The 72,089-nt window shown below is 39.2% G+C and overlaps 1 protein-coding gene across 1 annotated transcript; it reads right to left on the bottom strand.

Annotated features, from left to right (window-relative positions):
* Nucleotides 1-46,588: 46,588 nt before the first annotated feature.
* On the bottom strand, nt 46,589-63,722 carry LOC135462976 (uncharacterized). Its single transcript, XM_064740298.1, has 12 exons — nt 63,591-63,722; nt 61,325-61,593; nt 60,582-60,784; nt 59,862-59,961; nt 58,112-58,268; nt 55,031-55,229; nt 54,037-54,295; nt 52,639-52,789; nt 52,239-52,351; nt 51,716-51,739; nt 49,258-49,345; nt 46,589-47,288 (listed from the first exon to the last, which is right to left on the bottom strand). Exons 2-12 carry the CDS (start codon nt 61,565-61,567, stop codon nt 47,134-47,136), a joined length of 1,692 nt encoding a protein of 563 aa, XP_064596368.1. The 5' UTR covers nt 61,568-61,593; nt 63,591-63,722; the 3' UTR covers nt 46,589-47,133.
* Nucleotides 63,723-72,089: the final 8,367 nt, after the last annotated feature.

The following is a 72,089-nucleotide window of genomic DNA, read 5'->3' as shown; positions in this document are numbered from 1 at the left end:
TTAGGGACCCATTTTACCGCATGCTGAGATGACCAATTTTCCCAGATTCTGAGACTTCCACTGATTTTTTCCATAGTCATTTAGGGACCCATTTTACCGCATTCTGAGACTTTTACTGATTTTTTCTATGGTCATTTAGGGACCCATTTTACCGCATGCTGAGATGACCAATTTTCCCAGATTCTGAGATGATCCATTATACTGAATTCTGAGACTTCCACTGATTTTTTCCATAGTCATTTAGGGACCCATTTTACCGCATTCTGAGACTTTTACTGATTTTTTCTATGGTCATTTAGGGACCCATTTTACCGCATGCTGAGATGACCAATTTTCCCAGATTCTGAGATGATCCATTATACCGAATTCTGAGACTTCCACTGATTTTTTCCATAGTCATTTAGGGACCCATTTTACCGCATTCTGAGACTTTTACTGATTTTTTCTATGGTGATTTAGGGACCCATTTTACCGCATGCTGAGATGACCAATTTTCCCAGATTCTGAGATGATCCATTATACCGAATTCTGAGACTTCCACTGATTTTTTTTTCTATGGTCATTTAGGGTATTTTACCCTAATTTTCTATTTTATTTTAAAATTTCTATTTTACCCGATTCTGAGGTTTCTGATGATTTTCAACAGATGTTTTGTGGTTTGCACTGAAGGTGGGACAATATATTACTTGGGCGATGTCTTCAGTCACTTGCCATATATCCAGAATTATTTGTGTTATTTTTTTTTCTTTGGACAAGAAAAAATTAAGCAACAGCTAATTAAATATTAAAAAACCGGAAAAAATCCAATTTTTTGTCATTTGCAATTGTTCTTATTGAATTGAAAAGAAGTCAATTTCAAGATAAAATGAAATCAAAGCTCAGTGCCAAAAGGCAAAAACATTTGCGTGTCTCTTTTTAAATTTTGCTTATTTTCATTACTTTGGAGATTCCCAGAGTCTTTCTGAAGGAGGCAACACTAAAAAACATGGTACCTTTCCAAGCACCTGGCAACCCTACCGATGTAACTGGAAGGGTTGTTGACTATACCCTGTCACACACAGGATTCTCCGAACACCAACCCGTTTTTCCATGAAATCACCAATATCTTGGAAGCTTCGCAATATAACACTCGTATATTTTACCAGCCACCAATACCACTGCATTCCATTAAAAAACAATAAAAAAAAAAATCCTTCCATTATATCTCTTTATTTTTTTAATAAATAATCCTGTTAGCCTCCTTTTTTATTTATTAATTTTTTCACAACATTTCAATTTTCTGTCAGAATCCTGGAGCCTGAAGGGTGATGTTTCCATGGCAACCAACAAAAAAACAAGTCTAAAAAGGTTTGTGTTGTGTTCAATGTAGCCTTCAATCACGGCAGCGAAGATGTATCTGTGGCTCCACCTCCTGAAGTACTGACAACCAATAAGGAGTTCAGTCCACAGCAATATCTACGTGCAGCTATTGTGGCTGGTTTTGAGTGTACACTATCGAACTAGGGCTCACCACACCAATGAAGGGGTCATCTTATATCTGTATGAAACCCTGCCATCTCAGGAATGTCAGGAACGGAGATTTTAAGACTTTAATTACTACCTCAAAAGATCTTTTAATATGCAGTGATGGTAAGTTATATGGATGGAAGAAGTCACACTTCTAAAGCACAAATACTCCAAAAAAGCTAGGAAGTCCCCTATATTTTTTTTTGGGAGTATCTACCCATTTGCACTTTATAACTAAGCTTATTGATGGATCAACAAGATTTTGTAAAATGGCGTTTGCAACATCTGAGGTATTTACCTATATATTTGATTAGTGTTTTATGCCGTACTCAAAAATATTCCACCCAAATGGCAAATGTCACAGGCTGTTTAATTCAAGGACAGGGTACATTTATCTCAAGTAATCTTTCCATAACTTTTCTACCTTCAGGTTTGAAGAGTGCAGGAACCTTGCCTGGAAGCATCCATATTAACATGCTCTAAGATTTACTGATTTCTTGGTCTATTTATTTATTTACGCCATACTCAAGAATATTTCACTTATACGACTGTGGGTGGAAACTGGACAGAGCCTTGGGGAAACCCATGACCATACGAAGGTTGCTGAAAGACCTTCTCACGTACGGCCAGAGAGGAAATCAGCATGAGCTGGACTTGAACTCACAGCTAACGCATTAGTGAGAATATTTTTTCTGCGCTAACCACTCCACCACAGAGGCCTCCCATTAGAGGATCAAAAAATGTTTATTTAAGCGCTGAACTTACCGGCAACTTCAAGCTTGACTCTGCGTACAAAGATAGTCCCGACCTTATTCCTTGCATAACACTCGTACCATCCACTATCCGAACGTCCAGATCGCCTCTCAGGCGAGCGAGTGCGCTTTCCTTTTTTGTGTACAATCCGCTTGAAAGTCAAAGATCCATTGTTTTCAATCCTTACTCTACCGTTTTCCTCAACGACCTTGCCATCTTTGTACCATGTGTAATTTAAGGGAGAGAACCCTGGGTCACTGTTGACTGAACAGTTCAATAGAAACGGCGCTTTTCGATCCGCCACTACGAACATACTGTCACGAACGATCTCCACGCCGATTTCAGGGCCTTCGTTACCTGCAAGAAGAAGAAAAATGTTACAGGATTTGATTGACTGGTGTTTTACATCATGCTCAAGAATATCTATCTCACTTTAATGTATGATGCTGGCCAGCATTACGGTGGGAGAAAATGTGGCATATCCCTCTCAGGAAACCCACGACCATCCGCAGGTGGCTAGCAGGCTTTCCCACGTAGAGCCAGAGACTATCGAAGCCAGCATGAGCTGAATTAGAGCTCACAGCAATCGCATTGCTGTGAGGTTCCTGGTCATTGTGCTGCGTAAGCGCGCTATAACCACTAGGCCACACATTACCTAAAACTTCATCTCAGACTAAATTTCACATTTTGTCAGATCCCAGAGTTCTGTTAATCTTAAAAATTTGATAAGATGATTATTTAGAAGGTACGATGTCCTTTCAATAGAAAAATGTAGGTTTCAGCACCAAAAAAAACTATTAAAAAATAGTTTGAGACAAATTTACCTGTAAAAATACAATTTTTCAAGTTATTATCATATTGTTGCTACTTCTTTATGTTTTCTTGTTTTTTGGAGGTGATGTTTTTTCAAGGATTCATGTAGAGAAGGGGATTGGGGGATTTGGGGGGTGGGGGGTGGGGGATTTGGGTGGGGGGGTGGGGGGGTGAGGGATTTGGGGGGATTTGATGGTTGAGGGATTTGGGGGGTTGGGGGGGTTGACAGCTCCTTCCATTCTGACACCTCCAAATAATACAGAAGTATTCATGTATCATCAGGTGAGTCAACTAGACTGACTGACTGACTGACTGACTGACTGACTGACTGACTGACAGTTCTTTCAAAAATGCCATACTTCAGAATTTTTACTCACTACCTGTTTCATAAAAAATGGATTCCGATCAAAAGTAAACAAATAAATAATTTATTTAGTTATTTATCAGATTGGTGCTTTATGCCAGAATTGCGAAAATTTCACTGATATGATGATGGCCTGTACTCCGCAGATGGGAATAAAAGCCACACCTCTGAACAAAATGGAGCAGATAGCTACCTACTTTGACCAACTACTTCATTTAACTATCTGACAGGCACTTGTACATATTGTTGGCTACTTTCCCAGGTTAGCCTGAACAATGTACCAAAAGCCTTGTTGTTGTCATCACAGCCCCACCAACGTGAACGGGTGGAATCTGCAAAATTGGCATCCATGGCCACACACTTAACTTGGGACATTTAACAATAAACACATACACACAGATAGGGTAGAACCCAATATAGATCAATTTTTATAGTTTTAATCACAGAATCATCCTCCTCATGTGACTGTTAATCTATCATCGCTTATTTTTTATATTTCTTTTATACACTGAAGAATGTACAGTACAGAAGTTTACACCAAGACACTACAGGATTTATTTATTTGATTGGTGTTTTACGCAATACTCAAGAATATTTCACTTATACAAGAGCGGCAAGCATTATTGTAGGAGGAAACCGAGCGGAGCACGAGGAGAAACCCATGACTATCCGCACTTTGCTGAGAGACCTTCCCAGGTACGAGACACTACAAGAGGGGGAAGGTGTTATATAGTTGTAACAGCCACACAGGATAGAGGTTACGACATGTATGAGAAAGATTAGTGCAGATTGAACAGCCAATATATCAAAATTTCTGAAAGATGGAATCCAGGGGAAGGAAGAAGCCCCAGGTAGACCAGAATGCACAATTTACATTTTGGGGAGCTCCATGGGGTTGAGCAGTGTAAATGGAACAGACTACATATTCAAGTTGTGAGTAGTCCATCAGCGGGAGTGAGTCCAACACACTGAACAGCCAGTACAGCACAGCCGGCTGGTATGTTAATTCTAATTCATGTCAGAGCCTTCCAATACATGTACACTGATATAAAATTAAGCTTCATCGAAACCTGTATTTAAGGATCATTATCTTTGTATACATGTACATGGCTAATTAGACTGCCCTATCAACGGGAGTATCGATGGGTAATGAGCAAAACTGTTACATGTTCATTTATCCCTATCGCCAGAAAACGTATGAAATTTCCACCTCACATCCCTGCGACTAACATCACAGCCTCTCGGCCGGCGGAGTGAGGTTAAACCCAAGACGGAGCAAGTCCCGGCCTTATAATACCCCAGAATACAGCTATGTGTTCGCCTTCTTCAAGGAACTGCATGTACATCCCCAAAAAATCAATGACTCCAAGATTCAAGGCCTCGCTGTACTCATAACAGGGGCACAAATAAATCCTTCTTTCTGCTGATTGGTCGACTGAGCTTCAGGCTCCGCCCACATGGTTCCGCCCACCCGACAAACTCATATAGCAAATTTTGCTCCCCTTTTCTTCTGTTACCCATAAAAGCTGCATGTCTGCATACACTTGAATGTGAATTTTTTTTGACACTATGATCTATGATGTATGTATAACTGAACACGGCTGACATACTTATGAGCTGACCCCTAAAATACATAATATATATATATATAACTTTTTTTTTGAGAGTGATAAATGATGAACATTTATTCTGTCAGTTACAAAAACTGTTCTTCCCAGAGGCCCTCTGACAGGGTGACAAAATAAAAACGACATTTACAAGTAAATATTAACAGTGATCAGATGAACAGTTTGCACACATAACGGTATCAAAAGTAGCGATAGATTCAGTAATTATGATATACAGAGCAATACGAAACGAACACAATCAGCGAAGGACAGATTACAATCAAGATGTTCACTGTTAAGATATTGTGCATTCTGGTCTATACTGAAAATGGGTTTTTAAGCATTTACATTTTCTTTTTCAAGCATGGTCAAATGAAACTTTTTACAGAAGGCTTTTGGAGATTTTGACTCCTAAGTCCCTTACTAATGAGTTCCACAGTTTTGGACCATTGTATGAAAGGCTTTCTTTGATGTACTTTGAGGAGGGGGATGATATACTGTGTATATCTATATATATATATATATATATATATATATATATATATACAGCACGCTGGATTAATACACGCAGCAAAGAAGGTTTGCAATGCATTCTCCCGCTGGTGCTACTCATCGTTACTGTACCACGTATGAATTGTCTGAAATGTGCTTTAATAGAATGCCTACATACCATACCACTGCAGCAACCAGTCATGACTTTATAGCACTCTGTAAAAATCTCACAACAGGAACCCACCCAACCCTATTATAGCACTCTGTAAAAATCTCACAACAGGAACCCACCCAACCCTATTATAGCACTCTGTAAAAATCTCACAACAGGAACCCACCCAACCCTATTATAGCACCCTGTAAAAATCTCACAACAGGAACCCACCCAACCCTATTTCATGTGGAATATGTTCATCATTCACCCTCTTTATTTACTCTATTTTATTTGATTGGTGTTTTACGTCGTCCTCAAGAATATTTCGCTCGCACAACGCGCCCAACATTATAGTGGGAGGATATCGAGAACAGTTTGGCGGAGACCGACAACCACAGGCAGGTTGCTGGCATATCTTCTCACGTACAGCCGGAGATAATTCAAAAAGTGTACTTTTTTATTCTTGCGTTGTTGCATAACTAAAATGTTATCAATTTTAACCAATCAGGGCACTGAGTCTGCTGCTGTCATGTGAACCATGTTGAACTTTTTAGCCATACATGTGTATAGGGGGACAAGCCATACTTGTGTACAAGTCACACTTGTGTATAAGGGGACAAGTCATACATGTGTACAAGTGGACAAGTCATACATGTGTATCAGTGGACAAGCCATACATGTGTATCAGTGGACAAGCCATACTTGTGTACAAGTGGACAAGTCATACTTGTGTATCAGTGGACAAGCCATACTTGTGTACAAGGGGACAAGTCATACTTGTGTATAACTGGACAAGCCATGCATGTGTATAAGGGGACAAGTCATACTTGTGTATAAGTGGACAAGTCATACTTGTGTATCAGTGGACAAGCCATACATGTGTACAAGGGGACAAGCCATACTTGTGTATAACTGGACAAGCCATACATGTGTATAAGTGGACAAGTCATACTTGTGTACAAGTGGACAAGCCATACATGTGTACAAGGGGACAAGTCATACTTGTGTACAAGTGGACAAGTCATACTTGTGTATCAGTGGACAAGCCATACATGTGTATAAGGGGACAAGTCATACATGTGTACAACTGGACAAGTCATACATGTGTATAAGGGGACAAGTCATACTTGTGTACAAGTGGACAAGCCATACATGTATATAAGGGGACAAGCCATACTTGTATATAAGGGGACAAGCCATACTTGTGTATAAGGGGACAAGTCATACTTGTGTATAAGTGGACAAGTCATACTTGTGTATCAGTGGACAAGTCATACTTGTGTACAAGGGGACAAGTCATACTTGTGTATAACTGGACAAGCCATGCATGTGTATAAGGGGACAAGTCATACTTGTGTATCAGTGGACAAGCCATACATGTGTACAAGGGGACAAGCCATACATGTGTATAAGGGGACAAGTCATACATGTGTACAAGGGGACAAGTCATACTTGTGTATAAGGGGACAAGTCATACATGTGTACAAAGGGACAAGTCATACTTGTGTATAACTGGACAAGCCATACATGTGTACAAGGAGACAAGCCATACTTGTGTATAAGGGGACAAGTCATACATGTGTACAAGGGGACAAGCCATACATGTGTATAAGGGGACAAGCCATACATGTGTACAAGGGGACAAGTCATACTTGTGTACAAGGGGACAAGTCATACGACATTGTATCATGCATGCACGCTTGTGGCTCAACGTAGTACTTAACAATTTTTCAGTCACATGAGGATAAGGAGTCATTTAAGGGTGTGTACATATACTGTGTCTTCCTGTGGCAGGGGGAATCGAGTCCCTGCCGCTGCTGACGTATCATGCCGAAGACACCAGACATGACACCTCACCGAGCCACATCATTTTTCCTTGCTCTATTATGTACGTCTCTCAGTGCTGAGCACCTAGTGAGGCATCAGAAAGTACCAATTTTTGGGGTATCACACGACCAGCATTTGATCCCGGGTCTGTTAACTTTAAGGCAGATGCTGTAATCACTAGGTCACCGAAGCAGTCGCACATGATGCTGAATTTCTGGTTTCTCTACCAAGGTTTAACCTATGAACTTGATCTGACGTATTTCAGATTAATAGTTGACATGTAGAGCTACAGCAATCCCAATGGACAAAAGAAAGTCATATTATGTCGTCTTTTCTTTCGAGAAAGTACATGTAATAAGTGATGAAAATTTTACATTTTTGGCAGTTTGAAACCTTTGAAATACATATATTCAACAAAATCCTTTCTTTACATCCATTATCTAAATTTTTTTCCCCCAAAAGATCAAATGAGGACCCCAGAGAAATTCTGGCTACAGTAGGCCATGTAATAAATGTAATAAACAGACACAGTTTTTTGCCCAATTTTACGTAAAATGGGCAACACTTTGGATCCTCTTAATGCCTAGACCTTTTTTCAGGGTATCATTATCTTGGAATTGTGTTTTGGGCTTTGATGACATCCCATTGCAAAAAATGCAAGTTTTTAGCACCAAAAAGTGGTATTTTATGACACTTATTTGCCTATACAAATGCACTTTTGAGGGTTGAATTTTTAAGTCATTCACTATACGTATGTCCACAACTTAAAAGCTCCACAAAATTAAGACTTGACTCATGATCTTGCATGTACATGCAGGAAATAACATCTCATTACGTCCTCACTTGATTCTAAATCAGGCTTAAATGTTGATTTAATCCTTCAGGTGCTCAACACTCAGGTATGACATTCCTGATTACAGGTGGAGAGATCAAAGGGTTGACAGCCGTGACTAAGTAGCTGTAGAGCAGTGGTTGACAGCGCAGGTAGATTATGCCATTATAAATCTGATCATTACGCTGAAGAAGGATTTACCTGGGCACATGCACCATGAGAACAATGAGGATTTTCACCTTAATTACCTGTAGATAAATCGTCTTACCAGGTCGAGACGAACTATACTGAAATTAGGTAAGAGTTTCGAGCAAATGCCAAAAATACAGTTATATGAAGAAAAAACAAAGGCCTTAAAACAACACTTCTGATGCCAAAAGTAGTTTTTCTGATAAGAATTTACTCAGGCTTCACAATATATGCGAATGAAGCAATCAGAATCAAGCAGACTGTGTCACTTTAGAAATGCTTAACATTAGCTGAAGTACAATTAGTCATGTGAACTGTCACAAAAAAACATTTTTAGAACGAAAAAAAAAAAAGGAAATAAAATACTGTAATTGTGATGTTGAACCATACAGGTTTCCAATAGCAACCTACAATTTTAAGACACATCAAAATATCTTAAGATCAACAGAGCTCTTAGAATCATGCAAAAAGATTTATTTATTTGATTGGTGTTTTACACCATACACAAGAATATTTCACCCTTATGACGACGGTGGCCAGCATCATGGTGGGAGGAAAGTGGGCACAGCCCGGGGGAAACCCACGACCATCCGCATATTGCTGGCAGACTGGGGGAAACCCATGACCATCTGCTGGTATGACAAGCAAAACGAATCATATGCCCTAATTTTCAACCACCTCAGCAACTGAAACATGGAAATATACAAAGAGACCGATAGGCTGTGAAGAACTAATTTCCCCAGTCAGTGACGCAAACAATTTTAGTGGACTTTTCAAAACAATTGTGTTGACAAAAGTTTGAAGATGAACTTTTAGGCCAAATACAGGATCATAAGACTTATATACAGACGCAATTAAGAGAGTACGGTCATATCCTTGACATCCATTTCACAAAGTGTAATTTGTTTTCTTTTAAAACAAGAAATTTGAACCCTCAAGGATGACTGTGTCACGTGAGAGATTAATATATAATAAGAGCATCTAGGTAAGACAATGACCAGGTGTGTCCTCATTAATCACCTGCACCTGAGCCTATCAGCTGATCAATTCAATAGCCCAGAGGAATGCACAAGGTTTCCATGCCAACCCACTACCACCACCAATCTTCGTGGTGACCTACATAGAGCCACCTTGTTCCAGTGCCCTAGTTTTACAGTTAGATTGCTAACCTATTTATAACCGGGACTGGAATTCAACCTGGTGTTTAACACACGATCATCGGGACAACACATCAAGACACGCATGTAGTCTACTGCAGCACTTTTGCACCTTATGCTTAATCGTTGCTGTACCTGCACAACAGCGTCACAAGAGAGAACTGGAATGCGCTCTTAACTTCTCGACACAGCGGCTTAAACACTGCTATGTATTTTTACAATATCAACATAGATTTCTACAGTCTTGTCTGCAGGCAGTATTTGCAAATATTTTAAATTTCCCATGAATTGATAATTATGTTAAAAGGGTTATGTTGACAATAGATTCCGTACCGGAGAATTATAAACATTTCACCATGTGTTTACTTTAATTTTGCCACTGTATTTAACCTAAGGTTTGACCTGTAAAAATGGACATTCAGAAAAACATTAATGTTCCTTAAGATGCCAAGACTTGAATGTCACTTGAAAGATGCTAACCTTTAGGTCTAATACAGTATTTGTTTTTATTTCAAATTTTTCACATATCTTCTCAGATCTGTCTTTTCACATATCTTCTCAGATCTGTCTTTTCACATATCTTCTCAGATCTGTCTTTTCACATATCTTCTCAGATCTGTCTTTTCACACATCTTCTCAGATCTGTCTTTTCACACATCTTCTCAGATCTGTCTTTTCACACATCTTCTCAGATCTGTCTTTTCACATATCTTCTCAGATCTGTCTTTTCACATATCTGCTCAGATCTGTCTTTTCACATATCGGTCTATGACAACCACCCAACAATTCACAGCACACAAAAATCTGAATTTCAGGAGCTGGCTATCCGCAGGTTGCTGCCTTACCCAATTCCCACATACGGAGTAAAAGCCAAAATTAGCTGAACTTGAATTCACAGCCATGGGCGAGAGACTCCTGGGCCATTATGCTGCGCTAGCTTGTTAACCACTTGGCCACAGAGGCTACATATGTGCCCTGTAGTATGAAGTACTAGTATATACATGTGAGAAATGCATTTAGAGCTTTGGATTCTACGGTCACCTTTTCTGAAAATATACAGACCAGTAACGTCACATCAGGTTTTTGCCACTTGTAACACATATACCACAATTTCATCATAGTTTTGATTAGTGTTTTACGCCGTACTCAAGAATATTTCATTTATACGACGGCGGACAGCATTATGGTGGGAGGAAACCGTGCACAGCCCGGGGGGAAACCCACGACCATCCGCAGGTTGCTGGCAGACCTTATCACGTACAGCCGGAGAGGAAACCAGCATAAGCTGGACTTGAGCTCACAGCGACTGCATTGGTGAGAGGCTTCTGGCTCATTACACTGCGCTAGTGCGCTTACCGACTGAATCACAGAGGCTCATCATTGTAAATGCATATACATACATAGATCTATCCATCAATGCATTGGCTGAATGGATTGTGAAACTAAACATGTTAAGGGAAAATATGGATGTGACATCACTGATACCCTCTGGGTCACCACCTAATCCGATCGTTTAACACTATGTTAATCATTCAAAAAAATTCTCAAGAAACAAATCTATTTTACTAGACAGTGTTTAATGGTCTTTACTCTGATGTACTGTAATTCTTGAACCATTTCACAAGGTGAAATGTAAGGTGTTAAGGCATATTCTGAAAGCTTTATTATATGTAGACTGATAAAATTATGCACTTTGTGAAACTCTGACATTTCCCAACCCAATAAATGTAGTTTTGTTTCCAAAATCATATTAAAAATGTGCATAAATTACTCTGATAGTTGCTCCTTTTATGTGAAAAGATTGAGGAATTAGGGTACACTTCATGCATTTTTAGTGTTTTCTTTCTTTTTGCCTTTAACGCTACAGCACATGGAAGGGTTAATGGACTGACGCATGTACAGTAATTTGTATATACGTCTTCTATTTCTACTTATACTGTACATTTCAACGAGTTAGGATTGACAAACATCTTCCCAGCAGCCTGTCTTTTCCCATTTGAATCAGCCTGAAACTAGTGTTGAACAGTATATGGTGCACATTTACAGAATTGACAGATTTAACGTCCTGTCATCTCCATGCCAATAACCTAAACAAGTACAGCAGCTCTTTTGTGAGTGCATTTCCGTTCTGTTTTTGTTTTTTTCTCTTATTTAGAGGGATAACTACTTAACTACGTGCGTACATGCATGTACTTGGTGAGTTCTCCATTAACGCTGCATATTTCCAAATTCAGAAGGAAGCCTGCAGTGAACACGGTCAAGCCAGGCACTTAAAATGCATGTACATCATATAGTCTCACAATAATACATATGCATTTGTGTGATGAGCATATCATCTATGAGAGACATTATCCTCTCCACCCCCCTAAAGAAGAACGATACTCCTGCCATGGCTATCCACATCACAAGTTATTAACGACTGTAACCAGTGTTCTAACACCCAACCATAAATTAGACCACCTGTCTGTCAGCCTTCCCACCTCATCCACCCAATCCACCCAAATATTCCTGTCAAATGAAATCCAGGCCACCCTGTATCTACACACCTCCTTCCCCTTATTTATTTATTTTATTTATTTGATTGGTGTTTTACTCCGTACTTAAGTCTATTTGACTTATATGACGGCAGAGGATGAGAGGAAACTGGGCAGAGCCCACAGGAAACCCCCTCCAGGAAACCCCATCCAGCAGGACCCTAATATGACATGTACGATCCTTATACAGACCTCGAATCATGAACGGACACGGACTAGCTACCCTACCCTACACCTACTCTCACTCAAATCAAACCTAACCCGAACCCCACCTCCTTACCCAACACCCATAATCCCACCTCTACACTACACTTCTTCAGACACCTGGCACGGACCAGCCCTCTATCACTAGCAAAAAGTGTAAATCCGTCCTCAAAACCATAGTCAACATGAATGTTACCCCTGAGACATGTGAACACCCATCCCCTACCTGTCCACCTGTCTCCGCACCCACCACCCTACTCGGTCCACATGGACACCTCCATGGTCAGACCTTGTCTCTCCTAAGACACACCACAACAGACTAGTACTGAGCTGGGCCTGTACTACACCTGCAACTCTACACGCACACAACCAAGACCATGGTCTAGCTCCTGCACTGACAAAAACAAGTAACAGTTACATAAGATCCACAGCAGGCTGAACCAAGGGGAGTAACTCCTACACATCAAACAGCAAAGATTACCTAAGCTGGAGGTTTACATCATTAGTCTGTTACGTACATGTAATAGAGTCAACGGGCACATTGTGGCATACATGGAGAATGTATTATGCTGGGGAATCAAATCATTCAGTCCTTGATTTTCGTGAAATGTTACCATTAGCCAGCTAAAGACAACAAAGAAATGTTGGAAGTTCCACTGACAATTTTCATGTCAAAAAAAACAAAAAAACTGATAATCGATGTTCTTCTTAAAAACGAAACCATGTTGTCAGCTAATTTCACGGAAGAAACTGTTATACATGTACTGTACTTCCCCTAAAATTTGCAGTTGGACGCATCATTTTCTTCTGTGATGTTGCCAAGTGTACTGCATATATGTTTTATGAGCTCACATACACAGATAACTATGACAACAAAGGAAAGAACAAATGAGTTTACAGCTTTGGACTGTCTTGATACAGGCAGGAAGGAGTTTTCCAAGTTCCCCATTAGCGATCAATGCCATCTTATCAATGTCAATACAATCATATCGCAGGAATCAAAAGCTAGACGGACTTTCAGATGGTGTACCACATGTCCTGTTTCATGGACTTTCCAAGCTCTCCCAGGGTAATTTCCCGAGTATAGAGAGCGGTAGGCGGTGCATGTCACCTCATCCCAGCAGAACAATAGGTACACAACTAACTAGTTCACCTATAGGCACATATCCACCCATCTCCCACCTCTCTCCTTGGACAGTCATAACTTCAAAACTGTTCACTGCTCTAAAATTATTGCTTACCTTAGATATTTTTATTTTAATACTTAGAGTTGTTCTAGATTAAATTCATATAACAGAATTGAAAATTACCACATAACTTCAAAAATAAGCTCATTAATTATGTCATAAGTTAAGACTAAATCTGACTTAAACCATAATACCACTTCTGACTTAAGTCAAACTTTAAAACTTCTTCACAATGTCTACTTTCTGGTAAAATTGAAATTTTGAAATATCGAAGTAGGCTTCACTAAATACACCATTTAAAACTATGCATAAAAATACCATTTCCCAATTTTGACTGAAGTCAGAAATTCCTGAATCTATTTCTTGACCTTTTTCTCCATGTTTATGGACAACTTTTAAGGCAATTTGTTCACGTTCAGATCTTTATTATGGTAATAATTATTCCTTGGCCCATTTGCCTCCATACACGTGTTGATCCATGTATCTGCATGTTGATCCATGTATCTGCCTGTTGATCCACGTATCTGCGTGTTGATCCATGTATCTGCATGCTGATCCACATATCTGCATGTTGATCCATGTATTTACATATTGATCCATGTATCTGCGTGTTGATCCATGTATCTGCGTGTTGATCCATGTATTTACGTATTGATCCATGTATCTGCATGTTGATCCATGTATCTGCGTGCTGATCCACGTATCTGCCTGTTGATCCATGTATCTGCATGTTGATCCATGTATCTACGTGTTGATCCATGTATTTACGTGCTGATCCATGTATTTACGTGTTGATCCATGTATTTACGTGCTGATCCATCTATCTACGTGCTGATCCATGTATTTACGTGCTGATCCATGTATTTACGTGTTGATCCATCTATCTACGTGTTGATCCATGTATCTACGTGCTGAGCCATGTATTTACGTGTTGATCCATATATTTACGTGCTGATCCATGTATCTACGTGTTGATCCATGTATTTACGTGTTGATCCATGTATCTACGTGCTGATCCACTGTATCTGCATGTTGATCCATGTATCTACGCGTTGATACATGTATTTACATGCTGATCCATGTATCTGCATGTTGATCCATGTATCTGCGTGTTGATCCATGTATCTACGTGTTGATCCATGTATTTACGTGCTGATCCATGTATCTGCATGTTGATCCATGTATCTGCATGTTGATCAATGTAACTGCGTGTTGATCAATGTAACTGCGTGTTGATCCATGTATTTACGTGCTGATCCATGTATTTAAGTATGTCATTCCATATGGGAATAGGACAATATAAATGACATTTCATGGAAACAGAAGCCAGTAAACCAAAGACATGTGCATGCATCAACATGGTAGGTATATGTGCTCAGGCCTACAGACATGACATTATAGGCGATGTAGCTAAAGCATGTTTTAGCAACAGATGGGTTAGAGATGGCACGATAAGTTCAGCTGACTGTGACTTCTAAGAATTCAGGATGCCAGTGACAGTTGGTATCAGTCCATCTGGAGACGACGACAACAGCCTTCACCCCCCCAAGGCAAAACGACAATATTGTGACACGATTCCCCAGAACTGCCTGCTTGCCTGCCTGCTTGCATGCCTGCCTGCCTGCCTGGGCCAGCTGATCATTGATTAAACTCTCGTCAAAGACAAATTTCCGATCTCACCAGATCAAATTCCAGGTAAACCCCCATGTACTTTGCATTCCAGGTAAACTGGCGAGCAATCCCCATTATGAGTTTAACATGAATAACCTGACAGGTAACACACTGACTGGTGTAACCTGTATGCTGGACAGGAACTGGTGTATATATGTATATATATATATGCTAAGGGTTACATGGCGTACTTAACATTTTTCAGTCATATCCTGATGAGGTGAACATAGACTGGATCCTCTTGTGGTGCTGCCATTGCAGTGTCATGTCTAGACACCAGACATGACACCCCAACCAGTCACATTATACTGACATTGGGCCAACCAACTTTCTTTTCCAGGCCTCCCAGCTTTGAAGAGGGCGGTCTAACCATTAGGCCCCAAAGCAGTGTTGCAAGTGTAAAATAAAATTACCTTTAGCAGAGACAGGGATAGTATTGCCACTTGTCCTGGATAGAAAAAAAACCCTACTCTTCCATTTTTTTTTTCCAGCTCTAGATGGAATTTATTTTTGTTTTTCTGTCAGTCACAAATCTTAATTTCTTCCTACATTTTATTTGCCAGAATAAATTCAAAATGCCCCCAAACAAAGAATTTTTACGGCCTAATTGGGTTTTCAGGTTTTTTCAGTGGGTTTTTCTTACCTTGAGGGTTTTCATCAAGAATTATACAAATGTCAATCAAAACTACAGCGAAGTCAAATGAATGTAATGTAAATATAGAACAAATATGGCACTACCAGGTTAACAAACCAAGTGCCTTGGAAAATATGCTGTGTTAATAAAAAAGCAGAAATTGATCAAAATTTCAGAAATTATTTCATCATTCTTAAATCTAACCAATGTTTTCAAGTGACATATAGATCACCTTTATACCTATTACACAATTTGTGAATCAAACTTGCAGTCAGTCAGATTAGAAGTCTCAATCTTTGAAAACAAAATACAGCTTGTAACACGATGCTGCTTTCTTTTTCTTTCACTGCTCAGTATGTTAGTGACAAAAGCTCAACAAGGTACTGTTACAGTCTCCTTAATCCCCACTCTTTCACACAGCCCTATCAGATCCCCTACCAACAATGTCAAGAGACCTGAGGCCAGAGGTGTGTAGTTATCAGTACCTTATCACACCCGAGACAGGTGTGAAGAGCTCATTAGGTCCAGGTGTGAGTGATTGCTGGTAAGTCACTTGCCTAGCTGCTAGTCACCGCTCAGATAAGATCGGTCTCAACCTACCTAATACAAGTTTTTAGGTCATCTCACAACATCACCACCAAGGTTACAGTTATTCATGTCTTTTTTTTTTTTAACTCTTGTTTAACCCAACACAAAATTTTTTTTTTTAATTATATGACGACAGTCAGCTTTACAGGTTTTAAATTTTACTTATGTACCTGTATCTATTTGTTTGTTGTTTAAGGCCACACTAGGACAAATTTCTCATTCACACTATGCCACCCAGTCTGGTGGAGAAATCCCTGGAACGTCACAGGGAAAACCATTCACCTTCGGCAATTTACTGACAAACTTTTACACGTGCAGTACAAATATTCACATCATAATTGTGGAAAACAAAGCAGGTCTTCAATAAATGTTAGACTGCGCAAAGTACATGCAGAGTAGCACAAGTGTCCACTTATTGTCAAGAAGGCCCCACAAGCAGTAAGAGAGTGTGAATCTACAAGTTCACCAAGGACAGTTTTGAACCTGTGCCTCAAGCGCCCCAGCGATGCTCAGGTCATGAATTAACCTGTTGAACCATTACTAGAGCCAGTTTACCTCCGGAAAACGTTTGGGCTCCCAAACTGTTGAGCCCCCAATCTAGTCAAGGTGTATTTTATCTAACAAGTAAATTAAACAAAAATATGACAGTTTACCAACAAAAATATGAGGCTTTACCAACAAATATTTAAGTTTTCATACAATTTATTTCCTTTTACTAAATTAAAAGCTTTCAGAAACCATCATTTGGAGTTGCAGTTCATAAAATGTGTTTATGCAGGGTTAAAATTTCAATAAAATGTCAAGTTTGAGATCAGAAACTTCAATTTTGTTGTAGATGTGGCCCTACATGGACACCTTCACGTCATACACCCTACACGGACACCTTCACGTCACACACCCGACATGGACACCTTCACGTCACACACCCGACATGGACACCTTCAAGTCACACAACCTACATGGACACCCTCACGTCACACACCCTACATGGACACCTTCGAGTCACACAACCTACATGGACACCTTCACGTCACACACCCGACATGGACACCTTCACGTCACACACCCGACATGGACACCTTCACATCACCTGGACACTGACACCAATATAGACATGGATACTAATGTAGACAGACACCAGTATAGACATTGACACTAACACAGACACCAACATTGTGCATCCTCACAATACCTCACCAATTACCCAGCAACAGGGAGTTACAACACCACAATGCCTAATGAAAGGATGGCTTACTAGAGTAATTATTCTTTTAGATTCTCATCACATGTACTGCTACTTTGTCTCCTTTTTGCAAAGCAATCTTGATATAACATAGCATTCAATGCTGCTTCAATGATCAAGCTTCCAGAGGAGACCACCACAAAAGACATTCTACCCAGACATGCATATATATATATATATATATATATATATACAAATTGACAATCCTAGGGATTGAACCCCTTCACTTTGTATCTTTGGCCATTAAGCTTCCATATGGACAATGCAACCCTATGACTTGAATAATGCCTGAGCTTACACCAGTCCACTGATAATAAATTCCAATGTTTCCCTTCTCACATAAATTTTACAACATTCTCAAATGTTTAAGTTAAAAATCAAATTCCCTACCGCCTAATTTCAATATCAAACTAACTTACCATCCATAGCCGACACTACTAGAGCACACTTCAAGAAGTATAATTTGTTTTTTTTTTTTTTAATTTGAATGTTTGTCTTTTGAATGCTAAAAACTGCAAACAAGCATCCACTTTTGGCACAACCACCTTTGGGACATCTTATTCTGATGTCTTTCACCATCACTTCTTTCCTTTTTTTTTTTTTTTGCAGAGTGAGAAATTCACTGAGAAATAACTGTGTTCAATTCCCACAGCATTCACAGCTACTTCTTGGCACTCGTGTTTAACTCCGGAGGTCTACTTGTTCGAAACAATTGAGAAAATAAAGTACAACCAACATCGCCAAAGTTTCGTTGGCGTCTGGAGAACACACTAACCACCGTGCAAGCCTAATTCTAACCATAAACCTGAAAGTGGAGATAATTGATGTGCCTTACGCCACAAGGGAGAACATCGACTATCGAGTGAGGAAAACAATCGAGCAGACACTGTCTCAAACTACATAAACAAGATCATTTCCATGGACTAATGTAATAATAGTGTCATGAATTGGGAAAAATAAGCCAGCTTCAAAAACATAAGGTGGGTTGCTTGATGGTAAAAAAACAAAAAAAAAAAAAAAAACAACACAAATACAGGAATCTGCTGGAAATGAACTCCCACTCATCTTCCACTGGTGTCAGGAAGAGCGAACAGTATAAGCATGTATTGCATTCAGAGAAAGACGTGAGTGAATACACAATTTACAGGTCCCTCATTAAGTGATTGGCAAACGTTAAAATTTATTTATCTGGCTGCTTTTTGATACTGTACACAAGAGTATTCCATTTATACGACGGCTGCCAGCATCTTGGTGGGAGGAAACCAGGAAGGGCTGGGGGAAACCCATGACCATGCTTATGTTGCCGAAGGAACAAATGTTAACAGATAGGAGAATCCTGGGAGCCCTGTTTTTTGGATGGGATTAAAACCTCAACACATGCGTCTTTAGCTTTTGAAAGATTAACATCTTAACCTTTTCACTTCAGTACATTCACAGGTTGATCATTATGTGCAATTATGTCACAGCTAAAGTCATTCAGTTAACAGTTAACTGAAATTAATTTAAAGCAAAGAAAAAATAATAAATATGCATAAATGCAAATACAGATAAATAAGCACCAGGCACTTATAACATGTTGACTATAATATTAAACTGCAACTGTTCAAATTCAACTTATACACATAATAATATAACAATATATATATATATATATATATATATACACACATGCCACATTTTGGCTTGTATGGCTTTACTCCCATATTCCCATGTCAGTTCTTATTAGCATAAATTTGCATTTTTGATTGCAGGTGTCACCTAAGTACAGTCTTCTAAACAGGTAAAGGCTTAAGATCCTTTTTAATCTCATATACAGAAGACTAGACATCACTAATCACAGGTGTCAAGTCTTAGCGTTAACAAAGACTTCAAATTTGTTCTCCACACGCTCCACAGTGCAACTTGCTGTTACAAATGGTGTCTTTATAGATTATGGTAGAATGGCCAAGTCTGCATTAAAGTTGAATGACATATCCAGTGGACTATAATCACACATGACAATTTCCATGCCGAAAAAATTGCATTTAGGTACTATACAGTACTTGAGGTGCACATGAAGGTACATGTATTTATATACTGCTGCTCCAATGAAATATCATGCTGAAGAAACCAGGCAGGACACCCACACCCTGCCTTACGAATTCAAAGTACCAGGATAAGACCAGCACTTGAACCATCCCTTTGCTATCCAAACTATGCAGTAAACGACATCTATTAATAAAAAGGTTTTGCAACATTTCTGCTTGACATTATTAGCCCATATGTAGATTCTCTATTTACTTTCATCAAATCATTACTATTTTTTAAATTTGTTTTTATTTTTTTTGAGTTCACAAAATGTGAACAGATTTAGTACACTGACCAGTCTTAAAGTCAGAGTCAAGCTACATGTAGCTACATGCAGTACATTGTACTGCATTCAAGCCTCTCACCTTATTGGCCCAGGGCTAATCAGGGCTAAACAAAAAAAAAACAAAAATATACTTTGGGGTAAAAATTTCAAATTTACACCTGGATGATAAAATTAGATTAAATAAATGTAAATACTTACATAAACTGCATTAGTTTGCACATAAACTTCATGACGTAAACTGTGTATATGTAAGGCTCTGCTTGGCATCACAAACAGTTACAGTAAACCTAGATTCTATGATATCTGTAATCAAAAATACCCGACTGAAAAGGGTTTTAGAAGATTCAAATGGTGGGTTGTTCACTTCAACAGAGCGGTGATCTCACGTAAGCGAAAGGCCATTCCTGTGTACATTAACCTATTAAAATGGCTTACAGATCGACGAGAAAACGCGACACCGAACTGTTTAGGAGCTATGAGCCGTACAAGTCCATACAGTGCTGTTAGATTAAAAGGTTATCCTAGTCGAGTTGACTTGGTGAACCGTAAATGAAAGGTCGTCAGTGTAATGTGATACCTGAACAGTGATGGAGGTGGGATGAGCACTTGGCACAACAGCCAAGAGAACAGTGACGGAGGTGGGATGAGCACTTGGCACAACAGCCAGAACAGTGACGGAGGTGGGATTAGCACTTGGCAAAACAGCCAGGAGAACAGTGAAGGAGGTGGGATGAGCACTTGGCACAACAGCCAGGAGAACAGTGACTGAGGTGGGATGAGCACTTGGCACAACAGCCCGGAGAACAGTGACGGAGGTGGGATGAGCACTTGGCACAACAGCCAGGAGAACAGTGACTGAGGTGGGATGAGCACTTGGCACAACAGCCCGGAGAACAGTGACGGAGGTGGGATGAGCACTTGGCACAACAGCCAGGAGAACAGTGACGGAGGTGGGATGAGCACTTGGCACAACAGCCAGGAGAAGTGTTGTGTTCTCCACATGTGGAATCGGGTTGGGTGAATGTGGGAATGTGTCCTGTAAATGTGAGGTCACGTAATGTGGATGCAAGGTCTGGTGCTGTAAATGTGAGGCTGTGTCCAGTAAATGTGAGGTCAAGTCCCATAAATGTGAGGTCAAGTATGGTATATATGAGATCATGCGCTGTAATTGTGAGGTTGTGTCCAGTAAATGTGAGGTCAGGTGTTGTACATGTGAGGTCAGTTGTTTAAAATGTGAAGTTGTGCCCTGTAAACACGAGGACATGCCCTGAAAATGCAAGGATATGCCCAGTAAATGCAAAGCCATGCCCTGTAAATGCGAGGCCATGCCCTGTAAATGCGAGGCCATGCCCTGTAAATGTGAAGTAATGTTCTCAAATCTTAGGAAGATTGCAGAAAAATGAGAGTTGTTTAATGATCAAATCACATGGGAGATGATAAAATACAGGTGTTCTTTTGACCCGAGAAATATCTTGCACATTTAATATCCGCTCTCGTCATGTCCTACAAACCTGAGATCACGTCTAGTGCACATGTCCAGAGAGGTCATGTTTCAACTTCTGACACCAAATCTAGAAGTTATGGACAGCACCTGAAGTAGTAGGTTCCTAGGGTCTAATCCAGCTCTTCTCAGCGGCCAATTAACCAATCTATGCTTTGAAACAGACATTCATATACCAGCCATCAACCAATAAGGGTGTTTCAGGTCAATTATCGCATGGCTAATTCCCAAAACTATGTAGAACACAAACCACCACACAACTAACAAAGTATATACAGTATGAAAATAGGAAGGAATCATGCAAAGAGAAGATGCCTTTTTTAATGATGTCGGAAAGACGCAAGGTATGTTCTAGGTGACGGAGTTAAACCCGTATTCAAGTTATGTACCATATAGTACAATATCAGTGGTTGATAACAAAATATGTATCTCAGTTGAGCTTTGATAGCAACTGGTCATATATCCAACCTGCTAATTTTTGGTTTAAAAGCCTTGTAAAAATTGCAAGAGGATCGCGCAACATTTTTAAATTGGGTGTGCTCCGACACTGGTTTAGTGCCGTGCTAGGTATAATAACCGACCTAACCTAACCTAACTTCAGAGCAAAACTCGGACTAAGTAAGGTCATGGTGTACAGGTGGAGTGAAAGTCTCACTTAGGGACCAAAGCCCTTAAATATGTATGAGAATCAAAATATACGAGGTGCCCTTCATCGCTGGTTGGTGGAACCCCCACCCCCCTGCCCTTCGGAGGCTAGATAAGCCCTGGTTGCCACTCCTCTAATAAACTTTTAGGTGCCTTGTTGCTATTATTATGATGCTGCACACAAGTATCTGAACCCTTCATGTAAAGACCACTAATGCCTTCCAGGGGTCAAATGACACAGGCCCTAAAAACTACCACCCCATAAAAAAACTCTTCACTAATGAAAGGTTGTAAAATAATCATACAAAGCGATAAAACGAATCTCCCTGCCATAGGTTTGATCACGAACATTAGCATGCACTTACACAGAAACGGAATTTTCAAAGCATAAAATCTGAAAGTTAAATGTAACATCTGGATTGTAAATGAAATTAATGCTTGGTTTGATGTATGTGTAAGTACAGGTCATTGTGGTGCATTAGTACAGGTCATAGTAATGAAGTTAGTGAATTAGAACACATTTATGTAGAAATATGCATATGTATAGCCTGAGAGAACATCAATCCCCAATGCTGTTGTATCCACAAGAAACAATGTTCACAAAAAAAACAATGTTCACATAAAAAAACAATGTTCACATACAAAAAAAAAACAATGTTCACATACAAAAAAAAACAATGTTCACATAAAAAAACAATGTTCACATACAAAAAAAACAATGTTCACATACAAAAAAAAAACTCTTTCATCCATAGTGATATTGGCATGTTTTTTTTTTGTGCTTCTGTCACTGTTTATATTCATAATTTCTGTTCTACTCAGCGAATTACAACATTTTGAATATTTACTGCATATAACAACCTTTAGAGACAGTGGGGTACAATATGCTGAGAGGGTAGAAGGTCATGGCCTTAGAGCCAATAGGCCAGGCACTACAAAAGTGGGGCCAACAAAGATGTGTATCACATCACACACATTTTCAGGAGAATGAAGTGTTTCAAATCTAAACATATTACTGCAAAATGCTATAAAAATTTTATGCAGAAACTCAAAAACAAAGGCATAAAATCAGAACATAAATTCCTTTACTTGATAATTTAAATTCATTTTAAGGTCCCATTCTGTCTAAGAATTGCACTCAAAATGTTAGTCTGTATTTCCACTTCCATTTTATATTAGCACTTTTGTAACTAAGGAAATCATCTAGGGCCTTGTTACCACAGGACCGAATTGTTATTCCTGTCAAACTCTCTAACGTACACAGGGTTCCTTAGCTATCAAGACGAAAAATGACTCCAAAAAACCTAATCACTTCATTTACATTTTATTTCTTTTTCCAGCACTTTCATGTACCATTCAATATATAAAAAAAAAATTAATGTGAAGATTAATACATTTATTTGATTGGTGTTTTTTTACGCCGTACTCAAGAATATTTCACTTATATCACGGCGGCCAGCTTTAGGGTGGGAGGGAACCTATGACCCTCCGCAGGTTGCTGGCAGACCTTCCCACGTACTGCCGGAGAGGAAGCCAGCATGAGCTGGACAAGATTAGTACATACTCTTTGGTGGCTTATTCAATAATATACTAAATGTAATATAACATTATTATTATTGTTATGTGACAATTTGTGAGACCAGAGAGGCTAGTACCCGCTGTTAGGATTTTCACATGTGTATGTTTGGGTTAATCTCATACTCAGTAATTTTTCAGTTGTATGACGATGAGGAATCATTAGGTGATGGTATATATGTGGTGTCTTCTGATGGCAGGGCAAGTCCATGCAGCCGCAGTGCTGCTGGCACTGAAGTATCATGCCTAAGACACCAGACATGACACCCCACCCAGTCACATTATACTTCCTCCCTCTAACATCTAAGTGTGGGGCGCCAAGCGAGACAGCAACAAATACCACTTTGAATGTCTTCGGTATGACTCGACACGTCCATTGATCCCGAAGTCTCCAGACTTCAAGACGGACGCTATAACCATTATTCCACCAAAGCGGTCCAAAAATTTTACATAAAAAGGGACGAAAATATGTAATATCTCACTCTGCTCCTATTTCAATGGTCTCCTTTTAGTGGGAGTGACACACATGTATTCTGTATGCTGTTTTATTTTGAGAAAGATATAGGTTAATGATGTTTTCACCATCAAACCACCATCATCACGAAATACACCATTGTACACTGTCCCATCAGATAAATGCACACTGTCCCACCAGATAAACACACACTGTTCAACCAGATAAACACACACTGTTCGACTAGATAACCACACACTGTCCCATCAAATTTTCATACACTGTCTCATCATACACTATCCCATCAGACAATCATACACTGTCCCATCAGACAATCATACACTGTCCCATCAGACAATCATACACTGTCCCATCAGACAATACACTATCCCACCAGATAACAATACACTATCCCATCACATAATCATACACTATCCCATCAGACAATCATACACTATCCATCAAATTTTCATACACTGTCCCATCAGACAATACACTATCCCACCAGATAACAATACACTATCCCATCACATAATCATACACTGTCCATCAGATAATCATACACTGTCCCATCAAATTTTCATACACTCTTCCATCAGACAATCCTACACTGTCTCATCAGACAATAATACACTATCCCACCAGATAACAATACACTATCCCATCACATAATCATACACTGTCCATCAGATAATCATACACTATCTCATCAAATTTTCATACACTCTTCCATCAGACAATCCTACACTGTCTCATCAGACAATAATACACTATCCCACCAGATAACAATACACTATCCCATCACATAATCATACACTGTCCATCAGATAATCATACACTATCTCATCAAATTTTCATACACCATCCCACCAGATAATCATACACTGTCCCACAAGATAATTATACACTGTCTCATCAAATTTTCATACACTGTTCCATCTGATAATCATACACTGTCTCATCAAATTTTCATACACTGTCCCACAAGATAATTATACACTGTCTCATCAAATTTTCATACACTGTCCCATCTGATAATCATACACTATCCCATCAAATTTTCATACACTGTTCCATCAGATAATTATACACTGTCTCATCAAATTTTCATACACTGTCCCATCTGATAATCATACACTATCCCATCAAATTTTCATACACTGTCCCACAAGATAATTATACTGTCTCATCAAATTTTCATACACTGTCCCATCAGATAATCATACACTGTCTCATCAAATTTTCATACACTCTCCCATCTGATAATCATACACTGTCTCATCAAATTTTCATACACTGTCCCATCTGATAATCATACACTATCCCATCAAATTTTCATACACTGTCCCATCAGATAATCATACACTGTCTCATCAAATTTTCATACACTGTCCCATCAAATTTTCATACACTGTCTCATCAAATTTTCATACACTGTCTCATCAAATTTTCATACACTGTTCCATCTGATAATCATACACTATCCCATCAAATTTTCATACACTGTTCCATCTGATAATCATACACTGTCTCATCAAATTTTCATACACTGTCCCATCATATAGCCATACATTGTCCCATCAGATAGCCATACACTGTCCATCAGATAAACATACACTGTCCATCAGATAAACATACACTGTCCATCAGATAAACATACACTGTCCATCAGATAAACATACACTGTCCCGTGAGATTGATTGGTAGCACCAACCTAGCTCATGCTACAACCCATACTGACCAGTATTCAGCTGTACAGTTTAAACTTTAAACATGGTTGCCAGGGGAAGATCTCTGACCAAAGGTGAATCCAGGTCAACCCCTGACAACTTAACACTGTACACTGCTTACCTACCAGAAACCAGGTCATGCTGGGTTCAGGGCATGGAGACTTGGGGAGGGAGGGAGACACTGACTTTGTATATACAGGTTTATTTCCCCACAACACACCATATACTTATACACTGTACACATAAAAACACATACACAATACAAATGGGGGCACTAGCCTTACTGTTAAGGTGAAGGATTTCTGGGGCGAGGGTGTCATTAGAAAGCGCTATGAGCTAACCTTTTCACGCAGAGTTGAACCTTACAGAGGAGGGTAAAGAATAGGACATACTGTACAACGCCCCCACCCCACTTCCCTTTCCCACAATCAGATCATGAATCAGAAGGGTGAACTACTCTGCTCTTAACCAACCAGAGGTCAGATGGCATAGAGTTAAAGAAAAGAGGTGAAGTGATGTTTGGGGGAGGAGGGGACTGTTTACGTTATTGGAGGTGGGGGGGGGGACACCATTCAACCACGAAACTGGATCGAGAAAAGTAAAGGCCAAGAAATTGAGGCGACCTAAGTCTCCGCTCTTCACCTAAACTCCCTAAGGTCAAAATTCTTCTGCGGACGTCGGTTTTATTGAGGGGTGCTCCGTAGGGGGGTACCCGTGTGACGGAGCTCCGGACGGGTCGACGAGATTACGGGTTTATCGGCCATGTTTTTATGCGTATGTGCAGAGCGTTGAGGAGCTGAGGGGGACGGGGTCATGTGTATAAGGGTTGTGTGTGCAGAAGTCACTCATTCCACATACACACACACAAACAGGCTGAAGCGAGAGGGAACTAGCGACCAGCCAACCGACGGAGCGAAGACCAGGACGGGCCGAGGGGGCAAAGCAGGGAGAATGGGGAGGAATGACGGAGAGGAGGGCGAAACAACGGAGGCAAATCTGGTACTTACCCTGTACGGGAGCTTGTATAAGAAGTAGAGGTACCAGAAGAGCAAAACTCCCGATAACCACGGCCATTGTTAGGCCGGCATGAGAGCCGTTTCTCTGTACGATAGGCCAGCCGTGCTCGGCCTGCTCGCTTACAGGGTCGGGGCAGGAATACAACTAAACGGATCACTGAACCGTAGCACAACTTTAGCCTTGCGCATTTTCACACTAGTTCGGGTCCGGCCTCCCTCCGTGCATCGCCATGTTTCTCCGTCGCCCCGGCTCCCCGCCCCCGCTTGGAAATCTCAGCGGGCAAACTTGTGCAACAATGTTCTCGCGCTGACGATACGGTTTTGTTACAATGTTAGCGCTGACCTGCAAACATGGCCGCCAGCCAGCCTAGCTGTGTTGTCACGGAGGGAGGGCGTCCGCTGGGCGGAACAGCTATTGATGCTTAAGGTCAACGCTGCCGTTGTTTCCGCGCGAAATGCTGAACTGAGGAGCTAAGGTCGCTCGGACAGGCTTTACTTCGCCACTCCAGCGTCCACTTCACTGCTCTCTCTGGTCACCTGTATAACATGACGCCGCACGGGGGAATCTTCAACTTTCTCATATACGACTTAATACCCGCCATATTCACATGGCCGGGTGATTCATTCGCTGAGGATCAAACAGATTCTAAGATTTACTTCATAACACACTCTGATTTGTTGCAGTTATTTTTCATATTCATGTTTTTTTGTTTTGTTTTTTTTACCTCTCCTCAGTCACTGATTTAATTTGTTTTTGTACCCTAGTTCTCCTTAGCCGTGTAGCCATATTATCTATATGTGTGTATAACGTTTCTATCTTCACCCATATCATGTTTCTTTACTGAACTGTCCGCGCGGACATGCCCAGTGATGACAGCTTCGAATTAAGCACAGAGGGCGGCGGATGAATTTTTACTCCTTTCTCAATAGGCGAACATTTGGACACAGACCCCCATTACAACTTGCGTTTTTTCAGTAGGGACGATTGTAGTTCTGTGTATTTTAGGGTGTAAAGTCTTTTTTTGCTGCCAGCCTGCCGTTTTTGGTGTACAAGTGCATGCTTGGTATGAAAATGATGGAAATTGTCTAAGCTTTGGGCAGGTATGAGTTTTAATGGTGAAAGTTTGAAATTCTGGGCGAGAGGACACAAGGAGACAGGTGGTGACGAGGCTGCGAGTGACGTCCCCTTGACGTTGCTAAGCACCCCTCCCAGCTGCCGGCATGTAAAGGTCCAGATTTTTCCAGTCAACCTATGTCAAGATTTTTACAGCTTCTTTCTCTCAGGCTGGGCCAGGTATGCACCAAAGCTTATTGGCCTCGGAATGTTTGGGACTGAGCTACAGCGCTAAACGTTAACATTGTCGCTTATGGAAAACTAATGGGGGTCTGTGGCCTGATCTGTCCACTTGTGCCAAAACATGTAATATGTCACTGTGTGCTCAGATTTGGCAACAGCCTGATAATATTTGGTGGGTACATCTGCGATGTGGTTTGCATTGACATGGAACTTGATTGAGCAGTTTTAAAGCTTTTTAATTCTATATTTTCCCCACATATCCATTTTGTCTAAAAATCGGCTAAAGCGCTCTGTGGTCAAGGGTAGTACAGGAGTATAAACAGACTGGAACAAACACAGACAATGTTTCATTGTTCCTGGTTTTTAAAATGTCTCTTTTGGGGCTGACATTTGATAAATAATGCAAAATTTGAGTGCTGCGAGTGAAATTGGAGTATGTGGCTGATAGATAGGGTGGTGTGATTAAGGATGGTCAATAAGGCCTTGCATCACATATAAGGGCCCAGCCTCACACAGGTGGATAAAAACACATCAGCAGATTAATTTACTTGGCTAGAGTAGTAGAGAGGGCCAGTGTGCATTTAATTTACAAACCAAGTCAGGTTCCTCCCATGTGTGCCACCACACATTAGGTAAATGTGCTTCAAATCATCCTGCAGGTCACAAAACATTAAAAACAGGCATCTCTGCTGAAACACTGTCTGCTGTTTTGGGCATAGACTTGAAGTGGACAAGGTAAATTTTCCTCTTTAAACTTAAAAATAAACCACTGTAGGCATGTAGTTTTCATTGCATGTGTATATTCATTTCTCTGACAAGTTACATGTGCACTCACACAGTATGTGTGGCGTTGGAACAAAAATGATCAATTTCAAGTTTCTAGCATACATGTGAGTGTGATCTGTTGGAATATTGCCCTTGTGAAAATGAGTCTCTGCCCCACCAGGTGTCTGTTTTTCCACCAGAACATAGTACGCTGTTCCTGCGACATCTCAAAGGAGTTTTTGTTTTAGTATCTGGCCCAGTGTGGCATCCACCTCCCTGGGCAGCTGGGATTTTTTTTATGTTTCCAATGTCCTCACACACAAGTTAGAAATTAGACAGCTACATATGTCTTTCACATCCTAGTTTAATACCTATTGAGCTTTTGTCTTGGTTTCCCTCTTTAGATCTTGTCTCCCAAACATGGCGTCAGTGAACTTTGCCTGGTTTATGCATATATTGAACTGGGATCTACCTAGGTGAGTGGGGTCTGCTAGCCGTTCAGCTTCCTCAAAGGCCTGACCATTCGGATGCAGTCTTCCACTCCCTTGGCCGACCTAGAATCCCCGTCATTGGTCCGGTACTACACCATGACACATACCCCTCCGGCCCCCCCACCCCCCCAACCGGGAAAACGTCACAGGTTTCTCATATATGTACGGACAGTTTGAATGTCCATTCCTCATGCCCACCCAGCAACACCCAGTGTGGAACCTGATTACGGATGTAATTTCTCACTGATTATTTGAGGATTTCTGTGTTGTTACAGGTTAAAAAGTATAGCTTTTCCCCTCTTCTTGGGTCCCTTCAACATGTCTTGGGAGGGTTGCCTTGCTGACTGTCTGAATGACCAATGTGCATGTACTGTGTGGCTTTATTTTTGTAAGTGGCAAATTCATATTTCTCCCCTCTACTTATCTCTTGTAGATGCCAGTGTCACACTTTGGTGTTTGTTATGTGGAAAGTACTAATTTAGTCTGAGGCAACAACACAGGTGGTGGGATTCTTTTGCACTGTGAGTTGAGGTAAGCCAGCCAACCAATGGCAGCCATGGGGGAGACCGGAAAGGGGGGTAGTGTGTGTGTGGGGGGGGGGGGGGAGTGGGTGATCTTTTAAAGGGTTTTATCATGTGAATCACTATGTAAAAGGGATACTAGTCTTTTCTTTAGCCCTATCCATGGAAACTCTGCCTATGAGCATTTCTATATCAATTTGGATGCATATGTTTACTTTGATGGTGATCAAAATGTACTTTTCTGGAATTTTGAAACTCCGCTTTGCTACCCACCTGTATCACTTTAAGTCAAATTTTGCACAAAGTTGCTAAAAGGTATGTCCTATATTTGCTAAGTGAATTGTCAGATAAATTACCTGTCTTTTGATATATATTTTGACACTTTTGGCTTTTAAGTATTTTCTTAACACTGCTGTAAACAAGAAAATCTACTTGAAAATCCATAATTTTCTAAATGTTTGTCAATGGAAAATGTAAAATACTTTGTCATTGGAATTTTTTCATTTTTCTTGCAGATATACATACCAGCTTTCCAAAACATTTGACCTGGTTAAGATATTTTCAACGGTATGTGCACTACAGAGCTTTGAACTTGGTGCTTGAGGACGGACAAACAGACACATTTCCAAGATAGGGGTACCCCAAGTTAAATTCCTCCTACTGAAAAGTTTTTGCATGTATCAAGCTGTAACTTTATGTGTGAGGTTTAGAGGTAGTAAGCATTATGTGGTGCAAAAATGATTGATTTTAAAAAAAGTTGGCTGGTGTGATAGGACACAGACCCCCATTACAACTTGCGTTTTTCAGTAGGGACGATTGTAGTTCTGTGTATTTTAGGGTGTAAAGTCTTTTTTTGCTGCCAGCCTGCCGTTTTTGGTGTACAAGTGCATGCTTGGTATGAAAATGATGGAAATTGTCTAAGCTTTGGGCAGGTATGAGTTTTAATGGTGAAAGTTTGAAATTCTGGGCGAGAGGACACAAGGAGACAGGTGGTGACGAGGCTGCGAGTGACGTCCCCTTGACGTTGCTAAGCACCCCTCCCAGCTGCCGGCATGTAAAGGTCCAGATTTTGACGGTCAACCTATGTCAAGATTTTTACAGCTTCTTTCTCTCAGGCTGGGCCAGGTATGCACCAAAGCTTATTGGCCTCGGAATGTTTGGGACTGAGCTACAGCGCTAAACGTTAACATTGTCGCTTATGGAAAACTAATGGGGGTCTGTGGCCATTTCGGCTGATGGGCTTTATAGGCTTTGTTCCCACGCATGCTCATTACCATCACTGTCGTTGTTCTCTATATAGCAAAAATGGTGGTGGGAAATAGCGACAGCCTCGAACCGAATATGAATTTTATATTGTATACAAACACCAAATATTGGGCCGAGTTAATTCACAGCAAGTAAACATCGACATCTGAAATAAAAAAAAGGTCGAAAATGCGAAAGAATATTATATTGTAGAAGTATTTTCATACAAAGGCCTACATTTTTTACAATAGCTTTGTACTGATATGAATAGTGCTATATTTGTACTATATAAATTGTATGAACTGGCATTAAAGCATGGACTCGCTTGTACCCGTTATATTAGTTAGTGTTATAAATATGAATGTACACGTATATACGGAATATTAACTGGTATTACGTAATCTTTGTCTTCTTTGCACATTCAGCTAGGATTTGCAGGACGGGAGCTTTAATTTGCAGATCAAAATATGACCTCTTTTACAAAATGACCTACGTACTTGTTGCCTAAAATAAAAGTGCTGTACCAGATTAAGAGCCGAACTGTTCAATCACCTACGGATAGAACGAACGACGAGAGCTTTATAATTTTCAAAGTAAAATATGAGCTCTTTTATAAAATGACCTAAATACTTGTTGCCCGAAATGAAAGTGCATTGCGAGATAAAGAACCGAACTGTTCAATCCCCCTTGATGGGGACGAACGACGGGAGCTGTTATTTACAAATCAAAGTATGACCTATGTTACAAAATGACCTAAATACTTGTTGCCTAAAATGAAAGTGCAATGCCAGATTAAGAACCGAACTGATCAATCCCCTCTGATGGTGGACGAACGACGGGAGCTGTTATTTACAAATCAAAATATGACCTATGTTACAAAATGACCTAAATACTTGTTGCCCAGAATGAAAGTGCATTGCGAGATAAAGAACCGAACTGTTCAATTCCCCTTGATGGAGGACGAACGACGGGAGCTGTTGTTTACAAATCAAAATATGACCTATGTTACAAAATGACCTAAATATTTATTGCCCGAAATGAAAGTGCATTGCGAGATAAAGAACTGAACTGTTCCATACCCATTGATGGGGACGATGACGGGAGCTGTTATTTACAAATCAAAATATGACCTATGTTACAAAATGACCTAAATACTTGTTGCCTAAAAACAAAGTGCAATGCCAGATTAAGAACCGAACTGATCAATCCCCTCTGATGGTGGACGAACGACGAGAGTTTTTATTTACAGATCAAAATGAACTCTTTCATGAAATGACCTAAATGCATGACACTTGAAATAAAAGTGCTATACCAGATTAAGAAGCGAACTGTCCAATCACCCAGGGAGTTTGATGCACGATGACAGCTTCAATTTTCAAATCAAAAAACGAGCTCTTTTACAAATGACCTAAATGCATGACACCTGAAATAAAAGTGCAATGGCAGGTTAAGAAGCGAACTGTCCAATCACCCACAGATTGAAACGAGCGACAAGAGCTTTAATTTTCAAAGGAAAACGTCTGCCCTTTTACAAGATGACCTAAATGCATGACACCCGAAATAAAAGTGCAATACTGGAGCATAAAGCCCTATATGTCGGGCAATTTCGTCGATGTGATGATATAGTACGCTATGCCATCGCGCATGATTAACGGCGGGTATAGAGTCTCAGGGTCCATGTCTGCGTGCAGTTGTGAGAACATCTGCCAACATCGTGCAGTAACTAATGTATGAGTGCGGCGTACGTATGTTGTTCATATACCAATACTTATTGATGATATTTTGTGGTACATGTCAATCTGGCTTCATTATTGGCCTATATATGTGGAGAAGTAGCTGTCGCATATAGTTTATATACTGTGCAGCTGTTAGATTCGACTGCTCGTACGTGGGAAGATCGTGGGTTTCCCACGGGTTCTGCATGTTCGGTTTCCTCCCTTCATAATGCGATCCACTGATGTCTGTAAAATAGAGGAATCCTCTCTGGCTCATTCGCCTAACGAGTTGTCCTCGCTGCCATCATCGATCTGCCACTGGCCAATTTTTAGGATATCAAACACAGTGGAATCCAGCTGTGGCAATACTTTTTAGCTCAGCCGTGATTTTTACTTATATCTGACTGGTGTTTCACGCCGTGCACAAGAATACTGTACCTATACGACGGCGGTCAGCATTATGGTGGGAGGAATCAGGACACAGACAATATTTAGATTGTTTGAAGAACTTCTCACGTACGGTCGGAGGGGAAGCCAGGCGGTGGCTTGAAGTCTTTTGCATGGAATGTATACCTGGCGAAATCAGGCGCATGTTTGGTTGACACCAGACCACTCCAATGTTTCCGCTTAAAGTTGTAACCATGCGCCTTTTTAATAGAGATACATTTCTGAGTAATGAAATAAATAAATGAAATCATGCTACGGTATTAGTAAAAAAAAAAAAAAAATAATAATGAAGTCAAGGCATCACTGTGTAAACGCAAAACGTTTCACGAGCTGCTTCATTATTATTGAACCCACGTACAGCCATGAGTCTTAAGCAGTACAACAAAATTGATGTAAGATAATCGCCTGGTATATTGGATTGATGCCAATTATAAGACAGGAAGAGAATTAAAAACCCAACAACGCGGGCAGCGTATATATATATATATATATATATATATATATATATATATATATATATATATATATATATATATGTATCAACGGGCCTAGATTTGAACTCTTTGCCTCACCCCAGTATGTATGCAGAAATTCAGTCTCAAAACCGGGACTCCGCAATGGTGCATTCTTTAAAAATGATGAAGACACTACCAAATGTTCCATCAGCTTCCATTACTGAGAAGGAAAACAAATACCCACCATACAATAACGGCATATAAGCCTTTTTTTATACGCTACATTCTTTGTCCAAAATTGTAAGTACATATAGATCATGACAAATAGCACACCATGCAGAAGATTCCCAGAAAACAGGAAGGCTTATACAAAAGCTGCAGGTTGTGTGTAAATCTTTGACATGTACATCATCAGCTTGATGGACTTTCAGAAACAAAATAACACCCAAAAAATCTGAATCTGGCTTCTCATATTGGAATAAAGTGTTGTTCTAGTTACAGGGGATCTACCACTGACCAATAAGGTCGCAGGTTCGAATTCAACTCTCGTTGATTCGGTTGTATATGGTTGTACGTCAGGAATTTGTTCAGGAAACTAGCGAAGAGGGGTTGTTTACCCTGGGCATACAAGTTTGTCTCAATCAAGCATTACAAACGGCTTGAATGTACGTGAATTACAAATTCAGTGTAGGGGGTTAAGTTACACCAGTCCAATAAATAAAATCAAAAGTTCAATCCGTTTTAAAAACCCTATACCACCCGATAAAACGGCGTATCTAAACAAACGTATACTAGTACCTCAATACTCATTGTGGCCCCCTTAGCCGAGGTTGTTGCCGTGCCAGCGCGGCACAATGACCCAGAAGTCTGGCTAATGCTGGCTTCATCTCCGGCCGAACGTGGGAAGGTCTGCAGAAACTTACGGATGGTCGTGGGTTTCCCCCGGATCAATTTCCGTCTACCATAATGCTGGCCGCCGTCGTATAAGAGTGAAAAATATTCTCGAGTACAGCGTGAAACACCTACATATCAAATAAATAAAAATCAATACGCATAAATGCGTTATAGTTATACGGTTGTCTACATCGATTGTCATTATGTGAGAACAATGGTTTTCAATATAAACCCCTTCTATATATATATATATATATATATATATATATATATATATATATACTTCCCATATACATGAACAAAACCTTAAAAAACATAAATATACATGCATGTATCAAAACTTTCACAGTTTCACAAAAAAAAAAAATTCAAAGGTAAACAAGACAATACATATATATATACTTCCCATATACATGAACAAAACCTTAAAAAACATAAATATACATGCATGTATCAAAACTTTCACAGTTTCACAAAAAAAAAAGAATTCAAAGGTAAACAAGACAATACCATTACAGATATGCGTGTGTTGAATATGTTGGTGCCTATGCCATATGTTCACTGACATAGCTGATCAAAGGAAATTATAACCACACCAGATGGTTCAGTTTAAACAGTAATTTGAAGTAATTCATACGTAGACATTGGAAGGCGGCATGTTTTTTAATCTTGTGAAGTGGCACTCGTGTGAAGTAAGACCTAGAGCCATTGTTACGTCAAAAACGGATTGTAGCGAAACGTCTACACACGCCTAGCCCAATATGAGGATTACTGATACCATATATTTGTGTATCCGGCCACTGAGTAACCACATAACAAGTAATACAGGAACGTATATATAACAATCGAGGTTTACGGAATTGCCATCCTCGAATAATTTGTTCATATACACCCGTTTTAGCTGTGACGTCACGATATGTTGCTGCATTTTGGCTGCGAAAAAACAAAAAAAAAAAACAAAAAAACAAAAACAAAAAAACAAAAAAACAAAACAAAAAAAAAAAAACAACAAAGAAAACCAAAAAACAGGAGACAGTATTGTACATTTACAACACCTGGTTCTATTTATCTTCGCATTTGGCTGTTAATTCACAATCAGAAGAGTGCTGACTGATCACTGATTAAAGGAAAAAATACACTGCAGCCCAAAGTGGCAACAAATGTTACTATAAAAATACAACATTGTAATGGTAGATCCCACACATGTAGTCTTATAGGTACATAAACGTTGTATGAACATTCGAGCGAGATAAAAAAAACAAAACAAAAAAAAAAAAAACAACAAAACAAAACAAAAAAAAAAAAAAAACAACAACTGACAGCTGAACTCAAACCCCCCACCCCGCTATCTGAATGTTCTGTCACAAGATATATATGCTTACTTTACCATGTGACACTTTTCAGTATCATGCATAACATCCTGTTTACACCAGTACGTATACTGTGGCTGGAAGAAGACTCACTGTTCTCCCATGTATATGACGTTTTTAACTGCATTAGATTGACGGACTGTGACCCGGTGCCTTTAAATATTATGTTAGTCAAATCTTCTCCAGACATATGTAATCGGGGCCTCCGTGGCCGAGCGCGGTGTAATGACCCAGGAACCTCCCATCAATGCGGTTGTTGTGGGTTCAAGTCCACCTCATGCTGGCTTCCTCTCCGGCCGTAACTGTGGATGGTCATGGGTTTCTCCTGGGTTCTGCCCCAGTGTCCTCCCACCACTAAGCTGGCTGCCGTCGTTAAAGCGAAATATTCTTGAGTATCACAATCACAGTCGTCTCCGCCCGTACGTGGCAAGGTCTGACAGCAACCTGCAGATAGTCATGGGTTTCCCCTGGGCTCTGCCCGGTTTTCACCCACCATAATGCTGACCGCCGTCGTATAAGTGGAATATTCTTGAGTACGGCGTAAAACACCAATCAAATAAATAAATAAGTAAATCAAAGGAATAAAAAAGGTATTAAATAAAATACAACCCCTAGCAAACGCATACAGCAAGCGAGACATACAGACACAATCAAATTCCAGTTTTATATATAGGACAGTTGCGAGGATAGTCATTTATAAAAAACAGTAAACAAGCGACATAATTTATAACTGGGCCCTCGTGTACAAAAATGTTTGACACACTTTAACTCAAAACAGTATTCTTTTAAATTTAACAGAAAGTCTGTTGTCTGAGTGATGCTAGAATATATTCTGTTATTGTAATACAAATTTGTGTCACTTTCAACAGATTACTTTTTTGAATGTTCGTATATGTACATGTATAACGTTATTACCCCAGAAATGTGTGCAACTTGACCGCGAGAGGTATTTATAAAGATCTCATTTTCGACAAGTAGCGAAGAAACAGCTGGATAAATTCTGGATGTCTTCGGACGCGTTATATACTATAACATAGCTATTGCTATAATAGTCTATAATAGAACAAAAAAAAAGGCAATGAGGCAAATAGACGAAACAATCGGAATCTCTTGATTCTGAACGCGTGAGTTAAGGCGAAATCGTGTATCATGTTTTAGTTTGCAGTCCCGAACTGTTTTGAAAACAAGTCCAGGAAACATTTTTGTAACAGACGGACTGACGTTGTGTAAACCTAAAACCACCATCTACGGTGACCTGCTTGTACCATTAAAATTTTTCGACATTTTCTACTGATATATACAACGATTCAAAGGAATTCCAATAGTTAAAAAGTATCATTAATAACAAAGAATTTGAAGCAGGCCTACATGTGTACATGTAGAAGTAAATTAACACAGAATAAACACATTTTACCCAAAATTGATAAATTCAACCATAAACTTCGAAAAACAGTGAAAAACGTTTTCTCCTCGGAGAAAAGGCTTACACTGTGGAGAAAACCTTTACAGCGTACATGGAGATAACCTTTAGACCGTGCACGGAGAAAACCTTTACACCGTGGAGAAAACCTTTACACAGTACATGGAGAAAACCTTTACACGGTGGAGAATACCTTTACGTCAAGGAGAAAACCTTTACATCAAGGAGAAAACCTTTACATCAAGGAGAAAACCTTTACACCAAGGTGAAAACGTTTACACCACGGAGAAAACTTCAGCACCTCTGAGAAAAAACCTCTACACCGCTGAGAAAACCCCTGCACTGCGGAGGAAAACATTTCTACCCTGGAGGAGAAAACGTTTTTCATTGTTTTTCAAAGTTTATGACTGTAGCATTTGTTGTTCTACGCGGTGTATACATTTTTTCCGCGGTCGAAAGGTTTTCTCCGTAGTGCAAACCTTTTTCTCCACAGTAGAAAGGTTTTCTCCATGTTGTAAACGTTTTCTCTGCGGGGAGAAAACCTTTTTCACTGTTTTGCGAAGTGTATACGGATATATACTTCAAATTCTTTGTTCATGAGGACAATTTTCATCAGAAAGCCAATAGTGTCATCGTAAATCAATAGGAAATGTTAAAAATTTCGAAGGGGCCTCCGTGGCTCAGTTGGAGTGACCATGGAGTCTCTCACCAATGCGGCCGCTGTGAGTTCAAGTCCAGCTCATGCTGGCTTCCTCTCCGGCCGTACGTGGGAAGGGCTTCCAGCAACCTGCGGATGGTCGTGAGTTTCCCCCGGGCTTTGCCCGGTTTCCACTCACCATAATGCTGGCCGCCGTCGTATAAGTGAAATGTGCTTGAGTACGGAGTAAAACACCAATCAAATAAATAAATAAATAAATAAAAATTTCGAATGGCACTAACGGGCCACCGCACCCATATATATTGGTGTGGAAAGATGAATATACTTATTAGGTCTGTATGTACAGATATATATTAACAGACGTGTAATATTACTACGGTAACTGATTAGTAGTTTATGTCCTACTCGGTGAATTGTCTGGAATACCGGGAACCATAAAACATGCATTGGGTTTGAACTCATCTCATACAGTGTACCTGGAGACTGCTCAGTTGTTAATAATGGAATACTGCGCAACCTGAATAGGACATTTAATTATACTGAATACATTTTTAGAAAGCCAACAAATAAAAGTCGTGACAAGGGATATTTCCCTTCCTAGATAATACGTTTCAATCGGCTAGCAAAAACTAATGCTACATATTAGCAATAAGTAGTATTCGTTTCACGCGGCCCACGCGTATGGCCCACGCGGCTGTACGCTCAAAAAATTGATTAAATTAAATTAAATGAGCTCTGATTTCCAAAAATGTTTGTAGGCGTGACAGTTTACATACGTCTTTCACTCAGAATATCCTGTTAGTCTAATGGAATCTTTATGCGTGTTGAATTAATAGAATATGTGTTAAATTTAACAGAATACATGACGGCATTTTCATCAAGACAACAGATTTTATGTTGAAATTAACAGATTAATCTTTTGTGTAATATCTCTATTGAGGCTGAACGAAATTTTATGGTATCCACTTTTTTACAAGCAATACTTCTTAAGCAGGATATACAAATAGTATTTATTAATCGCTTCTTAGCTGGAAACCTCCCTTCCCTTAATTGGGTTCAAAATCTTGAACGCCATGAAAGCTAAAGAAAACTGTACGTATAAATTGCTGAATAAAATATGTTATTGTTGAAAAACCCGAAACCCAAAATTGAAAACTCTGCAGTTGAAAATACGTGTACCTGTACTCCACTGATAAATAACTTGTGACCTATCCCAGAAATGAAAGACTTGTACCCACAGTGGAAAAAGTTAAACCCACAGCGGAAAACTTGTACCCACAGTGGAAAAAGTTAAACCCACAGCGGAAAACTTGTACCCACAGTGGAAAAAGTTAAACCCACAGAGGAAAACTTGTACCCACAGTGGAAAAACTTGTACCCACAGCGGAAAACTTGTACCCACAGTGGAAAAACTTGTACCCACAGTGGAAAAACTTGTACCTACAGTGGAAAACTTGTACCCACAGTGGAAAAAGTAAAACCCACAGCTGAAAACTTGTACCCACAGTGGAAAAACTTGTACTCACAAATGAAAAACTTGTACCCACAGTGGAAAAAGTTAAACCCACAGCGGAAAACTTGTACCCACAGTGGAAAAAGTTGCACCTCACAGTTGAAAGACTTGTACCCACAGTGGGAAAAGTTGTACCCACAATGGAATAATTATACCCATATTGGAAAAAGTTGTACCCACAGTGGAAACCTTGTATCCACAAAGGAAAAGACTTGTACCCACAGTGAAAACTTATACCCACAGTGGAAAAACTTGTACCCACAGTGGAAAAAGTTGCACCCCACAGTGGAAAAATTTGTACCCACAGTTGAAACACTTGTACCCTGCAGCTGAAAACTTGGTAACTCACAGTTTTAAACCTTGTACCTCACAAATGAAAACCTTGTACCTCACAGTTGAAAAGCTTGCACCCCACAGTTGAAAACCTTGTACCTCACAGGTGAAAACCTTGTACCTCACAGGTGAAAACCTTGTACCTCACGGCTGAAAAACTTGTACCTCAAAGTTGAAAACCTTGCACCGTGCAGTTGAAAAACTTGTACGTCTCACATGAAAACCTTGTACCTGACAGCTGAAAACCTTGTAGGCCTACGGCACAGTTGAAAACCTTGTGCCTCACAGCTGAAAACCTCGCACCCCGCAGTTGAAAACTTTTACCTCATAGTTGAAAACTTTGCATCCTGCAATTGAAAACCTAGCATCATAGGCCTACATCTAAAAACCTTCCATCCCGCAGTTGAATAACTTGTACCTCACAGCTGAAAACATCGCACCCCGCAGCTGAAAAGCTTGTACGTCACAGTCCAATACCTTGTACCTGACAGCTGATAACCGCTAATAATCACAGTTAAAAATATACTCCAGTTTTAAAACATGCATAGCAGAGCTGTAACCACTGTGCGCCATATTTGAAGAAAAACTGCAATGTATACATGTACAGTCGAAAAACCTGAAAATTTGAACACCACAATTTAATTGAAAAGGCAGTAATCCTTAATACACGTGCTTGTTGAGAAAAGATTAAACAACACACAAAAAACAACAACAACAACAACACAACAACAACAACAAAAAAAACAAGAACAATGTTTAAAAGTGATGACGGCTAGCATTTTCTTCGATCTAAAATATTAATCAGCTGATGATTATGGGTTATTTCGTAAAGGAGCGGATTATTTCGTTGCCAGGAACGGTTTAATCCGTTAAATCAACGAAAATGCAATCCATCATCATTCAGGGAAGAAATTTAACGAAAGGTTTTTCGACGCTACCCCATCCTCTTCGTTGGCCGAGTGCTGTCTTCGGGATGATAGGCCTACTAATCGGTGGCGGCAGCGCTTTCATTCTTTTTGAAAAATTTCTACATTTAGACATTTTTGTAAATATTACGCAAATAAATGAACAACTCACCAAGTTTTGTACACACTTAAACTTATTATATTTCGCAAATGCTGTCTAACCAAATCATTTTCGCATATGAAAGAGCAACTTTCAGTGCAGTTTATGCACATTTTTACTACATTTGACACAACTACATTGGATGGATTAGCCAATTTCATGGCTTCACAAAAATACATTTTTATCAGTTCACACAGAATAATATCTTCAGAATATGCTTGAATAAACACCTTGCAAACATGCGAAAAGGTTGAAGAATTACATTTTTTTTCTTCCTTTCTCTATTTATTTATTTATTCGTTATCGCTGACCATGTTTTGACTTTCTTGTCTCTTCAGTGCCACTTGACCTGACCTTGAAGTGGCCAATTTCCGGAGCATGATTCAATTCACGCGAACATGTTTATATACTGTTAAACAATAAAAAAGTAAGCAAAGCTTTAAACATACAGTTACCAAAGGCCTCATAGCTACGTATACACAGATTATCCTATTTAGGAGCTGACACACATGTGATTATCTTCCTTGAAATCTGTCACATACCATTTAGGGGGACAGAATGATGTATGCTTATAGCCTTTAGATACTATTTATATATATATCAATTAAGTTGATACAATCGTTGCGTAAGTTTCATTCCTCATTAAAACCTTGTTGTAATAAAGCAATTTAATCGATTTGTGTATATATAGTTGGTGTTAAAAAATAGTTACACAATTAACCTAGTTAAGGGCATGTATACATATATAGATGTGCTTTGTGCATATCTTTGTCGATCTTGCTGTTGAACAATCCGTTTAGAGTTATCGCCCTTATTTATCGCCCAGCTGCTGCTCGAGCCTCCCTGACGGGCTTATACCATATAAAGACTCAGCTATTCAATGGAGGTTGAAACTTGACTGGAGTTGAAAGTTTAGAAATTACATTAACCTATCTGAACATTACGGAAAATTGGAGAAAAACGTCATATTTATGAATGATATGAATCAGAATGTATCCGAAAGAGTGTAAATTAAGATGAGTAAGCTTTGAATGAATAAATGCTTTGAATTTTACTTCGTACTTAACAATTCCCCAGTCGTTATATGACGAGGAGTTATTAGGTGTGTATACGTATACTATGTGTTCTTGTGGCAGGGGGAGTCAATGTCGCCAAAGTGCTGACGTCACTAGAGTATAATCATGCCAAAGACACCAGGCATGACACCACACCCAGTCACATTATACTGACACTAGGCCAACCAATCCTGTTTCCTTGCTCTAACGTCTCATTGCTGAGCGCAATAAACAACAACAACAAAAACAACAACAGAAAACAACAACACCAAAAACAACAACAAAAAACACAACAAACAACAACAACAAAAAACAACAACAAATAACAACAACAAAAACAACAAAAAAAAACCAAAACAAACATGGAAAGATTTTATTGTCATCCGGCAACTATAAGCACTATCAAACACAGTTTGACCTGTTTAATGTTTTTTTTTTTTTTTGCACAGAACTGAATGCATTCATGTATTTGAATTGTAAGGTTGGGTTTACAGACCATAGTCACTGTACGTGTGTATTCAATATTTATTCAATGCTGTAACATCAAAAGCTTTTCATTTTACCCCAGTACTACACAGCAAATTACCTGTAATTTCAATAAATTTGAACCACCCTGCTGTACAAACAGTGGTAAAGAAAGGTGATAAGTTGACAATCACAAGAAGTTATAAGAATCACTGTTAATCACATGAAATCAGGATTTAATTTTCACCAATTTAAATCGAATAGCAAGAAAAATTCCATGAAATTAAAGGTTACTGTATATATAATCAGAATAATTATGCTAATTATGTGTTATTATCCATTTCATAATTCAGAGGGATTTTGTCAGTAGGTATCCACTTTGTACTGACTTCTTTTTTGGGGTCTTTTATCTTATTCTCTCTCTTGCCAAGGTTTCAGCAACGGACATATTGGCAATACGTCCATACTCCTTACAGTGCACATTTTAACCACTCCGATTGGTGGACACCCATCCAAGCTCCTCACAGTGGGGGTGCCACTTGCATCCTTATCAAATTTCAATTTACCTAACAGAATCAATATGAACAACAAGAAAAAGAAGACAAAGAGAGAAGTAAAACATAATTTCGTTTATTGAAAACTGTCACAGAGTAGTAAAGTTGTGTGCAGAATAAAAAAAAATTAAAGAAAACATTAAGGTAAGTATATACATTTTTTCTCCAGTAACATTGATATGTAACCCATTCATAAATTTACAAATACATTTAATAAAACATAATGGTTTTTCAGCTTTGACAGTCATGGAAAACAGGAAACAAAACATAAGAACATATAATTATAAAAAAAATCGGAGTAGAAATAAACGTGTTTTGAAAACTTTTGTAAATTTATCACAGACATCAGCTCCAAGAATAAAAATGGATTGTAAATATGATTGTGGGTGGAACAGGACGGTGGGCATTGATTATCTCTGATCAACCAAGTAAACGTTATGCATCTCATTTGAATTTTGAGCAATTTAACTTTGGTATTGAAGTCATCAAATGAGATATAAATAGAAAAGTTAATTACAATATTAAATCTTTAGGTGACTATCAAAAGATGAACATCTGAAAACTATATCTGTTAATTTTTTTCATTTGAGAATTAAAAAGCAATTAAGTGTTTAATTTTAGTTTAAGGAGGCTTAGATGGATGATATTTTGAGTACCAGGCCACATGACAACTGATCACAGCCATCATATTGTACAACCTACCTTTATGTTCAGATGTATCATTTTACATCTGTGAGCAGAGCCTACTTACACACATAGCCTGAATAATAAAAACTGTACATATTATTATATTATATGAGAAAACAAACTAGATGTTTTGTCGTTAAACAAAACCTTATTTATACGTCACATAAAGTCTCTTGACGAACCTCACCATTCAGATATTTCGAAGATCAGCAGACATTCATGGACATTTTCAGCAGTTAACTTGATCAACATAACCACATCACTGTTCAGGGTTACACCTGACCCTGCCGTTTTAGTGGTCAGAAAAAATGTAGCCCATCTGACAGTTCTCATTCGAACCAGTGTTGTTGATGTCTAGAAGCAGTGACATAGATGTCTATAACCAGTAACATGGATTTTTATATTCAGTAACACATGTATGTAATCAAAAACTCAGATGTCGGCAATCAGTAACATCTACGCAGTAAAACAGATGTCTGTAACCAGTAACACACATATCCATAACCAGTAACATGGATGCCTGTAACAAGTAACACAGATGTCTGTAAGCAGAAACACATACATTAGTAAGCAGAAATACATACACTGGTAAGCGGAAACACATCTGTAAACAGTAACACAGATGTCTGTAAGTAATACACACTTGTACAATGTAAACACAATCGTCAGCACTGCTGAATTAAAAGAGGTATGCGAGTATGAAAAATGTATACAAATTTAAACAGCAACTGTTTACATTAACATGTCTGTTTTTTAAAAATCAATCGATAATTCTGTTTTTATCAAACAATTGCACTTTCCTGTACATGAATTTCCCTACAATTCATGTCAAGGGGCATAACTCCACTATGTTTACATACATTTTTAACAGTATGTCCATAAAACTGTGGTCTCTGAACAAACAAAATTAATAAAAAAAGAAATTTCACAATCAATATTTGTCATGTTTATTACAAGTACATTCTAAGCTTACACTAAAGGTTGTCAAACTAATCAATCCCGGCTGGGTAAATAAGGTTAACTGAAGGAGGTCATCTCAAAATACAATCGCCCCTCGAATAACCACCATAATATTTTAGCTTGGCCATTTTTCTTCTTCTTCTAAATAAGTAGCCATCTTTTTTTCTTCCACTAAATAAGTGGTTCCATTGAAGAGTCCTGTCAAAATGCTCCGTAATATAATTATCCGAATTGTATGATTCCGCGTTTGATTGATTCGGATGTAGACAGTTTATTCTTCTTACAACTATTGTAGAATTCTTGATAAAAAAAAATATGGACAATCTTATCCATATGGACACCAAAGCAGTGAATGACCAATGTATTAAGCGGGCCAGAGGAATATTTCAGTTTTTAATTTAATTTTTAATCATGTTCAAATTAACAATGCCCATTAAGGACAACAACAAACGTACAACATCACATAACAGTTAATTAGGGCACTCAAAATGGCCAAGTCAGCAATTTACTCTTCACCAACAAACTAATCTTCACTCTTGCATTTCACTGAAATATCACAAGCATCTGCAAACTGGTTATCGAACGCATGTCATCCCAGTTTTCACCTGTCATTCACTGTATGGTGATGACTGACTTTGATAATGCCACTATTCACGTATCGTTCACTATCTGGTGATAACTGACTATGATAATCCCACTATTCACATATCGTTCACTATGTGGTGATGACTGACTATGATAATGCCACTATTCACATATCGTTCACTACGTGGTGATGACTGACTTTGATAATGCCACTATTCACATATCGTTTACTATCTGGTGATGACTGACTTTGATAATCCCACTATTCACATATTGCTCACTATCCGATGAAGACTGGCTTTGACAATGCCACTATTCTTAATATTGTTTACTGCATGATGACGAATGACCTTGACAATGCCACTATTCGTCTATCATTCAATGTTCAAACCGGTATGAATTACCTATCTTTCTCACTAAATATGCAATATCACAGCCATCATTACCGGAATTTATTCACACTATAAACTTGCAGCATAGAAGTTTTGCTACTATTTACATCATGACTGTAAAATTGATAAAGTTAGAGTGTAATTCTTTTCCATCTGAACATGAGAATATTGTGACATATACTGTATGAGTAAAGCAAGACCAAATTAGCAATACCTTTATTTTCGTGTCGTCTTACACCCAGGATTCTTGTTTAAGGGAAGGATAACACCAGACCAAATGACCAGCATATGCATCAATACAGTATCCCACAGGTACAATGTAGTTTAAAAGTTATCACATTTTGTTTTTGTCATGTACCACAACGGAGATATCACAAAAATTGCAAACACTGAAACAGTAACAAGCACTGCCATGTTATAAGTTTTAAGCAGTGAGGCATGAGTTACTTCTTTAACCAGCAAATACGGCTGTATCTGCTCACATCACGAGAACCCTGTTTGGCCTTCTAACCATATGACCATGGGGCAGAAGTGATACGGCTTCAATGTCTCCCAGTAAAGCGGTTGCTCAAACATGGTGCCTCCCATGGCCTCATTAAGAAATTCTGATTAAAAGTTGATTTATAGAGTAATGAAGAATGTCAAAAAAAAAAAAACAAAAACAAAATGTCTGTGGCCATTTTAGCCTGTTTTAACTCCTTGTCTGAAATAAGTCATCTTACCCAATTTCTTCAACCTTTTCACACATTAACTGGGTGTTATTTAAAGCCTACTCTGAGGACATTTCTACATCTACATTAAAAACATGATTTTTTCTGTGAAGCCCTGATGTTGGCAAACACACCAAAACATAAATTCTCAAAATTATCAAAAAATTAAGGTGTATAAATCGCATTCAAAAGTCGCCCTCAGACATGCGAAAAGGTTGAAAAAATAGAGTATGTAATATGTTGACTTCTCTTTTCAGTGAATGATCCATGTTAAGTGATTGCATGTCAATAATATGACTGAGCATCAGATCAATATGAAAGAAATGATACAATAAAAATTTGCATACAGTGTTTTTAAGACTGAAGCATTGAGCAGGTACCGGTATCTCTACTTCATGCTAAAATATCATACAGTTTTGATAAATACATGGAGAATTTATGTACCCTTCAGTATCACCCAGATACACTCCCTCAGTCAGCCAAGGGGAGGCTACTCTCAAAGGGAGACTACTCTTCAAGACCCATCCTCCTCTCTCGGCGACTCCTACGGGCGCGCAGTTTCTCCTGCAGTCCCTGTTCCATGCGGGTTTTGTTCAACTCTTGAGCTTTGTCAAATTCTTCCATCTCCTTCTCGTGCTGCTTTCTAAGTGATTCAATGTTACCTGTGAACGGAAAGACATGATTAACTGAGTGACTGACTGATGTACCTGACGTGAAACAAGGTAATTCATTACATTTACAGCCCATGCTAAATAAGCAAAACTTATGCAAGGATATAAGTTGGTTTTTGAACTTTATTTGATGTATTTATTTGATTGGTGTAATATTTCCCTAATACCACGGCGGCCAGCATTATGGTGGGAGGAAACCGGGCAGAACAAGGGGGGAAACCCACGACCATCTGCAGGTTGCTGGCAGACCTTCCCACATACAGACAATGAGGAAGCCAGAATGAACTTGATTTGAAGGGACCACAAAACGAATATACATACATATACAATTTTTATCAAAATCACACAATATGTACAGCTGTTATTGCACAGAAATCAACGATCAGTCTGAATGAACGAAGCCTATGGATGAATCAGGCCGGCTATTGACCTGCTCCTGCCCACAATATTTTATCAAACTGAGACAATATTTGGAGCAGTTATTGCACAGAAACCAAAGTGTGGCTGACAAAGAACATGCACACTGTAAAGTTGGGCAGATAAACAGATGGACTAGATGGTGATTAGCGTACTAGTGCAGTATAATGACACAGAAGTGTTGCAAGTCCAGTTTATGCTGGCTCCCTCTCCTGTTGTACATGGAAAAGTCTGCCAGCAAACTGAGGATGGTCAGGGGTTTCCTCATACCATAATGTTAGCCACCATCATGTTAGTAAAATATTTTTGAGTATGGCGTAAAACACCAATCAAATAGATAAATAAATCCCTCTCCTGTTGTACATGGAAAAGTCTGCCAGCAAACTGAGGATGGTCAGAGGTTTCCTCATACCATAATGTTAGCCACCATCATGTTAGTAAAATATTCTTGAGTATGGCGTAAAACACAAATCAAATAGATAAATAAATCCCTCTCCTGTTGTGCGTGGAAAGTCTGCCAGCAACCTGAGGATGGTCAGGGGTTTCCTCATACCATAATGTTAGCCACCATCATGTTAGTAAAATATTCTTGAGTATGGCGTAAAACACAAATCAAATAGATAAATAAATCCCTCTCCTGTTGTGCGTGGAAAGTCTGTCAGCAACCTGAGGATGGTCAGAGGTTTCCTCATACCATAATGTTAGCCACCATCATGTTAGTAAAATATTCTTGAGTATGGTGTAAAACACCAATCAAATAGATAAATAAATCCCTCTCCTGTTGTGCGTGGAAAAGTCTGCCAGCAACCTGAGGATGGTCAGGGGTTTCCTCATACCATAATGTTAGCCACCATCATGTTAGTGAAATATTCTTGAGTATGGCGTAAAACACCAATCAAATAGATAAATAAATCCCTCTCCTGTTGTGCTTGGAAAAGTCTGCCAGCAACCTGAGGATGTTCAGAGGTTTCCTCATACCATAATGTTAGCCACCATCATGTTAGTGAAATATTCTTGAGTATGGCGTAAAACACCAATCAAATAGATAAATAAATCCCACTCCTGTTGTGCGTGGAAAAGTCTGCCAGCAACCTGAGGATGGTCAGGGGTTTCCTCATACCATAATGTTAGTCACCATCATGTTAGTGAAATATTCTTGAGTATGGCGTAAAACACCAATCAAATAGATAAATAAATCCCTCTCCTGTTGTGCGTGGAAAAGTCTGCCAGCAACCTGAGGATGGTCAGGGGTTTCCTCATACCATAATGTTAGTCACCATCATGTTAGTGAAATATTCTTGAGTATGGCGTAAAACACCAATCAAATAGATAAATAAATATGTAAAATAAGTAAATAAGCATTGAGCTTTGTATCTAAACTAAAGGACGTTTTCTGAGTGAAAATGTCACTTTGGGTAGACATGCAGAGTTGTATTCATGACTGATCAATTAAATAATAACAACATAACTACTGCAGATACAACATACGTCGTCAAACTGAAATATTGATACTAACAAGCTAATGACTTGCACAAAAACTCACCAAATATTTCATTGTCCGAGGGAGGCGGAGCTAAGTCACTGAGTGGGAGGGGTGTTGGCTGACGAGTGGGCTCTTCTGTTGTCAGTGTCTAATCAAAAGAAACACAGAAAGTGATAAACAGACAAAGTTTTTTTTCCACAAAGACCGATACAGAATAACAATACTCTGTGATATAACTGTTGGCATGAGCACAATAATGGAGTTTGAACTCTTATGTCTTTGAAGGTATTAACAGTCCAACTGTATTGCATGACATGTGAAAATGGTAGGCAATCTTTGTTAACATCAATTTATTGAAAATCTGTCTCGCAACTGATGTCTCTTTCCTGCAGGAACTTCTCAAATTAAAAAACGTTCAGCTCTACAATTTTTTTCTATTATCCATTTACTCTATATTACTTTTTCTGAAACTTTTTTTTTTCATGCCCATGTGATAGTAAATGTGAATAACATGTAAATAACATTTGTTATAGGTCACATGACATGGTAGGACTTTTTTTTTTACCACTAATGGTGCAATACTAAGTGTCAATGAAAAACAGTGACAGTGGGAAGGTCTGCTAGCAACCTGGGGATGGTTGTGGGTTTCCCCTGGGTTCTGCCCGGTTTTCTACCACCATAATGCTGGCCACCGTTGTGTAGGTAAAATATTCTTAAGTATGGTGTAAAACACCAATCAAATAAAGAAATAAATAAAAACAGACCAATTAAGGGGAGGTAATTGCTCCTGCATCAGGATTATTCCCCTTTAGGTGGGAAGATTATTAAAGGTTGTAAACAAATGAGCACAAAATCTACACTTATATTTATTTAACTGATTGAGTTCAAACACCTGTGAATCCAACTTTTTGAAATATAGCATGTACAGAGGGTAACATGATACATAAAGATTTCTTAATTCTGGAACAGAAGAGAAATGTACAACGCCATACAACCACAATCTCACCACATCAATGATTAATTACACGCACAGAGCTGTGATATCAACGTTGTCATAATCACATAAAACCTGTGGGTTTAGGTGCAGATGCTGTGTTTTTTGTAAGAATAACACTACATATGACTTGACCATTTATAACCTGTTATGTCAAGTTGTTCTGTATGTTCATTTATCCCCAATTTATCAGCTTTTTTTAGACACCTTTACATGACCTTACACGTATCTACATGCTTTTATAAACAATATATATATATATATATATATATATATATATATATATATATATATATATATATATACATATGATGTGCATACTCAATACCTATCTCTACACTCAGCTTTCAATACCTAATTCTTCAACATTTTCAATGAAATCTGATACCAAGATTTTTAAACATTCTGAGAACAGTTTAGTAGACAAATAATTTGTATCATTTTAAGATGCTTGCATCTTTAGTGAGGCCAAAAAAAGTATAATATATTGGCACCATTTTCATAAAACTTTATGGATAAATTCCACTGTAAAAATTGCTTTAGAGAAAAGGTTGAAGATTTCCTGTATACATACATGTATCTACACGGTTTTGTATATATCTACATGGTTTTGTATATATCTACATGGTTTTGTATATATCTACATGGTACTGTATATATCTGCAAGGCTTTGTATATATTTACATTGTTTTGTGTATAGTTACATTGTTTCGTATGTATCTACATGGTTTTGTATATATCTACATACTTTTGTATATATCTATGATATATCATGATTTTGTATATATCCACATGGTTTTGTATATATCTGCATTGTTTTGTACATACCCACATACTTCTGTATATATCTACATTGTTTTGTATATGTCTACATGCTTTTGTATATGTCTACATGCTTTTGTATATATCTACATGCTTTTGTATATACATGTGTCTATATGCTTTAATACATACAGACATGTTTATCCACATGCTTACTCTATAATCAGGACAGCATGTAAATGTGCTTGTGTATGCGATTTCAAGTTGAAAATCAATGCAGATTTGTAATGTAGACACATAATAAACAGGTAAGGTAAAAACAAGAAAGCAGAGAGCATTAAAAATGAGAAAATTACAAAGAAACCAATTACATGCACCTGTCCTTGGCATAGGTAACAGGAGAAATATCACACAGAAGGTCACACTTTTTCAGAAAAAAAACCATGCATGTACAAGAATTTTCTAAACACTAAATGACAGTAAAATCAAGCAATATCTGTGCCCTGGAAGAGCCTCTCACAGATTTTTTCTAAAAAAAAAGTGTTTTGAATTTGACTTTTTGTCTGTGAAAATAACTCCGGACACACTCCGAACACAATTATAATCTTAATTTTATCTTAAATTAAAAATCTTAAATGACTGTACATCTTCATGGTATCCTGAAAATTTCATCTGACTTCCGGTAGTATCATGCACGAGGGGATAAATAAAACAAGAGTACATATAATCTAAAACAAAAGTTCCAACCAATGAAATACCCACCTGGTTTTGGTTGTCATCAGTTTTCTATTAATTAAGGTGTGATGGTAGGAAAAAGAAATGCAAAAAAGTCAGAATGCAACATGGACAATAACAGAGTGTTTGGTGGGTAACAAAAGAGGTTAAGCCGTGTCGGAAATGTGATGATGGTCAAACTGTGAGAAAATAATACAATTAATATGTCTGCAGATATGGAAAGCATAAAATATTAATCTGGACAGCTTTTGAAAATATATCTTTGCTTGAAAAATGAACAAACTCTAAAGTTAAACTTTACTGGACAAATTTTTTTCAAGAATTCAAAAAATATTGCTTCAAGCCCTTAGATTAACAAAATTATTCTGTACATCATCAATTCTGGACAACATACATTGCTCTATAAAAACAAATTAAATCTACAGTTGCCCAGCAAATTTTCAAAAAGACAACTGAGCCAAGGGTTAATAACACATTTTTACAACATCCATGATATTTTAAGTGGGAGCTGTGTTAAGTCTCATCTGCACTTGAAGTTTCCAACACTTACCTCTGTCTCTCCATCACCTTTAGGTAAGTCTCCAGACATGGAGACTGCATCTGCCTCTGTCAGTGACATCAGGAGGTTGGTGTCAGCAGTATCTTCCATCACGGGAAGGTCACCTGGGGAGAAGCAAGGTCAAACATGCATAGGGGTCAACTCTCACATTATTTAATTGAAAATCCCGTTCTCACCTTCAGTGTAATAAATCTCACGTTTTTTTTTTCTGCCCAAAAGGATTCCGCAATATTGCTGTATAATGTTTTCATCTCATATGACATGAAATCTTCCAAAATATAGTTAAAAATATACAAAAACATTTTTTTCTTGGGGACTTTTATTCAAGCTAAAAATTTACCTGCGAAAACAAATACGAAAAACCAAAAAAAGCCCTTGGGTAAAGCCATACCTTCTGGTTCTGGGATTTTGATTGTCTCCCCTGAGGACTCTGTATATTTCTCCTGTAGGAGGCGCAGACGCTCTGCTCTAAGGGCTTTTTGCTTCTCAGCAGCTTCTTTGCTGGCTTTCTCCAAGTCAGACAGGATGGTTTTGTCTATGACCTGGATAAAACACAATCAACACTGTGTCTCTTACAAGAGTGCAGGAGGCCTTTTGTGGGAAGGTCTGCCATCAACCTGCGGATGGTTGTGGGTTTCCCTCACGTTCTGCCCGGTTGCCTTCCACCATAATGCTGGCCGCCGTCACATAAGTGAAATATTCTTGAAAACAGTGTTAAACACCAATCAAATAAAAAAATAAACAGTGCAGGCTGTTAAAGTAAATTGAAATTTTTAACATGCAGGAGTTTTTTGCAACACTGTAACACATTATCAGTGATGTGCTATTCTATATGTCATTTACTTACATATTTCAACTGTTTTTTATCAGGTTTTTTCTGGCCTTTGACCAGTTTCTGGCCAGCATTATGGTGGGAGCAAACCAAGCAGAGGCTGGGGGAAACTCACAACTATCCGCAGGTTGCTGTCCGACCTTCCCATGTACGACCAGTGAGGAAGCCAGCACAAGCTTGACTTGAACTCACAGCAACCTCACGGCTCTGAAAACTCCGCCATGGAGGAGTGGTCTGCAGTAAACCATCATCTCTTGGCAAGTATTTGATGAACATTCCCATAGATTAACCACCCCCACTCCCCACCCCCACCCTTCACACACCCCCACCCCCACCCACACCCCACCCCCCACCCCCACCCTTCACACACACCCCCACCCCCACCTTTCACACCACACACACACAAAACAAACTCATTAAATACATTATATTGGCAGAGGGCACGTCATCTCCAACAGACATCATGTAGGACCAGACCTAAATGGTCCTAGGAGTGGCGTTGATTGCTCATTACCACCCATGCTTTAAGTGAGCAAGTGAGTGCTTGGGGTTTAAACATCGTACTTAACAATTTTTCAGTCATATGACGACAAAGGAATCCTTAGAGTGCATGTAGTGTGCCTCCTTGTTGCAGGACGGATTTACACCACTCTTTTATCTAGTGCTGCTTCACTGAGATGACTTACCGGAGGCAAGTAAGTCACCCCGCCCGAGCCATTATACTAATAGTCGTTGCACTATCCCCTTCATGCTACAAGTGAGAAAGTTACAACTTCCTCTTTTAAGGTCTTAGGTTTGACTCCCACAAAGGATTGACACTGGGTCTACCGCCCTCCCAAGCAGACCGTTGCTTTGAAAACACCCATTGCAACACATACCTTCAAATCACTGCAACATATACTTGTAATTGATCAAATTACTGCAACGGGCATTAAATCAAGCTACTGTAACAAGTACCTGATCAAACCACTGCAGAAGCGCTGCACAGCGGCGGTGGGTGATTGTGTAGCATTCTGTAGCGTGGGCGTAGCGGTCAGATGACTGCATGTCGACATAGATGTGTCGTGTGGCCTTGTTAAGGGTGTCCACCTCGTCAGCCTTCAGGTAAGGGAAGTTGATGGTGTACAGGTAGCGCTGGGCATTAGTGATGTTTTGTGATGCTGCAATGAAGTTGTTCCTGGCCTCCGTGGCAACCTGGTAACGCAGCTGCATGTTTCTGCAAACATCAGCCAATTTTTACTTCAAAGTTGTTTTAAAATTATGAAACCATCTTTCAATAAATACTAATAGCTAATAAATATGTATGAGCTAACATATCCCCTTAATATTTCCTTTACTTTCAAGGAACTGGATTTCCCAAGACTTCAAATCATACATAATCTTAACTCATTTTCCCATGTGCATTTAAAGCATTACATGTGTCTTAACTCTCAGCCCATCTCGTAGTACAGACATTATGTTGCCATGGTAACTAAAAGTAAGTAACGTGGGGAGGTTTGCCAGCAACCTGAGGATGGTTGTGGGTTTCCCCCGGGCTCTGTCCGATTTCCATACACCATAATGCTGGCCGCTGTCCTATAAGTGAAATATTCTTGAGTACGGTGTAAAAAACCAATCAAATAAATAAATAAATGAAAATAAGTACCAGAGTTTTTGTCTTATTTCATGCATTTTTCACTTATTTGCCCGTGTTTAATTTTACGTGTACAGGAAATCTGAGTTTCCCCACCAGCTGGTTAATGATGAACTGTACCAGATATGCACTTAATACTGGTGGAAGACAAGTGGTCTTCAATTTATGCCACACAAGCATTGTCAACTCCGACAAGCAGTGAGAGTGAGGGAATCCAAATCCACAAATTCCCAGTCTAAGGCCGGGTTTGAACTGACACCTCTTTATAGTGAGTGGATATTGCTGGCTCTACTGGCTATGACATCCCACAGGACTCACCCTGGGCTAATCCTTGGCAGCCAACCCCACCGCTGAACGCCGAAAGCTATCTGGTTACAGGCGTGGTGAACAAGAAGGCGACCGTTCTGCCACTTCTGCTTGGCGACCAAAATCCGCTGCTTGCAATCAAGCAGCATGTCTAGTTCAGCCTCCAGTCGGTTCTCTTCAGCACTACCGTACTCCCCGTTGAAAAACTGAGCTGCAAGAAAATAAAATAAAATAAAAATAAATTTATAAAAAATAAAATAAAATTAAAAAAAAATATGGTTCTTAAATGGAAATTAACAATAGATGTTGATCATGTTGAAAACTGGATTTCCTATGACAAAAGTTTTTATTAAATCCGAATACTTTTACACACCCATATTTTTTTTTTTTCAACAAAAAACTTAAAAACAAAAAAAAAGGACATTGTCAAAATAAGACATGCTTGTACTGATCAAATAAGCCACTGAGTAACTTTGGAGACATGCTTGTACTGACCAAATAAGCCACTGAGTAACTTTGGAGATGCCATCCACCTCAGATTTAGAACAATATGTCTGGTTGATTCATTTAACCATCTTCCTGTCAACTAGTTTGCTACTTGCTATAGGCTTCGTTATTAACTTTCGTTACTGTACGTATTAAAGTCTTAAAAACCTACGCTTTCGACAGCCATTGGCAATGCGGATGACGTACTTCCGCCAGGGCATTTTCAGCCAATCAATCATCGTCCTTTGTAAGTGTCTATTTCCTTGTTTCAAAGCAAATACATGTACGTTCGAATCAGATCTCTTCCTTGACACAATATTGTATAACATCAATAAGCAGTGCTATAAACGTTGATTAATGTGCTTTTACTGAAACAAACAGGCAGTGGAAAGTCACTGTGCTGTCAGGCAATACCGGTAAGCCTACGTTGTTGTTGCACCACTAATTTCTATCAAGCCTAGTAATTCTGCCTCAAAACGACAACCCCACCCTCCCTTAAGCCCCCACCCATGAGCCTTATTTTCTGTGTGAGCACTTTTACGTCTTGTGTAAAATTAAATTTATTCCATACATCGCCTACTTCTCACTACATCCACGTCCCATGTTGTTTTGAACTCCTGTCAGTGTCAATAACTGACGTGGAATCTGATTGGACCATGGATGATGCATATTTATGAAGCAAAGGTTAGGGCTTTGAAGAGTTTGACTCAGTAAACCAAGACAGATAATGTCAGAAATTGTTAGCGTGATTAAATAAAGGTGTCCCTTAGCTGACCATTGCTTCATGTTACTGTACTCTGATGAGGTTAACAGTTGAAGGTTATCACATTGTAAGACCTTTCACATGAAGTCAATGTCGATTCATATCCTGATTGTAAGAGTGTGTGTGCGCATGGGGTTTAACGTCATACTTAACAATTATATCACGATGAAGGAATCCTTAGTGTGTATGTAATGTGCCTCCTTGTTGCAGGACGGATTTCCACCGCTCTTTTATCTACTGCTGCTTCAATGAGACGACTTACCGAAGGCAAGTAAGCCGCCCGGCCCGAGCTATTATACTGATACAGGTCAACCAGTCATTGCACTATCCCCTTCATGCCAAACGTCATGCGTGGGAGTTACAACTTCCTCTCTTAATGTTGTAGGTGCGACTCAACCCAGGATTGACCCTGGATCAACCGCTCCCAAAATCAGACACTCTACCAATTGTGCTATTGGGGTGGATCTCTGAATGTAAGAGCTAAACTATCAAACAGAAAGGAACTGGCACACACTATTAATTACACTCTAAAGTCAAACATTTTTCAGTTGGCAAACTCTGCCAGTGCAACATCAAGTGAATGATTCATGTTCCTTTTTTATGTTTCCCAGATAAAGTATGCTTGTAAATGATCCCCAAAGTCTTTCTGAACAAGTAAAACTTAAACAAGAAATAGAGAACTAAAAATTGACAAAATCAAGAATTTTGCTGCGAGATGACAAGGGAGCAACAGGAGTATTTTTTTAGAATTCACTTTTAAATACATTTATCTGGGTTGAAAAAAAAAAACAGCTTGAAAGTCATATTAATGTTCTACTTTTTCTTATGCACGTTGTTTTTGGAGTTCCTTTTTCAAAGCAAAGTTCCAACTCAGAGAAAGATATCCCACCCAAGGGGAGATAATCCATAATCTGCCTTTTTTTCCCAACATTCACTTGCTCCACAACAAGCAATGAACAGAAACCTTACATTGACTGGCTCACAACGGAGATAGGATTTCCAGTGTTAAAGCTTACAGCCTTTGTAATGCCCAAAATAATGAGCAATACTTTTCTCACACCAGCCTATCACTGATGATTCTGTATCCCTTAAAGGGTAACTGTTAATGGGATGACACAGGATGTGTTTTTAAATTGCCCCTCCTCCCTTCCACCCTAGCCCCTCACCTCCCACAAACAATGTACACCTTCCAAACACTCCTCCTTTGTTGGGATACCTGATGCAGCATTTCCTTTTAAGCCTAGGCATACAAAATGGAAAAGCCAACTGCATCTGTCTGCATGGAAAGGCAAAGTGAAATGTGCCAAAGCCTAAAAATGCTTTCAGTGTGTGCTCCAAGATGTCTTAAGGTCGACTATGTCTATTTGTGGCAGTATTGCAAGCTAAGTATTGTTGACAAGAGCAAAATGTGCTTCTTTGCCCAATCCAAAAAAAAAACAAAAAACAAAAAAACAAAAAAAAAAAAACAACTTACAAACCAAACTGTTTTCTACTTCAGGAAATGTAGCTTAAAGATAATATAAAAATGTGATTGAGAAACCTTTTATGTTGAGCTTCCCACAAAATCGAATAGTTTTCACTCTCTGACATCATTCTAAGACTGCCATTGAAAAAGAATTTTGGGGGGAAATTGAATACTGTAGTGGAAGATTTTTGGTTTTAGGCTGTGTTGCTTAAACAGCCAGCTTGTACATAGAACACAGAATTCAGCGTTTCACTTCCTTTGTCATGGTCAACTGAAACAATACACGGGCATTTTTACAAAGGATATGCACATTGTAAATCAACTTGATATCTTTCACTACAAAGGGAAATAACTCATAGCACACATGACCTGTACTCACACAGCATCTCATCCTGCTCCTTATAGAGCTGGTGTATGGCCTCAGCCTCCTTCTGTAGCGTAGTCACCTCGGCCATCAGCTGTTCACGCTGTTCCTTTACCCCTACATACTCTTTCTGGGCAACTTCCTGTTTGTTCAGAGCCTCAAGGTACTCCTCCTGAATATCATGATATTGAGATATTTTATTTTACAATTCTAGACCTGTACATCACTTGGTTTCATTAGTCGACTGCACAAATCAGGATGTTAAACTGTTGATTAAAATAAGAAAAACTGGCCAACGTAAGGTGAAAGTAATAAAGGGTATTATAAGTGAACTACTTTAAGCAGGATATCTGATCCTACTGTATTGGCCACAGCTGGTGAACGTGATGAAGTGTGATGAGGAAAGGAAACACAGTTTACATGTATGTGGTAATCATTGATGACAGCTAACACCTTATGAACCATAAAAAAGTAACTGCTCAAAGAGAATAAACAGTTCGTTTGCCAAAATGAGATCAACTTGGGATAAGCTTAATTTCCATCATGGGATCAGCTCAATTTCCATCATGGGATCAGCTCAATTTCCATCATGGGATCAGCTCAATTTCCATCATGGGATCAACTCAATTTCTACCATGGGATCAGCCTAATTTCCATCATAAGATCAGCTCAATTTCCATCATGGGATCAGCTCAATTTCCACCATGGGATCAGCCTAATTTCCATCATGGGATCAGCTCAATTTCCATCATAAAATCAGCTTAATTTCCATCATGAGATCAGCCTAATTTCCATCATTAGATCAGCCTAATTTCTACCATGGGAACAGCCTAATTTTCATCATTAGATCAGCCTAATTTCCACCATGGGATCAGCTCAATTTCCATCATGAGATCAGCTCAATTTCTACCATGGGATCAGCCTAATTTCCATCATAAGATCAGCTCAATTTCCATCATGGGATCAGCTCAATTTCCACCATGGGATCAGCTTAATTTCCATCATGGGATCAGCTCAATTTTCATCATGGGATCAGCCTAATTTCCATCATGGGATCAGCTCAATTTCCATCATGGGATCAGCCTAATTTCCATCATGGGATCAACTCAATTTTCATCATGGGATCAGCCTAATTTCCATCAAGAGATCAGCTCAATTTCCACCATGGGATCAGCCTAATTTCCATCATGGGATCAGCTCAATTTCCATCATGGGATAGGCTCAATTTCCATCAAGAGATCAGCTCAATTTCCACCATGGGATCAGCCTAATTTCCATCATGGGATCAGCTCAATTTCCATCATGGGATCAGCCTAATTTCCATCATGGGATCAGTTCAATTTCCACCAAGGGATCAGCCTAATTTCCATCATGGGATCAGCTCAATTTCCATCATGGGATCAGCCTAATTTCCATTATGGGATCAGCCTAATTTCCATCATGGGATCAGCTCAATTTCCACCATGGGATCAGCTTAATTTCCATCATGGGATCAGCCTAATTTCCATCATGGGATCAGCTCAATTTCTACCATGGGAACAGCTTGATTTCTCCACAGAATCACCTCAGTTGCCTACATAGGAGCATTTTTTTTTATATTTACATGTACTTATTAGACTCTCCAACAATGTACATGTAAGATGCACAGTAAACTACGTTGCAATATTAATAATGAAAACAATAAACAAATAAGTTAAAGCTCAGAACTTCAATGAAAGCAATCTCATTGTTGACAAGCATACTGACAGCTGTTAGCCCCACCCACCTGCTCCTGTGACATCTTACTCTCGTACAACGCTGGGTCTGTGAAGAAAGATTTTACGTTAGGCTGCTTCAGATTGTCCACATCTGCCTTCTCTTTAGCCCTGAAACAAAAACAAGACTCTCTTTCCCATTCACCTGATTGACTGATTGATTGAGTAGGGAGATAAACTTCTAGTAAGACTATCACAATCCAATGTATAGGCAATTACAAATTGTACTGGGGCTTTTAACAGACGAACTACATGTATAAATGGTTTCTAACCGTTGCCCATAATGGGTGCTCTAGTTAGTTTTCTACAGGCTTGTGTTGTTTCTTCAGATAAGCAATTACCTGTTGTCTCTGCTAGAGTAATATGAAATAATATAGTTGTCTAGATATAGTTGTCAAGATATACATAGAGATTTGTGGTTCGTAACATTGGTAATTCATAAAAATAAGAAATCAAATAAGAAATCCGCATCACCAAACTACTTCTGGGCTAACTTGAGAGCAAAATACCTTTACACCAGCATAATGGTATACAGAAGTGCCATGTGGGAAATAACATCGTTTTAGTCATACTGATCATCTCACTGCTAGTAACCAGGCAAACTGCATAGGCATTAAAATCAGCACAGAAATTATGGATTTAAACTGTAGTGAGCTACCTTAAAATGTTTTCCAAACTGTGCATCCCCCCATACACCCTTATCTCAATTCTGCGCAATAAATGACTCTTACGTTTCCGCCAGGCACTTGTTGTAGTGCTCCAGAAGTTGTTTCTCAGTCGCTTCCACATCCGCCAGAGTTTTCTTCAGATCGTTCAGTTTCTTCACTGCGTTTCTTGCCTCAGCTTCACGGATCTTTTTGTCCAGAGCCACATATTTCTCAATGTCCTCTTTCAGGATTTCACTGGACTTTGGTTTGTTATCGCCAGGTGGGACCTTCACATGTAAAATCAGAATGTTGTATTGCAGGTGTTTTAAGCCAAAGATCTGACATGTACATCAATAAACAAGGCAGACAGCGGTTTAAGGTAAGCATGACACATCTTTGATAGGGTCTTCGGGTAGATAAACAGTGACTTGGATTTGAGCATACATGTAGCTTTAGGTATAAAAGTTAGAAAAGCACACTGTTATGTATAATTTTAAAGCTTGCCAGTTGGAGACATATGAATGCAAAACTTCAAGCCAATACATGAAGTACACATGTACTTGAGTATTTACAGGTATCTTTATCAAGTATTATAATATACTCAAAACTGGCCTGAAATTATGTGTTTTGTAGTTAATTAATATTAATTAATATTCATGCAGAGCATCAACAATTGAATACAAACCTTACATGTGTTATTTTGCTTTACTCGTATATGTATAAAAAATCCATAAAGGTTTTCCAAAAGTCAGAACCAACACTGATGTAAAACACAAAATAAATCTTTTTTGTACACTACAGAGCACAGTTATTCAATCTTGACTTACATGACTTTGCTGGTTGTTAGGAGGGGGTGGAGCTTGCTGCTGCTGTTGTTGCTGGGGAGGAGGAGCTTGCTGTTGTTGCTGGGGAGGGGGAGGAGCATGTTGATATTGAGGGTGTGGGACTATGTGGATCTGTTCTGGTGGGTCTGCCTTCTGCTGGTGGTAGAGATGATGGTAGGGCTGGGGTTGGACATTGGCCACAGGCCGGTTCGGAGAGTGAACTGGAGCGGAGGAGGCACAACCCATGGTGACCACAATCCCTTACCAAAATACTGGAAGAAAAAAGCTGATCCCTGTATTTGACCTAATATTTTCGTCTAACTAACTAAGTTACTCATTTTTGCCCAGTTCTGAGAATTCCACTGATCTTAGAAATATATGTTTAGAAGTTTGTTTTTAATCTACTGACTGTAATATGATATCCTTCATGTACTGGGAAGAAAAGTAATACTCAGCACCAAAAGTGACAGTTCATGGACTTTTAAAGCAAGTACAGCATTATCTGCAGGAATACCAGATTGACATGTTCCCACAAACCCCAGGATCACAAAACTGTCTTCAGTTTTCACAGCACAAATGGAAGAATTTTAACATTGTACTAGCTTAATCTGTGACACCCTTGTATTATAGGTCTATTTCAGATTCGGTTTATTAGAAGAATCATCTCAATGTTGAAGAACCTGCCGATGGTCGTGGGTTTTCCCCGGGCACTGCCCGATTTCCTTCCACCATATATATCGTATAAGTGAAATATTCTTGAGTACCGCGTAAAACACCAATCAAATAAATAATAAATAAATCAATGTTGATGATGTTGATGTAGGTGTCAGCTCCATGATCCTGGGCCAAATGATTTCATAAATTGTAACTAATGACAACTGAGAGCAAATCAATTGAATAAATGATCACCATTATTATTAAACGTGGCTGTTTTTAGAATTCATATTTTATTAATTTTTCCTCAATTAAGTAACAATACTATTATCAATCTATAAAGAGACCTTACAGCTCCTTAATACAAACAGTACTGAGAAAGATTTGGATAGCCTGAGATCTCTCCTAATATGTAGCTGATGATCTAAGGATCCATCTAGATGGACTCAGTGTGCAATTTTAAAACTCTGACATTTATTGTACAACAATGAGGCCACCTCCTCCTCTCAAAAAACTAGGTACAGATTTCCGAACGCTGACTCGATGGATCGATCTCAATGAGGTGTGTGCAGATGCCACGCGAACTCAACTGTATTAAAACAACAAGTTTTTTTTTATGCCCTTCTGTGTTGGATTAAGGAAACTGAAGCAGTGTTCACAGAATGCAATAGAAATAAAAGAGTTTTCTGGGGATTTCAATGACAAAACTCAGTTACATTTTAAACATACAAGTAGGTCACCTGACATTTCTTACAAAAGGGCTGTCTTTGATGAGGCGATCAGTACTGCCTCGGTACTGTCAATGTGATCCCACGGGAGTTAATTAGTTTCACCGGTGAGGAGAATAAATGTACAGGACAGTATTCGAGATTCCGTGGAAAAATGACGTATAGAAATAAGCTGCTAGGTGCAGTGAGTGCGGATGACACGAGAGGGAAAGAGGTGAGGATGGACTCACAATGAATGTCAGCATTTTAAAATAGCACATGGAGTTCATTTAGATGGACTATCCCAAGATTTTATTCATAGTCAGAGAAATTGATTATAACCACTTTGCAAACATGGCAATATATGCAAAACTATTTGAGACCGTGGACATCCAGGCATTTGCCGTTTTTTGGGAGTTAATATAATACACAGCATATAATTATATATGCTGTGTACATTGCGCTGTTGTATTATATACTCTAATTTCTGGTTATTATCAGCTGTACTTCTCTGAATATCATCCATTGTTTTTCAGTACCCTACATGTTCCCATGTTATCTTTCACCTCGTCGTCTGCTTGCCGCTGCCTCACACGAATAAAGTGTCCGGATATCCATGGTCTCGAATTAATGCATCAACCCGCTGATAGGGGCCTACATGATATGAAGCGAAACTTCATCAGTACCTACTAAATATTGTTAATTTTGCAACATATAACGTTTGGTCACCCGGTCAGATCACTAAAAATCGTATATAACAACCACCTCTCCCAACCCTTAAAGAAAAATCTTTAATAAAACATGACAGTACTAATTTAAACACAACACTTACGTCACTACGTTGTGTTGTTGTTGAGGTTTCGAAGGTGTCACCGAAACCGGCAGAGAATAAAAACAGCTTCACTTACCAATTGACACGGTGAAAATGCAGCAAGAAACACGTCCGAATGGTAAAACTCAAACTGCATTAGCAGCTCTACCCCAAACAATTGCGTGTTTACTTTGCTAACATTGTTAAAAGCCTATTTGTCCGATTGTACGATGCCAAAGTGCGCGCTGACACCCGTATCCATGTACACAGTGTGACGTCACGGGCACGGCATTGAGCGTAAGTGCACATGCGCACACTGTCTTGGTTGTCTAGTACACATGCAGTGCAGTCTACATGTATGGTAGTGTTAAATAAATTAACAGGACATTATCTAGCCTTTTTTCAGTGCAATACTGACGACTGCCTAGATTGAGAGGAACAGTTACCAAGGCTAATAATGTATGACCAGGGCTTAGTCACACAAATAACACATAAATACAATACGTATTATACGTACATAATACGTACGTACATAATAATACGTACATGTGCATTACGAAATGCAAAATGGGGTCAATCTTGTTATTGCTTGCGTGTTGATATGGAAGCACAGATACTTACGGTCTGAGACAGGCCTGCGTAATCATTGTTAGTAAAGAAGAACGGTGATCATCTCGGTCGATTTTACCGATTTCTTTATTTTTACTTTTTCAATGTTTTTTTTTTTTGTTTTTTGTTTTTTTTTTGTTTGTTTTTGTTTTGTAGCTCATCTGCACGTCTATACAGATGTACAGATTACAAGGTTTAGGGCTTACATATGGATTTATTTACCTTGGAATATTTATTTATTTATTGCGGCAACAGCTTTTCTTATCCTTCTAAAATCTGACAACTATTAAATTAGGCTACAGAAAAATTATACATGTTTAACTCCCTATGGACATAACGGAATCGCCAAAGTGACGATCTGTGTAATTCTATATACTAGCTTGAATATTCGGCTTTTTTATGTTTCTTCTGTTATCAACATTTTAAAATATCTTTATATCCAAGTAATTTTTAATTGGGATTATTCTACTGGAATAGTCGAACGTTGAGCAAAAATTGGGACCAGCTTTGCAATTTCACAGATTGACCTTTTTTTTATTGTGTCGGGTCCTACGTGTATGTGGTCTAGTGGTTAGCGTGCCATAGCACAGTGCAATGACTGAAGCCTCTCACTGATGGAGTCGCTGTGAGTTCAAGTCCAGCTCACGTCGCCTTCCTCTCCGGTGATACGTAGGAAACAATCTTCCAGCAACCTGTGGGTGCATGGTTGTGGTTTTCCCCGGTTTCCTCAAACCATAATATGAGTCCAATATTCTCGAGTACGGCGTAAGCATTAAGCAAATAAATAAATAGACAAATTTTTTCTATCTCACCATGAAAACCTAATTACACTTTACAAAATGCCCTAATATGTTACAGGCACAATAGTGTGCGTATACTACGACAGAAAAAATAATTGTAAATACTTGCAATACTTTGTAAAAACAAATGAAGTAGATGTACAAAAAAAAAAAGACCGTACAAGTAAGTACCTGCTGTAGCATTGCAATACTGACATAGCATCCAGCAGCGTAATGACCCAGGAGCCTCTCACCAATGTGATTGCTGTGCGTTCAACTCCAGCTCATGCTGGCTTCCTCTCCGGCCGAACGTGGAAAGGTTTGCCAGCAACCTGCGGATTGTCGTGGGTTTCCCCCGGTTTCCTCCCACCATAATGCTGGCCACCGTCGTATAAGTGAAATATTCTTGAGTACGGCGTGAAACACCAATTAAATAAATAAATGAATAAATTTACATCATGCAGGTGTTTACTCGAGCTGTGTTTTGAACATTTTCAGCGCCTTAATAATGTAGAGACCATATAAAGAATGTCTGAAATCCTGTAATCTGACCTATCGAGTTATATCGGCCCAGGGCCCGCTCGAACCACAGCGCATGCGCTTAAAATGATGCCACGTCTCATACTCCTTATAGGCCTACAGCGCACGCAAACCTTGTGCAGATATATTGGACATCACCGAGGTCACTTTGGTCACGGTAAATAGGCATGGTAGGCAGGAAGGGATGTCAGAAAACGTAAAAACTCTGGCTCAACCTTTGTGTCTAATTAATATATGATATATGCATTATCTTTATCTAAAGTATGCACAGCATAACGCTAACAGCTTAATTCTAACCAACACCTGAACGCTGATTGAATAGCTCCGCGTGAGGAACCGCACAACAGATCTGAGGCTAAGACTATACGAGCCCAAACGTAAGTTGCATAGGCTCCTAAGGTCAAGCTTGTCTGGTGATACACACAAAATATCAGTGGCCTATTTCATCATTCTTTACGTGATCGATTCATTCAGTTCTTGTATGCTGTTCCGACGCCTGACTGAATTTAGCTCTTGTATTTGCTTTTCCGACACTAGATTCAATTCAGCTTTTGTATTTGCTGTTCCGACACCAGATTGAATTCAGCTCTGGTATTTGCTGTTCCGACGCCTGACTAAATTTAGCTCTTGTATTTGCTGTTCCGACACCAGGTTGAATTCAGCTCTTGTATTTGCTGTTCCTACGCCTGACTGAATTTAGCTCTTGTATTTGCTGTTCCGACGCCAGATTGAATTCAGCTCTTGTATTTGCTGTTCCAACGCTTGATTGAATTCAGCTCTTGTATGTTGTTATGGCGCTTGATTGAATACAACTGTTGTATGTTGTTCTGACATTAGACTATAAATGAAATATTCTTGAGTACGGCGTAAAACACCAATCAAATAAATAATAAATACTGACATTAGACTGATTTCAGCTATTGTATGTTGTCCTGACGCTTGATTGGATTCAGCTCTTGTATGTTGTCCTGCTGCTTGACTTAATTCATCTCTTATATGCTGTTCTGGCGTTCGATGGAATATAGCTGTTGTATGCTGTTCTACAAGGCACTTCGTGGATTTCCGCTGTTATATGCTGTTTTGACGCTTGATGGAATGACCTGTTGTATGCTGTTCTGGCGCTTGGTGGAATACAGCTTTTGTATGGTGTTCTGATCCTTGGTGGAATAAGGCTGCTGTATGCTGTTTTGATCCTTCGTGAAATACAGCTTTTGTATGCTGCTCTGACGCTTGGTGGAATACAGCTTTTGTATGCTGCCCTGACGCTTGATGGAACTCAACTCTTTTACGCTGTTCTGACGCTTGATAGAATACTGTTGTTACATGCTGTTCTGACGCTTGGTGGAATACAGCTCTTGTATGCAGTTCTGGTGCCTAATGGAATACAGCTTTTGTCTGCAGTTCTAGAGCTTGGAATGCAGCTCTTGTGTGTTGTTCTCACGCTTGACGGAATACAGCGTGTGTGTGCTGTTCAGGGGCTTAATGAAGTGCAGCAGCTGTATGCCGTACATATGTGAAAATCTTGCGCATAATGTAAAAAAAAGCTGAAAACAAACAAACAAACCAAAAATCAAACAAACAAAAAAACAAAACTGATGCAGGCAAACTTAACATTCTTATAACAATTGTTGTCTTTCCTTTCAAAGTTTCCTGACCAAATCAATTCCATGTAAGGACGATGATCAAAGTCTCGGGAAGAAAGCTTTAGCGCATCTTAACAGAGCTTCATATATAGAACAATAACATCTAAAGACCTTGTTCCAAGTCACTGGGAGAAATGTTTACATCTTCACCATGTATTCATTGCGATGCCCAAAAGAACACCATCTTATTTTATTTATTATTTGACTGGTCTTTTACGCCGCACTCAGGAATGCAACTTTTACAACGGCGGTCAGTATTATATGGTGGAGGAAACCGGGCAGAGCCCGGAGAAAAGCTCGACCATCCTCAGGTTGCTGGAAGACGTTCCAACGTAAGACGTCAACAGTTGGATTTGAATTTACAGCGACCCCATAGCATGGTGAGAGACTCCATAGTTATTACGCCGCACTGGAACGCTAACTACTCAGCCACGGAGGCCTGAACCCATCATAAAACATTGTTCAAGGTTTCTAGTCCCTAGGTCTCTAGAAGACAGCCGATTGACTGATTGATTAACTGTTTTTTACGCCGTGTTCCAGAATGTGTCGGAGGCCAGGTTTATGGGTGAATGGGAGCTGCACATCAGAGGTAGACCAATAGTTGATAAGCTACAAACATGATTTAATGTATTATGTATTCCTATGTCAGGCTTCACAAAGAACAATGAAGTGGCCTCAAACAGAATAACTACATCTAGATACCATGTATATATACTTATATGCTAAAATAATCAATCTAGATCTAGCTCACGCTGACTTCCACAATGGCCGTACTTGTACGTGGAAAGGTCTGTCAGTAACCTGCCGATGGTAGGGTGTTTCCGCCCGGCCTCTGCCAGGTTTCCTTTCACCACAATTCGTATAAGTGAAATATCCTTGAGTACGGCGTAAAATCCCCAATCACATAAATAAATCAAGTCAAACTCGCGACTGTTAACTTGCGCCGCAACTCCATGCATAATTCCCTGACTGCAGACAAGGGGACAATACTCCTGTTGACTAAACTGTGGCGCCAAATCCAAGCTTTTCACAGTCTGATCAAATTCGGTGCATATAAAAGATCCCAGTTACACGATATGTTTGAAACTGCGCTGATACGCTTTACGAGAGGCTGACGCGTTCTTGTTGTTGGGGGTGTGGGCCTACATTCTTCTTGTTGTTTTCGATCGCAACAGCTTCATACACTTTTTTGTTGTTCCCATGGCTTCTTCTTGGATGGTACGTGAGAAGGTCTGGTTGCAATCTGCAGATGGTTGTGGGTTTACACCTGGTTACTTCTGCCAGAATTCCTTGCATGATAATGCTAACCGCCGTCGTATATGTTAAATATTCTTGCGTCCGGCAATCAAATAAATAAGTAAATGAATAAGCTCAGCCTTGAGTTGGAGGGGCCAGTCGGCTAAGTGACTGAGTTCATATTTTTGGGATACTTTCTGGTATAGCTTTTAAAGGTACAACTGAAAAACAGAAAATCAAATCGTCTCTATAAGCGTCCAGGTCCCGGGATCACGAAGCGATCTTAAAGCAAGACTTAAAGGGTACATGAAACGCCTTGGTTTTTATTTCTTAATGTGCAGATGCTAATGTGTGATAACATATAACACAAATGTTTCAACTTTAACTTTAGGTGGTAAAAATGGCTTCAAAGTACAGTTTTCTTAAGGTCCCGGCGGTCAGTCGTGAAATTAAGTTGCTTGCAGCGTTGACGTAAAAGTTGATCCTTTTGTAAAAAGAACTCTGTGGGGGACAGACCGAGGGTGTGGGGAACATACGGAATAAGGGAGGGGGGCGGGTGTAGGGTCGCTAAGCTCGCCCAAGAAGCCATGCTGTTTCTGTGTACATGTCACCTTGCCCACACTGTAGCGACACAGTTCATTGGGCTCGGGGCACCTCAGGGGTGTTCACCGAGTTCCGAGCAAGATCAACGATGACAAATTTCTGAAAAAATCAGACCGTTGACGGAAAAAATGCATAATATAGAGGGGTAATTAAAAGGTATAAAAAAAAAACCCAATTGGTATTTTTTAACAAAAATTCCGAGGCATAGTTTTTCTTCATTTGGCATAGAAACATAGTCACGTAATCCTTGTCTTATAGTTCCCTTTCATGTATACTTTAAGTCAGAATTTCAATCATTAAATTTGGTACGTTCCTTTCTGTTATTTGAGCTGAAATTTGTTTTATCATACCTTACCCGGAATTTACGTTGTCAAGCAATATTTTGACATTATTACGTAAGAAATAAAAAATTTATAATGATATGAAACTCCCTTTGTAATCCCGGGGACCGGAAGACCAATGTAGCTTTTGACCAGTAAGTTCATATTATCCATTTACCTCAAAATAGCCCAGCAATTGCCCTTGTTACCTGCCCTGTCCCAGCGTCTCAACACCTCAAATGTTACACCACTGTGGCGATAGTCTCTTCTGTCAACGTACACCAACGTTTTATCACCACGCGTAAGAGTGCTTATGCTAGCTGGGAATAGCGGAAATTTTCTTTTATTTGCGCTGCTTGAGTGCTCAAATCCTTCAATTATTATCGTACAAAGCAGGGCCAAGGCTTACTTCTAACCCAGCACGCTTTGCTCACGCACTGCATCTTTCGTTTTACATCAGTGCCATCACTAATAAATTTTGTACAGAAATCTTGAACAACGCCAAAGGCCAGTGGGGTCACTGTGATGAGGCATGTCAGAAAACACAAACAATCCTTGTCAACGGTTGTTGTTACTAATACTCTAAACACTTGCATTCTCTTTATCTAGGGTATGAACAACATGATTCTCATTAAAACCAATTTTTTTAAATTAATTTTAAGGACACAGATGATGAGGTTAAGCCTAAGCAAAGCTGCGTGCGCCTCACAGGCTACAAAGGTCAAGCCTGTCTACTAATGGCAGTGATGTAAAGCAAAAGGTAGAGAGCGACGCATGCGCCGCAAGGAGTATGGGGGCCAAGGATATGTACATATAAGGAACCAGCGTCAAATAAATAACCAATAAAAAAATCAAACACAGCCAAATAATTGGTAAAAGGAATGGCTCGAATTTGCTTTTATTTGTCACAGACGTTTCTGATAACACACCTTGAGGACGGCATTAAACTGTTTCACTAGCCAATCACATGCCAAGCAAAAATAAATTAAGTTTTTGCCGATTTTCGTAACAAACTGTACATTTTATTCCTTTCTTATTTTTGCTATGTATGACTGTTAGAAATATGGGTGTTTAACATTCCCAAAATTCGCTTTATTTTATAATCCGTGTAATCATTGCTTATTTATGTTTTCAGGTTTACGGATTTTAGAAAAAAAAAAAACAAATGAAATAATTTCATGTCTTAAAATTTATCTTTAACATAATTTCCAGTGAGCAAATCGGCGAACGAATCTGGCAAACTTTATAGCACATGTAAAGCTAAGAAAACTTAGTTCTGCGATCAGTTTTGCTGTGAGCATTTAAAATAACATGACATTCTAAATCTGTTGAAGGCAAACAGCAGTGAAGGTTTTAGTCCGCATAAGTCTACATGTATCTGTTCTGGGAGTAGAATCTTATCGAATTACAAGATCTAGCAAACAATCAGTTAACATAGACACCAAAAATGTTTTCAAATTTCCCAACCCACTCCTCGCAATCCACTGTTTTACACCAATTTTTTTTATACCACTAAACCTTGCATCGGATGATTTTAACCTTGCGAATTAATTTAACTTGTAACCAAACTATTTTGCCAGAGTGTTGCAGAAAATGATTGAATTCACAGTATTGTTATCTTCCGGTGCACAGAAATCCTCTGTTGTGATTGAAACAATGTCCGCTGCTACAGGCAGAGATTGTTTGTCCGTTAGCCTCGCTTTCGACATCCTCGAACTTGACATTTCCACTCGTTCCAAGGGAAGACAACTCCTTGGTCTTGGAAGATAGATCGCTTCCCAACTGAAACAAACCAAGAATGTATGAGGAGGTAATTCGATTTTCACATCACGAATGTTCGCGTTACGAAAATAAACAAGAGCAGCGTCTATAAATGAAAATAGAGCCTGCAATGAAGATTTTAATGGAGAGAAAGACTGATTTGTGTGCTTCTTTGGTAGGTTAAACGTTTCCTTTGACATTATTTCGGTTATTTGACGGTGGTGGAACTGTTTAACAGGCCTAATCCAATGTCAGCATATTTGTGCTGCTGTCTCACTTAACACCTTGCCTAAGACACCAGACACGACACCTAATCAAGATACATGTACCAGTCAGCACTTGACCTGCTCCAATATGGCAGAGAGCAAGACTACATACACTCAAGAAATCAATCTGTTAATTTTAACAGAAAGTCTGCTGTCTGAGTGATGCTAAAATGTATTCTGTTATTATAACAGAATACAGAATATTCTGTTAGTCTAAGAGAATCTGTATGATGAATTAATAGAATTTGTGTGTTGTATTTCACAGAATAATCTGGGGACTTCCGTGGCTGAGGGGTTAGTACGCGCTATTACCCAGGAGACTCTCACCAATGCGGTCGTGTGAGTTCAAGTCCAGCCCATGCTGTCTTCCTCTATGGCCTCACGTCGGAAAATCCTCAGCAACCTGCAGATGGCCATGTGTTTCCCCCGGGCTCCGATCGGTTCCCTCCCACCGTAGTGCTAGCCGCCGTCGTATACGTAAAATATTCTTGAGTACGGCGTAAAACACCAATCAAATAAACAAATATTTATTTACATGTATTTATTTATTTGATTGGTGTTTTACACCGTACTCAAGAATATTTCACTTATAAGACGGCAGTCAGCATTATGGTGGGCGGAAACCGGGCACAGCTCGGGGGAAACCCACGACCATCCGCAGGTTGCTGAGTGCTTCCCACGTACGACCGGAGAGGAAGCCAGCATGAGCTGGACTTGAACTCACAGCGACAGCATTGGTGAGAGACTCCTGGGTCATTACGCTGCGCTGGCGCGTTAGCCAACTGAGCCACGGAGGCCCCAATAAATAAATGAACAGAATAATCTGCTGCAGTAACAGA

This window comes from Liolophura sinensis, chromosome 2 (genome assembly GCF_032854445.1).
Source record: "Liolophura sinensis isolate JHLJ2023 chromosome 2, CUHK_Ljap_v2, whole genome shotgun sequence".
NCBI classification, from domain to species: Eukaryota; Metazoa; Mollusca; class Polyplacophora; order Chitonida; family Chitonidae; genus Liolophura; species Liolophura sinensis.
Note: the sequence above shows the minus strand (reverse complement) of the source record. Positions and strands in the feature narration are given on the sequence as shown.

Bases quoted from the DNA above. Each gene is read 5' to 3' on its own strand.
- LOC135462976 (XM_064740298.1), bottom strand. From the start codon at position 61,567: ATGGGTTGTGCCTCCTCCGCTCCAGTTCACTCTCCGAACCGGCCTGTG. The intron at 58,269-59,861 runs GTGGGTGGGGCT...CATGATATTCAG, and splicing joins GTAAGATGTCACAGGAGCAG to GAGGAGTACCTTGAGGCTCT. The intron at 51,740-52,238 runs GTAAGTGTTGGA...CTTAATTAATAG, and splicing joins AAGGTGATGGAGAGACAGAG to AAAACTGATGACAACCAAAA.